This window comes from Haliotis asinina, chromosome 11 (assembly GCF_037392515.1).
Source record: "Haliotis asinina isolate JCU_RB_2024 chromosome 11, JCU_Hal_asi_v2, whole genome shotgun sequence".
Taxonomy (NCBI): domain Eukaryota; kingdom Metazoa; phylum Mollusca; class Gastropoda; order Lepetellida; family Haliotidae; genus Haliotis; species Haliotis asinina.
The window spans coordinates 46549423-46621511 of NC_090290.1; the positions used below are offsets into that span (position 1 = coordinate 46549423).

At 40.5% G+C, this 72089-nt stretch overlaps 2 protein-coding genes across 2 annotated transcripts; one reads left to right on the forward strand and one right to left on the reverse strand.

Annotated features, from left to right (window-relative positions):
* Window positions 1-422: 422 nt before the first annotated feature.
* Window positions 423-43498, reverse strand: LOC137255478 (uncharacterized). Its single transcript, XM_067792914.1, has 7 exons — window positions 43241-43498; window positions 42161-42280; window positions 7119-7202; window positions 5076-5465; window positions 4172-4265; window positions 2988-3104; window positions 423-697 (listed from the first exon to the last, which is right to left on the reverse strand). Exons 1-7 carry the CDS (start codon window positions 43496-43498, stop codon window positions 423-425), a joined length of 1338 nt encoding a protein of 445 aa, XP_067649015.1.
* A 7306-nt stretch (window positions 43499-50804) lies between these two features.
* LOC137255479 (uncharacterized) lies at window positions 50805-57139 on the forward strand. The gene is made up of 4 exons (XM_067792915.1): window positions 50805-51107; window positions 54486-54582; window positions 56215-56337; window positions 56865-57139. The coding sequence occupies exons 1-4, from the start codon at window positions 50805-50807 to the stop codon at window positions 57137-57139; spliced, it is 798 nt and encodes a 265-aa protein (XP_067649016.1).
* The last annotated feature ends 14950 nt before the right edge of the window (window positions 57140-72089 follow it).

Below are 72089 nucleotides of genomic sequence, written 5' to 3' on the forward strand. Positions count from 1 at the left end.
TTTGCCTACTGACCAGGCGATGTTCAGAAAAATGTAACTTCCAATCGCTCAAACAGTTATCACACACACGTGTCTTGTGATAATCGCGATGTGTTTGAAGCTCAATCAGGAGGGTTCTTGCAACCATTTGTGAATATTAAGGAACCTCTCACAGGCACAAAGACCGAAACACTGATCCGTCTACTGATAAGGTAATTGATTTAGTATTCCGTGATGTCGAGGTTGACGTCATGACGTCACTTTCTAAAGAGAGACGGACTTTTACGAAACGTAGATAGATTTCGCAAGTTTGTATCAATATGAAGGACGCAAACTGCATAATTTTAATGTCGTTAGGTAAAATATCAGAAAGTTTTCAAAGTTTCTAGCAACACAAATCAGGATGTAACTTTAAATCGCTGATAACTTGTGCCGAGTCTTACTTATTGGCATTTCCTCACGGCAAGCCACCAGTTGCGTTGTTTTCGTTGTCTCTCTTCAGCTGTGACGTCGAGGTAACCTTCACTAGAGAGTTGACATTTCGGAAAAACCTGCCTGAAATCTATGGTTTTGCATATGAATGAGCTCTCCTGGACACATGCTGACATGCACTTCGCCATCGCATCCTGTTTTCCTAAAATCATAAACTTCTTTCTATTATGTCCTAATATCGCCAACTCCTTGTATGGCGTCATGGTGTCTCCATAACTCTTGCAGTCTGAAACGAGAGGGGTGAAGTTTAGTTTAGTGCTATTTTCATAAAGTCTGTTTGCAATGAAAACGTACCGACGAATTTTAGTTTTTTTTTTAAAAAAAAAAAAGAGTAAACAAATAAATGTTGAAATTACGATAGTGAATTATGATAATTTCACCATGTCAATTGAACATTTACAAGCTCAGAAGTTTATTCAACTTAGGGTAAAGGATGTTTACCAAACGATCACAGACTTAAATCGTTATTATTGTCAATTTGCTTTGTATTACAACGGGGTAAGCGCAGTAGGTGGATCAATGAAACAAACGCACGTGCGGTATGTGATGAGTGTACCAATCCCACTTGTCGGTGTTTCATTATATGTGCATACCCTTTGTAATACACATCAATAACAGGGATTTAAAATATGTTTGTTAAACAACTTTTGTCTTTACCTGAATAAAATGCTGATATTCAAATGTTCAATTGGCAGGGTAAAATAATGAGGATTCGTAATCTTAATTTCACTTTTTTCAATATACGTTTTTGTTTTCAATGAAATTCATCGGTACGTTTTCATGGCAAACAGAGTATAATGATATCCTGCTCTACAAATACATGTAATCCATTTATCCGATTTCATCCCACCGTTACCTCTCCTTTTTCAAACAGTGACTACACATACAAAGTTGGCATTTCACAGATTACCCTTGCGTATTTGATTGAACAGAGAAAGGAAGGACCATGTTTCGATCACAGGACGGATCATACTGAAAGATGTTAGTTCATACTACTTGCTGTTGTCCTGCCTAGGGTTCCACAAAAACCAGGACTAGTAGGGGCAGAGTTCCTGGACGGCGCCTGATAGGGGGTTCTATTATTTCCATTTCACCAAATCCTTACCCACCTCAGTGGCTTGTGGCACTGTCACTATATGCAGAATAATCCAGAATAATATCTCCTAGATTTCTAAAAAAAACTGTTGATTTACAACAGAATCAACGCAACATTAACTGTGTAATGTATATTTCAAAACATCCCCCAAACAAACAAAATATATTCTTTTCATATTCCTGTTTGTGCTTTCGGGCTATCAAAATGTCTCCTGTAAACATGCACTTTTGATTGAAATTCTTCAATACTATAGTGACCTTGCCAATCCGACATCCTGTGTTGGTTACCCAGCCATGTTGGAATCTCTAGTAACTAAATGGCCTGTTTCGCTGCTAAGGCAGCAGTCAACGAAGCTGTGGTAACACTTTCTTTCCATACTATGATTGCAAACGAGCCATTAGATCGTACAACCTTCATCTGATGCTGGGTCCCGATTCATAAAGCGTTCGTAACGTTTCGATATGCGCTAACTCTATAGTTTGTCATAGGTTTACGAATGCCGTAGCTCTACGAACGCTCTGTGGCTCGTGACCCAGAAGAAGAGGGAAACTCAAGTAGGTATATATAATTTAATTTTTAATTTATCAAACCCTATCACATGGGTTCTTAGTACAGATTCGAGGAGACACCACGCGACGACTCCGTATTGGCTATACTACATATACTCATGAATGCCTGTTAAAAGTTGAGGAGCCTCCTTTTTTATCGTTTGTGGGTACCTGTGTCTTGTATCCTCTGCTTGACTGTATTGATTTTTCCATCACAAGGGATCAAAGTCAAAACAATTAAGGACCCTTTTACACTAATTGTCATGTAATCACGAAGTTCTTAAAATAAATAGAATTGACTGATAAATTTTCGTTAATATGTTTTGTGTATAGTGAAATGATATTTTATATAATCGGTCGAATAAATTAGCCACCGTAATAGTTAATGGTTGTATCTACAAAGGGGGTAAAAGTTCTGTAAAATGGTTGTCAGAAGTCAAGTCTGTTCAGCAAGTCTACCATGCTTTTCAGACTTGTAATATTTCCTGTCTTAAAATTCCAAAATATCAGCACAATCGCCAGTGGCTGGTAGTATGGTGTAAATCCAGCCAGGGTCCATGCAGGTTGGAAAAGTACTGGAATTTTCCATGACCTTTTGTATGCTGATCTACCATCACTTGTTTTTGATACTCAGCACGTTTTTATATTCCATTTTCCACATATTAAATCTATTAAATCCTTCATCAGAGACAGAGGATAATTTTCATTCTTATAGCTGTGCCTACTTCCCGCCCTAAGTCGACAGGTTTTTCATAATTTGCATACTTATCATGATTTTGAGTGGTCACGATATGGCTGCAGTTCTGCCGCTGTGACCATAAACTCATTCACTCACTTCACCTTAGTTTGGCAACTCGGTCTCGAAAGCTAACCTCTGTCACAGGAGTTGGTTCGGATGTTATGGCTGTACCCAGGGTGACACAGACACCGCCCCAGGAAGCATTTGGTCCTAGTGATGGTACAGTCGTCATCTCGAGTACAGACCATGCCTGTTATTCGAAAACACAATGTCAAAGTTGATACATTCCCATCATGTAAATAAAAAAAATTATACATAGCCCACATTGCATTTTGTGTTGTCCAGTTGACAATGTTTAAAATGAAACCATATGAATCGTGTACAAGATTTGCGATGTTAACGTCCATCGGCCACAGGACTCTAGTATGGAAAGTAAAGTGTATTGGTGAATATCCCATCGCACTGTCACACGACCTTCTTGTAGAATATGGACATGAAGAATGATTTATGACAACCATGACTGAATGTCTCCATTAAATCTGTAATATATAGACAGACACACACACACTGTACATCGTGTTTTCATTTTCAATCTCAACTCCATGGGAATCATACACCTCTTGCTGACAACTAGGCGCACCGAGTTACTGTGGCTTTCCTACCCTTAGGAGATACTCATTTGCAGCTTGTTGGACTAGGGCACACAGCCACAGTTCCTTATTGCATCCTTTGGGCAAGCCAGGGCGCTGTATTTGTAAGTCTGAACGTTTGTTTTTTCATGATATTTACGCTCAGATGCTTTCACAGAAAATGCAAATGTTGGAGTCCTGCACTTCTTGCATAACTCCCACGTTACGCCAACATGAGGCTGCCAACATACGGGTTAGAATTGGTCTGTATCAGCCCATGCTTTATCGGAAAAGACAACTAACGGTGGTAAGGCTCTCTGATTTGTTTGATATATAACATCCTATACTAAATGCGTAGATCGATGCTCATAGTGTTGATCACTAGATTGTCTGGTCCAGACTCAATTATTTACAGACCACCCACATAAGGCTGGAATATTGGTGAGTGTACCGTTGAAAAAACAAAAAATATCAAACACTGTAAACGTAACGAATCAATGTCTCCTGTGTGTTATACTTACCAGTATAATTATGATAATAGACTAATAATTAATGACACGAGATAAAGAAAAATTGACAGAGATCGGCAGCAGCGGAGTCATTCTACGATAAAAAACGGTGGCAGCACAAACAAAGAAAAACACGACATTAACATTACTAACTCTCTCACCATTTATTGTGTACTTACCAATATAGCTTGAACAGAGCGTATTTCCTTTCCTTCCCAGAATGCACCGCGAACTGGGGCCACAGGAAGCGTTACGACATGCACCAATCAGTGGCTAAATATGAACACAGTTTTAAAAACACCTTTTCATGGACTACATGTTCATATAAGTCATTTACGCATACACATACACACAAATATTAAACATATTCAACGAGATTACCTTTGTTGTCTAATGGGTAGCGGGTTTGTACAGACAGGTGAAGGTTCCATATCGATCCCCTCACTATGCTGTGTCAGCAAATTGTATTTGATGTTTCCACTTTGTGGTTCAACACTGAAGGTATCAGTAGACGTTGCCAACCATACGCCAGCATATTGTATCTGATCTGCTTGTTTTGCAAATCTAACTGGGTCAGTGACTTACTAAGTATGAATTTCCGCCGCTTTTCAGCAATATTCTAGCTATGTTACAGCATGGAAAGTAAATGTTGGAAATCAAACCCGAAACCTGACAAGCGAACACTTCACCACTTAGCCACTACAGTGCCCCTTATTTACCGGGAGCTTGCAATATCATTATACTATGACATACACTAGACACATATACATCCACGCGCGCTTGCGAATGCAGGCGCACTCTCGGTCGCTCACATACACACATAACACTCAATCTTTTCAACCCATCAAATGTGTGAGTAGTTCGGAGTGTTTAAAGTGTTTAAAAGAAGTTTGCAATTATTATTTTGACTGTCAAAACTGGTTGTTACCACTTCATGGAACTACAATTACGGGTGTCGATCACAGAAGACGAACTTAAATCTTAAATTACATCAGGAACAGTAGATCCCAAGGAGTGGCGAAACATGATGCGGCGCCACAGACAACTGAAGCGACCTAGCCTTATTTCAGCCTTCACACAAACCATTTTCCATTCTTGAATGTTGCTGAGGAAGATGCCAGTCCCGACAGAGAAGCTGGGATTTGTTTTCCTCAAGAGTTTACATGCGCGTTTCTCGGGGTCAAAGGTGAAGAACATGCACTGCGGAGACAGTTGACACTCAGCCGCACAGTCGTACATAGAAGGAGAACCAACAGACTGGATGTAGTCGTGCTCTTTGCCAGGGACAACTTCCTGCACCGTAGGATGATCACAGTAGCCATCACTCGCCTGCAGTGTCAGGCAGAGGGCACAAAGGCAGGCAGCAACCACGAGGATGAAGGACATGCTTGTTCTTTTCTGCAGACTAAAAGGAAGCTTGGATAAGAAAATGAGCAGGAAAGTGATTGTTTCAGCGGCAATCCCACAGAAAGTCTGCAACAGTATAAACATTGTGAATTGTTATTAACATCAAAGCAGGTTTTAGCTTATGATGAAATCAGACTATTGCTACATCTAGCCCAATGTATATGCCTCTGGGTTGAAATTTTTGTTTCATCTATGTTTATGTATAATCTCAAAAGTGTCACACATTTGAAAGTAATGTTTTGACAGTGAACTCTAAGTACCACATGACTTGAAACAATAGAACTGCCACATGGTGGGGCAGGATATTTCTCCTTTCCGTAAGCACCTGGTGTCGTCTTCGTAGAGCTGTAGATGCACACCTCGTGTCAATAATTGTGTCAGGTATCAACTTTCGTAACATTTACCGTAAACTTGCGCTTTACCCCGATATCTTTTTGTAGGTGCTTGAGATAAGTAAGTACAGTGGAAGCCGTTATAACCGACATCTGTCCAATCCGGCATAAAATCTCAGTCCCGTCCGTGGCTTGTACATTTACATCAGCTCTACAATAGAGCATTCTGTCTAAACTGGATTATTTTTTCAGTCCCGATGACAGCCGGTCTAGACAGCTTCCACTGTGTGTGTGTCGTTGGCATTAACTATAACGATATACAGTGTATATGCAAGTAAAACAACTTTGCTAATATTGATTAATGATTTTATGTTCAGAATATTGTTATGTCTACTAATATACATACTGCAAATGATATACTGTGTCAAAGTTGTTAAGATGAACTACCTACTCAAAGTGTTTATTTTTAAAGACATTCACATCAGTATGTTAATAAAGTTGTCTTTTATAGTTTAATTATGTTACCTCCAAAGACAGCATGTAGGTTCTGTACCCTAATCGAAGAACAAGAAGCAAATAAACTCCAGATGTTATGATTTACGGGGAATAAGGTATCAGTATCAGTTAGAATTATATCAACTGGGATGAAATGATATGTTGTAATGGTAAATTAAATACAATATTTTATAATGTTCTGTAAAATTTATTTTCTGCAAATGCTGCAAATTATCTTCCATTGTTATCAAGTGTCAAGCGCATTGTACAAGATACGGGACTGTATTATAAGTGTTTCACTCAATCTGTATCTAGCATTGTTTGGCTTATAGACAACGTAGAATTCGTTCTCATTGATCAGTTTAAGCAGTTGTGGTAGCGCTATGCTGTTGACTCATAAGATTATTACTGACCCGTGAAGGTCCTGGGGTAGAATAGGTCTTAAGCAACCCATGCTTGCCATAAAAGGCGACTAAGCTTGTCGTAAGAGGCGACTAACGGGATCGGGTGGTCAGACTCGCTGACTTGGTTGGCACATATCATCGGTTCCCAATTGCGCAGATCGATGCTCATGTTGTTGATCACTGGATTGTCTGGTCCAGACTCGATTATTTACAGACCGCCGCCATATAGCTGGAATATTGCTGAGTGCGGCGTAAAACTAAACTCACTCACTCCAAATTTCAGTGCAGTGGAATTGTCGAGGATTACGGATCAACTTTATTGAGTTACACCTATTGGTCTAAGATTTTTCACCATCAGCTTTCTCTCTGCTGGAAACATATTTGAAGCAGGCATTCACTTTAAATTTACGTCAGTTTGATGCATACACATATTTTTCCCGCCGTGGGAATCTCCAAGCAGTTGCAGTGAGACCTACTTTTCACGTTACCTTTACACCATGATCTCTATATTCCGCCTTCTTCAACCCTCCAGCAGTCTGATCTTCAAGCTCGGCACGACCAACTTCCTGAACCTTGTATTACAATGGGTGATCTCAATGGCTATATCTCGAGCTAAAGGCAACACAATGGGAGATTTTTATCTCCATTAATGAATTCTGCATACACAAGGACGAATCATGACACTTCCCAAATATTCTGTTTGAAATTAATCTATCTGATTCTCCATCTTATGCAAGATGGAATTTTTCCAAGGCAGGTTGGTCCTTACTTCAAACTTTATGCACATCTAAACTAAGACCCGAATGTTTCAGTGATATAACTGATCCTGTTCGGTTTTATTCTGACATTTTAAATGAAATAGGTGATGAATGTCTACTTACGTCCTCTTCAACTCCACATGGACGGAAACCAGGGTTCGATACAGATTGTAGGTAAGCCAGAAAAGCGAGGAATTATTTCCGCAATCATCCAATTGTCCACAACTTAACTAATTTATAATACTCAATGCGAAGGCTAAAAGTACCTTCAATTAACACAAACGGCAATCTTGGAGGAACTATGTCTCCAAAGGTAACTCACCTGCTCTAGTGTCCAAGGTTTGGGACATGATGCAAAGAACTAAAGGTTTAACATCTGCAGATAATTTAATTACTGACGAATCTAAAATTGCAAATAAAATTAGCGAAACTCTTGCCAAAAATTCTTCAACGGCAATTTATATTTCTGAGTTTCAGAAGTATCCGAAACAATGGGAAAATACCCCAAAAAAAACCACTTTCAATCAAATAACCGTGAAGAATATAATGAACTATTTTCATTTCATGAGCTATGTACAGCTCTTGGACAAGCTCATGACACTGCAGCGGGTGATGACGATATTCACTATCAGCTACTGAAACACTTGCCTCAACCATGTCTGGTCACACGGTTAGATATATTTGACAAAATATGGACGTCTGGAAACGTTCTACTTCATGACGTAATGCCATTGTAGTCCCAAACCTAGCCGGGATCATACTGATCCTTACAATAACAGACCGATATCTCCTATTGATCCTTACAATAGCAGACCGATATCTCATACTGATCCTTGCAATATCTGTAAGCAGCTCTTCTGTAAAATCATGGAGCGAATGGTAAATAACTTATTTATCTAAAAACCAATGACCGTATTACAAATATTCAAGTGGTTTTCGGACGAAGAGAAATACTATTGATCAATTAGTACGCTTAGAATTAATCGTGAAAAATACTATTATAAATAAATAACATGCTGTATCAGTATCCTGTGTGATACTGTGATATCCTAGTTGGTTTTACTGTCCTTTCGTGACAGGTTTTTATAATTTACGTGCATTTATGGTGAATTTACAACTACTTTTAGTCACGATATGGCTGAAATATCACCCATGTTACTTTAAATTTCTCCTCACTCACTCTTTGATCTTGAGAATGCACATACGTGGAAGCATGGCATTATGAAGGCTTTACATGATTTTGGTTCGCGGGGTTGTTTGCCTTCTTTTGTATCAAGGTTTTCAACCGACAGGCAATTTTCAAATCCGAGTAGGTTCAATACTGTTGATCATTACAATAAGGATCAGGGTGTCCGACAAGGCAGTATCATATCTGTCGCACTCTTCGGTATTAAAATAAATAGTCTGTCAGAGGTTTTAAGTGCTTCAGTGGTCGGATCCCTCTTTGTGGATGATTTTAATGTTTCATACAATGAGAGACAGATACAAATTTGTTTCAACAAAATTCAGAGATGTGTCTAGCAAATGGGTTTAAATTTTCGAAAATCAAACCAACTGGGTAACCAGACTACCCTTCTCTCATTTGTACAGATCACTGGTCTGATCGAAATTTTATTACGGCGCCATCGGATATTGTGGGGCCTGTAAAAGCAACCTTAAACTATTAATTGATTGTCTATCACCAGGCTCTTAAGACCCTGTCCTAGATCGTTTAGATTCGCTCCCATTGACAGTCTCTCCGTAAATCGGAGTAAGTGTTAAGTATAAGGTAATGACACATGTCTTTATGTGTAACTAGTTACCTGTATTATATTGTAGCGTCCTGTAACTAGTCGGTTGTCCGTAAAGTAAGCAGAGGTGACATATCTTCACATATCCGAATAAATGTGAGATGTAGATTGCACAGTAATCAACTACACAGGCACCTCCCACTCCGTCAGGGAAACCATCGTTCGGGTGTGACAGTCTTTATCTACTTTAGTGTGGGTATTAGGATATTAGTATTGTTAGTAGTAGTGTTGTTCGTGTAATTTTGGCAATAATCGTGGTAGGCAGCAATGTTGCAGATGCAGCTAGTATAGATATTTATATTACTTGTTTGTAATAGTACCTTCAGAATTAGTTCAGTTGTGTGTAGTTAATTCTTTTACATACATCTTAAGGGAAGGAACAAAGTTTGTTTTCAAAAAGTAATACTCGTCTGTTGCGGTTACTTAGCTATATATATAGCATGTGACATAATTCACATCTTGGGGATGGTCACATGATTAGCAGTACATATCAGGCAGACACAAGGCCTCCATGTTGAGAGTAGCACACGTTGACTTATGGCAGAACACAATTTGGCTTATTTTTGGCTGTATTTTTCTGAACCTCTTGTCATATGTTTTGCACACAACGACGATAAACAGAAAACGTTGGTGAGAATGTTTTTCAGCCTAAAGTGATTCTTGCCACAACAGAAAAGTACAGCATCTTTTGCAACGACGCATATTTTCGTCACATAATATTTTTCTACTTGAATGACATGTAGTATAATAAATATACCTTTTAAGCATTTTGCACCTTCACCTTTGTTCCAGATATTTGGCATAACGATTTCAGATTTCTAAAAACAACCGTTCACAGACCGTCTTTTCTGAACACACCTTACACATGACTCATTATCAGGTTTTGAATAGTGACATGCTGACACAACACTGCTCTACCACTACATACTGATAAAAACTGAAAGCGTCCTTCTAGCTTGTGTAAATAATTCGAAATGTGCAAGCTTTTATTTTTTCTTTTGAAACATACGTTTGATTGGATTTTTTGTCCAATGCGATATTACTAGCTTCTTCAGTGTCCCTTTAGCCTCAATGAATAAAATAGTTATACCAGGAAGCAATAAAATAAACTTAAACGATATGTAGGTGGAACAACAATGAACATCCAAGCGCGCATTGTGCTTTACCAGATATAAAAATGACGGTTTACCGTGAGATGTTGTGTCTATAGGTTCCAGCAAATGTTCCGACCAGCAAGCACGAGTTGAAGGTCCATTATGGGGTGTCTTTCATGAGATACTTTCTCGAGAATGGCGAAAAGAGATTATGTTCTCCTACTGAACTTCATGCATTATATACGTATTTGATATATTTCGTCGTGTCATAGTCGGGTATTAATTTCTTCATCCCATTAGTGACTATTTCGAAGCTATTGGTTGGGGAATATTGCTAAAATAAGATAAGATTATTACATATGCGTGTATATATTGTAGGTTTCTAATCAGTTAAATTGCTGTGCAACTACTGAAAAATGTAATATCGAGTTCTGATATGTTGATAAATATGATTGGCTGGCTGGTTTTGTTTAATGCAGTATTCGTGTTACATGACCTCGGCCTGTAAATAATGGTGTCTGGACCAGACAATCCAGTGTTGGACATCAGGAGCATCGATCTAAGCAATGGGGATACGATGACATGTCAACCAAGCCAGCAAATCTGATCACCCGATCCACTAGGTCGACAAGTATGGATAGCTGTGTTCTTTACGTGTAAAGAATGTAACAGACTTTCTTATATTCATTCCTCTCAAATATCTGTAACGGTATGTAGAAAATGTTCTTTTATTTTCCAATGCCCAAACCAACTGCATTCATTTTCGCAGAAAATCAGCCAGAAACGGGACGGGTCTACAAAAACGGACAGTTTGAGGAGCATATTATCGCATATTAATACCGATCGACATCGTACGGCAAATCGATCTTGTTCGATTTGGATTTCAATAATCTGAAAGAAGTTCTAAAAGCTAAACAGAAACGTATGAAGCAAGATGGATTAGGGAACCTAGCCAAGCGGGCTAAAACTCTCAGCGATGTCGACATAGAAACACTGTGGGGTTCCGGCGAGTTGGGGGTAATTAAAACCTGAATCCACTTTGAATACGTTGTTGTGGCACAACAAAAACCATAAGCCATAGAACACGTGTGCAGATGCGAGTAAATGTACCTCAAGAATATCTGTGCACCGCTCAGTCTTTGCCCCCGACACAGATATGCCACCCCACACTTTAAATTTCGGACTGTGCCTTAGGCGCTGACACAAAGGTGTTTCAGTATGTTTGGTCCTGCATTTCAGTGTATTAGGAAACATCTACACAGAACTTTCATATGAGAAAAATATCATTGTTCCAGTTAAAATTTCTAAGCTCCTTTTACTCAGGTTTCATGATTGATGATGGAATTCCTTGACCTTTCTGCCAACCCACTGCATGCAACTCAGTTCTAATTGTCTCCTAACAGACAGTCGCGGTTCCTCTACCAATCTAATCCATTCTTAAGTTTTCCAAAGTCCTTCGTTTGTTTTTTTAAACAAGAAGACCATGCCGTCTCTTTTCACCGACAGTGAATTTTCTGGTCCTACCTGCGTTTTCCTGGTGCTTCATACCATTTGCCACATTTTCAAAACACTATAAACAGTGGACAAAGATGCTTGTTCTACTTGAAATCACTTTAGCTGATCTGAGGGCCTTGTTACAATACTCTAAAATCAACTTATGACCTAAATCATCCATGATGAGGATCACTGAAAATGTTTGCAAGCAAGTAAACAAAGGGGATAACTCTTCGTAAACTAATGAAAACTGTCCTCGATTGACAGGTTTTATAATATTTATATACTCCATTTCTATGTCAAATGTGTTCTCGTCACTCACTATCTATTAACTCTCACTCACTAATCGATTATGTTCTTGCAACTCGTTACTTTCTGATTTCGTTAACTCTGACAATGTTAAGTCAACTTGTGGCCTCACTAATTGCCAAGGGGAAGAAAGAAGACGGGAATGAAATATGCCCAAAAGACTTGTTGTACAAATCCTAACAGAGGATAAAAGACACAGCTTAAATACATGCAGGGTTAGACTCTTTAGAATATACTGTTGCAATACATGTGGTGGTTGTGTTCAGGTGATGTTGTCAATGTTATCACATAAATCAATTTGACGGCCACTAGATATTTGTATTCTTTGAATATTTTTCTTTCAATAACATGCCAGGAAAAAGCGTTATTGTGACTGATAAAGATATTAGACTGAAAATACTTAATGCTTATGTTTTTTAGCCATAATAACTTTAGAATGGACCAATGAACGATTTAGCTGTAGGAGTGTAGTTTGAAAACAAGTAAATTAGGAGCTGAACCTTAGGCCCCAAAACATTAGTCCCCTTGACAACTTTGATGGAAGTGACATTTCAAATAGTTCCGGGCCCATAAAATAGTTCCGGCTTTTATTTTCTACAGAAGTGTACACATGTAGTTTTGACAAACATACTGACGACACCAGCGATGATGAAGAACACTTTGAGCCAGGAACGCCAACTTCCAGTAAAGTATACAACGTCCCACTGTGTGCAATCGAGATCTCTGAGGAAATAGCTACACCATCATCTTTGGCCCCTTCTGGTGTTTTCACCACCGAGAGAACGATTTTTGATAATCATGCGATTGATAAAGTGAATGACTCTCCAGTTATTGCAGGGGTTAGTGAACATCCAAAACGGAAACGTCGACCTTCACTGAGTCTCGTGTACTGTGTTACAGTGTTTTAGGTCTACAACAGACCAGATTTTTAAGTGTAAATGTGTAAGTGAAGGGCAGAATAATTCCTTTTCAAACTGATGATGATGATTTACTGTAATTATTCAGGGTTCAAATGCACATCATTGACTCTGAGCTAAGCAATTTAGTGTGTTTCATAATTTCGTAATTGCCATTTCATCTTGTAAACCATGTTGTGTTGAGGTGGAATTGTACAAATCAAGGGCAGGATAATCTCTTTTGAATCTGAGGGCACTCTGCCTTACGATGGTTCAATCCATTAAGCTGTTTCAGATTTCAATGGACTTTACAGTGATACCATTTGGTATCATCATATGCCTCTATAATCCTATAATCCCACCTGGACCAGAGCACAGTTTACAAGGTTGTAGTTTTTCGACGCGTTTACCCTGAAAAAAAAGAAGACGAAGTCAAGCCAGTGGATTAGCACTATCATAGTACATGTTTACATTAGTACATGTTAAGACGTACAGAGTTACGCTTGACAGCTCAAGCATTGTGTAGGTTACGTCATACGCACCTTTTACCTTAATATAATATACTGAAAGCCATTAAAATGTAATTGGTATTTGTTGTCCTGGAACTGGAGGATGTAGAGATGAAAGGCTGATATTTTTGCCCATTTCGAGATTTCGAGTTTTAGTCCCACAGCATGCCTTTGTAGTGATCGTCGATGTTTAAAACTGAACTTTTGACATTTTTCGTAAACACAACCACATTCACGAAACACGTTGTGCACGTGCATTACCTACACCCAGGTCCTTAAAAAGCAGGAAATGTGAAACTGAGTCACACGGGGAAAATGACACGCTTGAAACAAAACAAGAATCGGGGTCTCGGTGTGGTTAGCAGCATTTCTTCAGATATGATGATTGCCAGGCACTGTAATGTGCAACTATCCACTGATGGTCAACTCAGACAACGTTTTCGGGCCACCGGAAGTGTTGCGTTGTCCGCGACCTGACGCACCACCTTTGACGACCGTTCGACAGGACCGCAATATTCGAGTCATACACTTCCGAAAGCGGTGCAAAACACCTGCTGATGCTGCGAAGATACCTTAACGCAGGTTGAACGTACCCTTTGCAGAGATGGACGTCAACGATTTATCGACGTCGAGAAGAAAGACTTGGTCATGGTGCCATGACAAAGGGCAAGTGCTGAAGTGACACCGGGACTTCAACATCACTAGTAGACCATCCCACAGCTGTTTCTGAGAAATCTGTGTCTTCCAATGCCCCCCGGAATGCACTGTGGACACACACGATACTGACTGTCAGTGACCCCTCCTTTGTTTTTGATGTCGGTGTTGCGTCACTGACGTTGTTGTTGATAGGACATTTTCCGATTAAGTTATCCACAGATTTTTATTTAAATATATCAGCCAGTTACATCTATATATGCTATACATTTGTGTGAGTAAAGAAAGTATAAAGGTCAATTTTCGTTTTTAATGGCTTTCAATATGTAATCACAGAGTTTGTGTTTACAAATTGCTGCGACATTTAATTCCCTTCTGTGTCTCATGGTTGGCATATTTGTTTTATTTATATTTGTTCATGTATGTTCTGACTCTTGGAATACATGTTATGTTTTTCCTATATGACAGTGAATATTCAGTTTTCAAATCGTACATGATTATGGAAGTTGGTTTCTGGCTTTCATCAACGTGGTAATTTGTACAATGTTACGGGAGTGTATTTCCTGTAAATTGTAATATTAATTAAATATTGATTGTTATTGGGTCACAACCTGCAGTGTTTTATGTGATAGTTATTATGGGTCACATTTCGTATTATAAATGTTCGCTACTTTTCGGCTTTAGGGAAGTACTCTAGAGTTGCCTCCCTTGATTGTTTATTTCTTGAGACTAACACTGTTCTAGAAAACTCAGTCTAAGTAAACTTCTTCTCAGTGTATTTCGTTACACTCTACCACTGAGTCTAACAAAACCTAGTACAAGGTCGCGTCAGGTAACCTCTGAGCAAGCAATGACAGTCCAATCAAATGCGAGACGGTTAAATAGATTTAACCAATCAGACAACAGCTACTATTTAGGGGTCGGAGGGACTTTCAAAATATTCAGGTCACCGACACAGAGCTCTCCACATACAAAAATCAGCATATAACCCAGTTATTTGACCTGCAGTATATGCGCTTTGGGGTTTCTGTTGACATTGTTACCATTAGCTAATATTTCCCCAAGATAACATCCTTGAATATTGTCAAAAACACTATTTTCAGTGACTGTTTTCTCACCGTTGTCATGGCAGTACGTACGCCGTGTGCATCACCCGGAAGCGATCGTACGCTAAATAGCATTCGGAATCGTTCGGGTACGTACCTTTTCGAGATAAAAAGTTCAAAAGGGATGTGCGAATGTGCACTGTCGCGATTTGGTAAGCTGTGTTCTGATTGGTCACTCTCAAAGGTTACCTGACGCGACCTCCCATAAGGTTTTGCTAGACTCAGTGGTGTAACGAGTGTAACGAAAAGTACTTCGAAAAGTTTACTTAGACTGCTAGAAACCTCTACGTCACTGGCGATGGTCGTAAGTCCTCGAAAGTTCTTGATTCAATGACTGTTTATGTGAAGGCTAGTAGTCGTGTTGTCGGATACAGATTAATTGGAGTACATATCTGTCAACGCTTGACCTACATAATCGCTGCCTGACCGGTCGCTGTGTTACATTCTGCATAACTGTTCGTCACTCCCATATCAAGCCTTCGGTGAGATGACATTATATTTGTGACCCATTACTTTAGAATTGACTCATTTGTATAGTACATGAAACCTCTCTTATGAATCTTTTGTATCTTACCTTTGTTGTTGCTGAGTACAAATTATTGAAAATGTCAGACTTCTCAGTGTTATATTTGGCTGGTTCTGAGGGGATTTCTTACACCTTTTGTCATGGCAATGTTTAACCGTAACTACAACTAGAGATAGATTTAGTGTTACCTGATGGGAAGAGGTCTAAATCTATCAACTCATTTATTAAGATTAACATTAAATGAACAGATAAATGCTCTAATGCTTTTTACTGCTGAATCGAAAGCAATTAACTACATTATGGCAAAATCCCAGTCTCCACCACCGAGTCTAACAAACGCTAGTAGAAGGTCGCGTCGGTTAACCTTTGAGCTACCTTAACCGTCCACTCAATAGCGAGACGGTTACATAGATTTAACCAATCAGACAACGGCTACTATTTAGGGATCGGAGGTACTTACAAAATATTCGGGTCACTGACACAGATCTCTTCGCAAACAAAAATCTGTATAGTTAACACCGTTATTTGACCTGCAGTATACATTGTATACGCTTTGGGGTTTCTGTTGACATGGTTACCGTTAGCTAATATTTCCGCAAGATGACATCCTTGATTATTGCCCGAAACACTATTTTCAGCGACTGTTTACTCACCGTTGTCATGGTTCATCAGGAGGCGATCGTACGCTAAATAGCATTTGGAATCGTTCGGGTACGAACGTAAAAAGTTCAAAAGGTATGTGCGAATGTCCAGTTTCGCGATTTGGTCAGCTGCGTTGTGAGTGGTCACTCTCAAAGGTACCTGACGCGACCTCCCATAAGGTTTTGTTAGACTCAGTAGTGGAGTGTAACGAATATGTTGAAATACATCCTCAACTCAACATTTTAACTGACGCGGGCACAAAAATTATTTACGCTCGGTGAATTACCAAAACCGCAGCAGTTACGACGACCATGTGTGTTTCAGAATGATGCAGTCGGGGTGGTTCGACGTGTGTGAGACATTTATTCATTGCTGAAATCATTGCTCGTCGAAATAGCGACGAATAAAACCAAAGAAAGATGAGTAGTATAGGTAATGGGGGTTCTGGACCACTTTCAAGAAATGAAGCCTTATTTAGTAAATAAGGCTTTGGTGGGCCCCTTAGCTCTTGCTACTATTACCCCCCTACTACAAAAAAGTTGGCGGTAATTACTGTGCCTTGGTAGGAGGTAATACTGTGCCGTACGGTACGATCAATAATTCTTCTCTTACAAATCCCCTACCCGGCCCATCCCTCAAGTAGTACAAGTTAGGTTCGTCGGCTTTCATATCCACTTTATCTATGTTGTAAGTTTTGACTGACCATATAGGATCGGTGGCTCGCTTACGGCTATCGCCCTCGTGTTCCCCCGGCTGGTATAGATACCTCACTAGGGCCCTATCTGGTATCTGTTTCTCCTTCCCACGCAATGGAGCGGCCGACTCTGCAACTATTGATTTTAGTTTGATAGCGTCTGCCGGTTTCTTACCGGTGAGACGGGTGACTTCATGGTTGATTGCCGACACCACCTTGGGTAACCTCGTGACCCATTCAGTCGATCGTTTTCCAGGGGTGGTCATCTCCCTAGCATACTGATAGCCGAACAAGCGCTCAGCCAAAGTCCTATTAAATCTCTCAACTATGGCTTGGCTGCGATGGGCTCCGGCAGTGCCACGCCTGACCTTTGTATCGTGTTTGGTTAGCAGTTGTGACACGGCACCCATGAACTCCCGTCCGGGGTCAACTTGCAGCTCTGTTGGCCACGTCAGCGGACTACGTTTGTATATGCGTTCGAATCCTCTGGCTACCTGGGCCGAATCTTTCGTGGTCAAGGGTTCGGCTTCCTTGTAACGACTGGCTACGTCCACTACGGTTAAGGCATATTTGTACCTCTTGTCGTGGGGTAGGAACAGTAGGTCTGCCTGGTGAACGCTATTAGGTATGTTAATACCGAACCTCCTTCTAGGCACGTAGCGTGGTGCCGGCAAATAGATCTGCCACAGGGCTTGTTTTTCAAGCCACGCTTTGGCTTCCTCCGGGGGTACTCGCGCTAGTTTAGCTAGCTTATCTACTGCGCTAGCTCCTTTCCAGTACCCACGCGGGCTGTAGTAAATAGCCTCAAATTTTTTCATGTCCATACGCGTATGTGTTTATACCATCAATAGCTATCCAACGTTTCGTGTCCATAGGCGACAGGGACGTCTTGTTTATAGTCAGTCCGTATATCTTATGTCCATCACTTCTAAGTGTGTTCATTTTATGCCTAAAGGTACGGGTCTTGAATAGGGCTTCCTTGAATCTGGCGTGTTTGATGTGTTGTTTCACCACATACTTCTTAACACCCTTAGCCTTCCGGATCTCACTATTGTCGGCTTTCAGTATGGAGTACATCTTAGGTCTCAAACCTATGTACTCGGCTATGGGCGTGCCAGCACACTCGTCCTTCATCTTACCTAGGACCTTTTTATTTACCGTATTGTGTAGGGCATGGGTCTTAGGGTAGTCGCTGGTGTCGTATAAATCGAGGTGTTTTTTCATGTCCTCGTACACGTCCTCGGTTCGAATCTCCATCAGCAGGGAATCCGTGTCAGTGTACAGCACTTCACACCTGTCACCGTACTGTTTCTTGAGCTCGTTGTAGTAAAAGTCGTACATCAGGTGTTTGGATAAATCGAGGATGCTCATCCCCACGTAAACAGGCCGGTTGAATTTTATGTGGCTTTTCTTCATGTGTATGGCAACCAGGTTGTCTGTAAATATTTTATTACGGTTGAATGCCGGACTGGCTATCAATTTCCTGAGCTTGTCTTCCTCACTAGATCTAACCAGCTTCACGGTTACGCGTTTCCTCAGGTTTTCCATAGTCTTACCAAACACCGAGTTATTCATGAGCTTGTAGAGATTTTTCTCAAAATCACTGGTGGCTTTTTTTCGTAGGTCTGTGTTCATTCTGATGTAGGGCTCCATCCATGGGCTCTGGTCGAACATGAGCACCCTGTGTATTTTGGTCAGCCTCATACCCAACGATAGGTACAGCTGTAGGTTGCGATAGTGAACGATGTACTTGGTCTTATTCATTAAGTTAGGCACGAGTTTTTCAACGTCTGTCACACGCCCACCTGACAAGTTATGTTGGTACTCAGACATCCAGTCTGGGTTAACCCTCATACGTTCGGGGGCCAGGGGGTAGCTGTTGTGCGATGTGTGTAATTCCTTGGGATACTCTAAGTCAACCTCGAGGATATACCCTTTGTTCGAATCTGGTGCGACCTCCATAACATCAACGTGGGGTACCCATTCGAATCCCCCTGTAGGTAGATACTGGCTCATGGCCCAGCCGTACAGGTTGTTTGCGTCGAGGTATAGAATGTGATTGGTTGGTTTGTTAGGATCGTAACCTTTCACGTATTGATTATTTGCTTTCGCGTATCGTTTGGATGCCATGGAAATCCCACCTCGCAAGCCTTTCTCAATGAATAGGTGCATGTCGTAATCTGTGAGCAATTCCAAATTAACTCCGGTCTTTTTAAGCAAGGCGTCCCACGACAGACCTGGGCTGGTGTAATACCATGCGGGGTCGAGTTTATACTGCTTTAAACATGTCTGCCGAAACGTTTCAAACACGTCGGCTAACAGCAGTACATCTGTCCTCAAGTACAGGTCGTGATAATCACCCAGGTTCTTACAACCCAGTTTATTCCATACGTTAGTCGCGTGCGAGTAATCATCTCGTGAGACGGACGCCTCATTCAGCTTGCTATAAAAGCAGTCAATAGGGGGTAGTCTGGTCTCGGTGAACTTGACCCAACTATCCATGTACTCATAGGGGTACACACCCTTCCTCATAAGCAGGGGTCTAGTCTCGGCGTCTGTGTATCGATCGGTGATAGGGAAGGTATTGTTGGCCTTGACCAGACTGTCGAGTGACGACAGGAGGAACTGAAACGAGTCAATGAACCTAAGTCCGTTTAAGCTGAAGGAGATGTATCTCTCCATGTTGTTGGGGATGCACGTTATATTACCATCGATTTTCGCGATGGCCTGCATGATCAAGTGTGAGTCGTACCCTCTCAAGTTGTGAAAGACAACGGGGATGTTTATTGTCTTAGGGTTGATTTTAAGCTTGAGGTTGCACGCGTTGTGAGCGGCGCCTCTATACTTACCAGTTATGTGACAGTGATCTCTCACCGAATCACCGTTAAGTGGTGAGTCGCACACGTGACAGTTAGTGCTACTAGCGTGAGCTAGCCTGTCGGCTCGGGTCATACGCATGGGAGCGATTCTATACAATGCATTCCTAATAATTTTTTCTTCCTCCTGTAAACACGTTAGAAACCTTTCAGCCGCGTCAGGGCCCCTATACACTACCGGAGCTTTCGTTTCCCCGTCACAACGGACGACAATGTATCCAAACGAACAGGCTTTATGCTCTTGTGTCTTGTGGGTGAAGCTACCACTGGGGGAATCCCCACCCACAACTAAGGCTTCGAAGTCGGCATATATAATATAAGGCACAGACATTTGGTTCTTGTGGTTACTGAATTTTAGGATATTGTCACCTTCCTTAGGCATGTCGACTCGTATGGTCGTCTGCCCCACACCTTGACAATCATCCCGGTGGGATTCTAATAAATCAGCTCGACTGAAACCGTGTAGGCATCGTACACAAAAGTGGGTCTTTTCTCTGTGTGCCGATTGGTCATACAACAGCCTGCTAAAGTGTTTTATCCATGTGTAGTGATACTTGTCACCTCGCTGGATCATGAATATATTGATAACTTGGCGATCCTTCACCGGGCTGACCCTGTGTACTATTGTTGTGTTACCTTCGTGCCCAAAGACATTTATAGCCAGATTATTCTGTTTTTCTACTTTAGTGATCTGGGATATGGGGGTGGGTTCATCTATACCATCCCAGTTGAGCCCATCGTCTTGGGGATAGCTAGAAAGCCTATCTGAATGAGTGCCAGCTGGAAATAAGGCTGACCTGATAGCTAACCTCAGGCAATCGTTTCCTCTATTCTTAACGTTTACTATGGCATGTTTGTTTCTATAGTAGGGAGGCAAGGCTAGGTATGACCCGCCTCTGAACGGCACGTATTTAGCTATGTCTAGATAGACATTATCGATTTTATCTACAACCCACCCGGACCCCAAGTGTGTGTAGCGTTCTAGGTATTCTCGTATCTGCTGAAAACTTGTATCGATTGATGCGTCAGTGGTCTCTGTATGTGTGGCGACCTCTTGTTGACCTCGGAAGTAAGGCTGAACATACTCAGTGGCCCCTGTGGGGCCCCCAACCTCCTTATCGAGCGACATTTTCACTGTGATCTGAAACTTGATACTTCCTAGATTATTTAGTTCCTGGTTGACCTTATCAGCTATCAGAGGCTTGATATCTGTAATGTCTATGTTTCTATCAACGTGCATGCGCCAACCTCTCAAATAGTTGCCTACAGCGCGCTCAGTGCGCACGAACTGTAGGTCAATAGCTCTATTCTGTCGTAATAATTCTACAAGCTGTGGTTTTCTCATACGGGAATACCCGCCTAAACCCAAATCGTGTGCCTCGGCTTTCAGTTGTTTTACAGTTGGACGTGCTACGGGGGCATGTGATAACAATGCGGTTAACCCGGCTCTCCCCAGGTTTGAATAACCCGTGTGTCCAAGCTGTTTTGCTTGAGCTTTTAATTGTTTTACTGTAGGAGGGGCTTCTAAACCTAGTAATCTCAACAATGCTGACTTCCGCATTCGAGAATACCCGATGACACCTCTCTGTTTTGCGACCCGCTTGAGCTCGCTTACAGTAGACATCGTGTTTACACCTAAGAGAACTAATGTCTAATTGGTTCACAGTAAGGGGAGGTAACCCTTTCACGCACTGGAGTCTATCTTGAGCAGTCGCCTACGTTCTTTTATGTAGCCTTTTTTATTCTCGTAGATGAGTTGATGTCTGACTACGTTCGCTCCGTGAGCTTTACATAGACAGTAGTGTCCTTTAACCCCGATACCACACACAGAACACGTGAAGTTAGGACTTCCCATATGGAAACAACAGAACCCCTGATTCCTGCATTTCCTACCACAGGCCTCGGTCTTCCCCATAAGTATGTATTCGCATCGGTATGGAGCGTGTCTCATGTTTACTTATATGGGTATTTTAGTTTAATTGCTTCGCAACCAACGCAGTAGCTGCTATACCCAACACTATGAAGCCCAGTTCACGATTCATTTGTCCCTTGGATGGTGTGTAGTACTGAGCGAGTGTGGGTTTATTGAGCGGTTCCAATTGTTTACCAGTTAGTAGGTAGTATTCTTTCATTGCTTCATCGACATCGTTGAATGTTTGAACGGCATGGTTTTCACACTTGAGTTGTTCGTTAATGAAATCGATCCTCTGGAGGCGTTTTTTAGCGTACTCGGCCTGTGCCTTTTGTAAGTTCTCAATAGCTAGATCGTGTCGCTTCCTTTCTTCCTGTATTTCAGCCCCATCTCGTAGTTTCGAGAAGAGGAAATTACTCCCGGAAAATGCCAGGGCATTCACTAACGCCCCACCGGCCATCATAGCTATCGTGGCCATCCCTATATTTATTTCATTATATTTTCAGGTATTATTCCTTGTTTTACTAGGATGTCTTTTGTGGCCATCGCCATACCAAGGTTCATTATGAGCATACCCATATCCTGCAGGTTGAAATCTAGCTTGATAGTTGGTTGTTTAAGCACCATTTTAGTCAACCGAGCGTACCCTACGGCTAGACTGGCGACCACTGTGGCGTGGTATGCGTCGTTGACGAACGTTTTCCCCTCAGACATTATGTATATGATATAAAATATTAAAATTATAACATGATATGCGGGTCTACCATGGGGGATACCCCCACACCCCCACTGTTGTGGGTGGGGGGCTCACTGTTGGGTGGTGGCTCACTGTGGGAGGGTACCCCCACGTATAACCATGTTATAACCACGGCAGCAGTTACGCCTACAGCCAACAACAATCGGGTTGGGTTGGTCACTTTATGTTGGTTACACCACCGTTTTTTACCGGCAGCTACTCTCTTAGGATTCTTCTGCCTGGTCACTTCCCTCACTGGGGTCACTGGTTCCTGTGAAGGGGTCTCCTCCACTGTTGGGGGTACCTCCACTGGTTCCTGTGCAGCATCCATCTATACTATTATTATTATTCTTTCTCTCAAATTGACAATGTTTTGCCGTGATAATCGCCGCCGTCACTGGAGCCAACAACATACCATATTTGTGGTACAGCCCGCAGCTGATAGAGCTCACGGCGTGTTCGATAAAAGGGTCTTTCTCGAGGTCTTCCCACAGGTAAAGTCGGCGCTCTGGTGGAATGGGAAAGAAGTATGACACAATACCGGTGTATATCTGGGTCATAGCCGATCCTATTGTTTTTGTCATTTCTGCTCCGAGCCGGGACTCGTATCTAGCGTACAGCTTATCGATTTCTTCGGCTGACATTTTGTTAATTTTATCCGGAGTGTAGTCTCCAAAGTAATGTTTGGCTTTGCCGCCAACAGCCACCGCCACCAGTTTCTCTCGCTTGGGGGAATCCCCAGTGGGGGAACCCTCCAACGACAATTGTTCGAGCAATTCCTCACACTCCATCTTATAATATAACAAGTAAGATTTAGTTTTAACTATATAATACCCGATACAGGCAAAACACAGAGAAATGAAGGTTAAGTTGCACACGACAAATACTTCAAATATCATAGCTATATACTTAGCTTTGCTTAGCTTTGCTTAGCTTTGCTTAGCTTTGCTTAGCTTTGCTTAGCATACTATATATGCTACTGGTTGGTCGGTCTTTAGCACGAGCTTAGCGTGTTTAGTTTCAGCGAGCTGTTTCTTCACCCGTTCCCGTTCTAATTTACTCATCACATCGTTCTCTCTCAAACACTCCTCGAACGAATCCCTGTCCTTGCAGTGAAATAAGGCCACCCATCGCGTCTGCTCCCTGAGGTCTTTCAACACCGAGTTGAACTTCTGCGTTAGCACCCAGACGCTGTGATTTGCATGCCGGCCGGAGAAGGCCAGGTACGATAGCATGTCTCTCTTTTTTGTTATCTCGCGATTAGCGCTGCAGTCGTCCAGTATGAACAGCGTCGGTTCCCCTTTAAATTTCTCGTGAAGAGCTTTCAACCAGTCCTGCAGGCGTGTTCCAGGGTCGATTTTGTGTACGTCCGGGTCCGTCATCACCCAAGGTCGCGCGTACGTTTTATTCATGCTCAGAGTAGGGCACATGATAACGATGTTATCGAACACATCCTTGTAGTAACCCTCCAACATATCCAACACGAAAACGGTCTTCCCACAGCCAGTCTGCCCGCATACTATGGCGCAGTGTGGGTCAGTGGGGAGTGGGGGGTACCCCCCATCAGTAGATGGCTTGCACGAATCTCCCATTGTCTATATTAAGTTGCGCGTCCATAATAACGTACAGATATAATTTCAACTTACCAGCGGTTTGAGCCTTCTTAGTAATCTGGATGGTTATCCCTTCGCTGCCGTTATCTATACGGCGCCCGCTACCGTGCAGTTTATCATCATCCGTGGATCGCATGTCCAACCATAGGGCGTACTTGGTGGTCAGGTATTCACCGATCTGCACGGAGCCTAGGTCCAGGTCCTTTGTTATATAATGTGGGGTCCCTCCCACTGTCCCTGGTAGCTTTTTTATCTCATCCCACTGCTGGTGTGGTCTCATACCATGACTGAACAGCTGGTTGGGCACGCCCTCGATGGTAACTTCCACCTTTTCAATCTCGGGGTTGAAAAACTTCTCGCTGTCCCTCCGGAATGGCTCGTAATCCTCCACGGGGACGACCAGTATACCTTTCATCGATCGCGCCGGCACGTTCAGGTTGATATTCCACACAGTGTCACTCTTATCTCGCACGACTGATCTATGCCTTAGTACGCGATCGTACAGGATAGCCATCTTCCCAGAGTACTGGCTTCGAACCTGCCTGGCCAGCTCCGGGCTAGTGACCATGTCGAACTCCAGAGAGATGTTGTCTATGGTATAACTGGCCTCATCACCGTTCGGCGTACGCACTACTTTGCTATAGTCGTTAAACGTGAGCTCGTATTCGAGCCTATCACCCAGCGCGGCCTGGTAAAACGGCGCGTGTCCCGTGAGCAACTCAAAGTCGAGCGGCACGCAGAATCGATTTCCGTATGCTAGAGCGATGGCCTTTTCACCGTCCGATAGCTTGTCTTGCTGGTCTGTCGTGAAGACGTATCCTATGCGCGCCCGGGTTGATTTGCTGATGCCCTGGTACACATCATTGACTCGTTCTCTCTCGCTTTTCCAGAGATCCTTGTAGCAGTGAAACACGTCGCTGTCGTCGATGCTCAGCACCTCGTTACCGCTGATCTTGACGGTCGTTTTCTTGATGATAGCTCGACCCACGTTCCGCACTAGCTCGCGTTTGTCGTTGTCGGAGGTCAACGTGATATTGAACGCCAGTCGAACAGTGCCTGGTACAATGAGGTCATTCTCACCAAGGTTTGGAAATCTAACCAGCAGAGTTTGATTCTGGTCTATCTTGCTGGGATTGTTGGTGATAGTCACCGACTGGCGCACGGCTCTGGCTCCTAATGGCTCTCTCAATTTTCTGAAAGGATCTAATTTTCTGCCGTACATTGTTATATAAAAGAAATATATTTTTAATACTAATGGATGAAGACATACCTATGGATGAGATGCCGGGCGCTAGTGCCCAGGCATATGATGAGCAGGAGACCTCATTTACTAGTTCACCATTGAACCAAGAACTCTTGGAAACAACGGTAAATGATTATTACGAAAGTTTAAGAAGAGATAAAAACTACGTTGAACCACAGGGTCGATACCATAAGAATTTTTTTATTGATACAAAGGGTGTTCTACGCCTTAAGTCTGACCCAGGGGTTGACCTCTTTAACAAGAGCAATAAAAAACCACTGGCCTTGTCAACTCTAGCCAGCCGCCATGGTGTCGAATTTATCCGTAAAAATCTAAACATGAATGATTACGGTGGTGCAATACCTAAGGCCGTTAAAGAAGATCTGCAAGCTACCAGATCCCACCTCACCACTAGAGATGAAATGACACCACAGCGTGCTACAGAAGCCTCGGGCAGCATAGAAAAACTGTTGAGCACCTACTGGGACAAACCGTTACCGGGGTTTGACTTTCCGGTAAGGGAACTGCGCGGCTTAGACGAAGCCGTGAAATGCGTGCGTGGAGAACTCGTGAACAACATGGGGAAACTGAACGAAATCGACGAGCACATCGCTAGGGAAAAAACCAAACTCAACGAAACTGAAAACGATGATATGAAGCGCCGTATCAATGAACGAATACGTGATTTAGAAGACGAGAGACGTACACGATTGGAAGCCGCTTCCTCGAATCGTGAACAGCTTCGATCCCAGATCAGTCGCATTCGGGAAACAATCGATAGAATACTGAATGAGGATACAACTTTAGCCAACAGGATTCGGATATTGTTCCGGGAGCAAGGGATCACCATCGCCAGCATTCTGACTGCATTGGGTTTCATTATATCAACCCTGGTGGTGTCACTGACGGGGGGAACCCCTGTGGGGCCTGCCGGCGGCGGGGGAACTCCAAGTGGCGGTGGTGTTAAAGACTGGATAAAAAAACTCGGGGAAGGCCTAGCTAAACTGGCTGGTAAAGCCGCCGAAGCCCTTCCCGGCATCCTGGGTAGCATCGTCTCGTGGTTGTTGAGCGCTCTGTCTAAAACTGCCATGTGGCTCAGTCAAAACCTGTGGGCAGCCATCGTCGCCGTGGCGGGTCTGGTGTACGTAGCGGCTAAGAAATCTTTAACCAAATAAGTCCCAAAGCTACCCCACCAACCACTAGGGCTGTTTTATTATCAATATGCTGCTGAGCCTGAATATGAGAGTGTGTGGGGGGTACCTCCACATGAACTTTAGGCTCCGGGGGCGGCGCCACTATACCCTTTTCACGTGGTGGGATGTGTGGGATATAGGGGGTGTTAATATCGGGGTTGATACCCAACTTTTGGTCCGCCGTGGCTATGACTATTTTGTTGTTATAACCCACCACTTTTTTTACTCTCAGTTGCATATCACTCGGAGCCATGTACAACCCCACGCCGAACACATAGTTGACTTTCGATCTGGCTTATTCTAACACGTTTTGGTAACGGTTGATGGCCCGCGGGAGATCAACTGGAGAATTGATAGCATCCTCAACGTTGGCAACGAACTGTTTCTGAGCGTCGAAAGCAGTTCCCTTACCGATGATGTTGGAACGCGTCATCGTATGAGCACCCAACAGCGCCCACACGTACGTTCGAATCGAGTCGTTCAACCTGACTACCCCGGCACGAGTGAATCCTTTCGACGTGTCCAGCATGAACATTTTCCACCCGTCTGCGGTTGACTGCTCCACTTTCTGGATTGTGAAAGCAACACCACCTTTAAAGTCCATACGATCATCCCTCCATTCATTACTCGACAAAGCAAAGTCCTGCCTAAGTATACCTCGTTTCAGTAAATCATCACTTGCATCTTTCACTGGTTTTGGCCCATATTTGGTAGGTTTAGGAACAATTTCATCTAATTCACGGAAAAAATTCTCAGGACTAAACATTTTTCGTTTCATAAAGTTTGTTAGTAAATCTTTCTTAAATGCTTTTACTGAGAGCCCATCGCTGTAAGGAATACCCAACCCGTGGTTCGGCCCCGGCAAACGCCAATCCGTCTTCGGATTTATTTCGAATTCATTGCAAATACGTTCGTAGACCCGTCTATCGTACGGGTTGTTTGTTGCGTCCCACGCTTTGTCCTGTGGGAGGGGGGCGCTGATCTCTTTAAGGATACGTCTGACCTGGTAGTACACGTGGAACTTGAACACAGACTGACTCAGCGGCCCACGCCGAGTGTCGGTCAATGTCACACCACACCCCGTTGTAGCGCACCACACAGCAAAGTTTAATTGATTCTGCCAGAACTGCATAGGGTTGTTGAACCACGCGTGGACTGCCTTGATGTTAGTCACCGAAAGCTTATACTTATCGAACACATTTAAAAGCTGGGCATTGAAATACAACTCAGGAGCAACCACTATCTTCATGGGGGAGAAATCTACGTCCAATTTAGGGTAAAACACACCAGGGGAATACATTTTAAAACTATTATATAATAAATATATATGTAATATGTACATAACACTTCCAGGAATAACGAGCGGTGAGGCCGTTCAGCTGACGCACGCGATCGATAACACGTCAGGTCAACTCGAAGTCGCACTCTGCGATATCACCTACCTACCGCAATGGACTAACATCAATATCAGCAACAATAAGCTGTTCGTTAGTGGAACTCGCAGTCAGATAACTGACGGCTACTACAGTGTGTGCTCTCTAAACGACGAGGTCTTCAAACCCCTGGGAGCCGAACTCAAGATGAACGACTCAAACGGTACAGTGGTATTAATCAACAACGGAAGAACCTCCTTGAGGCTAGGCCGACCATTAGCGAGGATACTCGGTATGTCTCCTGACGAGATAAAACCAACAACAACCGTCACAGGCACGAAGTTACCCGATCTAGTACCGTACCGAGAGCAACAGTCAACACTAAGTACACCCTTGTCAACACCGGTGATAATAATTGGGTAATATACCCATCGTTCGGAGGTAAACTGTTCGACTTAGACGATGTTGAGAGCACTACCGTCGCCCGAAACAAGCCATATATGCTCGTCTTCACCGAAGATGACAAGTGGGTGTTGTTACCCGATAACAACTGGTTTATCAATATTAGACTCGTCTCCCCCTACGTGTTCACTGATAACAAAGACAACCACCTAAACAAAGTCGTGAACAATGGAACCCTGCTCGTGGCTTACGTCCCAACTCAGAGACGTAGCATAGTCGTCAGCCCAGTCAACACTATAGCAGCCCACATGCTATCGAGTAAACCGGCCATGCAAAACGTGAAATTGCAGTTGGTGTCTGAATTCGAAGGCGTGGTCAAGATACTAGAGAGTCTACCGGCAAACTCAACATTGATCATCAAAGTCTACCTAGGGGAACCATCGGTGAATGAGGTCGAGATCGTGAAGGGGATCAAACTAGGGTGGGTGAAACGACACCAGTATCAAGTTTGCAACGTTTACGTGCGGGTGGGTGTCGGCTCCAACACCAGTCTACAGGGGGTCAACGTGATCGTGGAAAACAAGATATCACTAATCAATATCTTCCTGCCTGACAACATACACTTCATGGGTATGAAGTTAACCCCTGAATTATTATCAGAAAACCAGTTGGAAATTATATCGTAATAGTATAATAATGACCAGTAATCATCCCAACACTACGCTTAACGACCTAGGAGATACGGAGGGATTCGATCAGCCTGGTGAGGAAGATGAATTCTACATCCTACACTTCAAAGACAACGTGTACAGACGGGTGCCGTTACCAGATTTTAAAAAACCTAAATGGCTGATCAACTTAACACCCACCTCACCTAATATCACATTAAGCGAAGATGTATTGATCTCTAAGATTAGGAACAACGGTATCTGGCCCGGGGATTTCATTCCGGAGAATACATTAATACACGCAGAATCTATTGGTTACGAAAAAAAGGGGTTAAGTGCTCATCCAGACAATAAATTAATATTTAGCAGTAATCTTGATAGAATATCCTCCCCTTCCACCCTCATCATAGAAGTCTTCTTTACACCTTCCCATGGAACCCCCCCAATAGTACACCAAATTTTACCCGGGGTGTCAATACACTGGTATAAAGAACACCTAGACCGATATTGTCGTATTGTTATACAATGGGGTACCACGGGTCCTATAAACCACTTAATAAGCCTCCGTGGGGTTTCTATTACAACAGGAAATTTTATTAACCTCTCACCTATTGCCCTGACTAGTAGTCTAGAACTTGTAGACTTCAAATTCATTGATAGACTTTTAATTGAAACCCAATTAAAAAATCTTTCAAAATATATATTATAGGATGGGTCTGTACCCAGTCGTAGAGGAAGTAGCAAAGACGTTGGAAACCGTAGATGGGTTCCGCTTGAGGCAGTTATGTGATGTGAAACGTCAACTAGAACAAGACCGTGACACGCGGAAAGCACTATGTAAGAAGTACAATAGAGCTTTCAATATCGTGGACGGGGCTGACACTACCCTTATGGCAACCAGCATGGGACTAGGGGCGGCAGGCGTTGGGTTGTTGGCTACCATCGTGGCTGCACCTATAGTGCTAGGTATTGAAATAACAGCTGGGGTGACAGGGTTGGTAGGGTTGGCGCTTAAGTTAGTATCACGCAGACTTAATCGTAAGGCATTGAAACACGACGAGATCAGGGTTCTGGCCGAAGCAAAGCTGAACACAGTGAGTGAGCGAATTTCCACGGCACTCTCTGACAGTAAGATCTCAGAAGAGGAGTTTCGTTCAATCCTCTCTGAACTCAAAAAATATAACGGAATGAAACAAGATATTCGGTCCAAGTCTCGTAAGTCTGCTATCAGCGAGGACGAGAAAAAAAAGTACATAGAACAGGGGATACAAAAAGCCCAGCAAGCCTTTATTATGAACACCAAAGAGATCGTAGGCGGTTCACGTTAAACTGTTTCATCGATATAAACATAACATAGGGGAACACGAGGGCGATAGCCGTAAGCGAGCCACCGATCCTATATGGTCAGTCAAAACTTACAACATAGATAAAGTGGATATGAAAGCCGACGAACCTAACTTGTACTACTTGAGGGATGGGCCGGGTAGGGGATTTGTAAGAGAAGAATTATTGATCGTACCGTACGGCACAGTATTACCTCCTACCAAGGCACAGTAATTACCGCCAACATTTTTGTAGTAGGGGGGTAATAGTAGCAAGAGCTAAGGGGCCCACCAAAGCCTTATTTACTAAATAAGGCTTCATTTCTTGAAAGTGGTCCAGAACCCCCATTACCTATACTACTAGATGAGTTGGTTCGTTGGCTGGAACACTGGATTCGTCAATTTAATGTGACGGCGGTCTGTAAGTAATCGAATCTGGGTCAAACAACGCAGTGATCAAGAGCATGAGCATCGATCTACACAATCAGGGTACAACATGTGTCAACCACGTCAGCGAATCTGACCACCCGATTCGTTAGTCGCCTTTTACGATAGCATGGCATACTGAAGACCTCGATTGATTTAGTTATTTATACCATCTAAAATTACGTATATGATTTTAAGCATCGCAGGACTTTGTGGGCTGGACAGAAAAAAATAATATGTTGTCTAAATGGACGCACAACTAGGAGACACACTCCTCAAAGGAAGTCTCCATGGACCCCAGCATGGTGATCCTTCTGTTGTTGGCGATCTACAACCCGTGTTTTATATTGTATTGTCCAAGAAGTCATATTAGTTTTAACTTTCCACGGTGGTTTTAATTCTGTGATGTTCTAGTTGTTTTACTGCCCTTCATTGACAGATTTTTATAATATATAATATACTTGTCACATTAGATATTAACTCTCTCACGAACACTCCTCAGAAGTATTTCAAAAGTCAAAATACGACCTAAGCAAGGAATGCTACATGCGTTTCACTGTAATTATCTTATTGCACACAATCGTTTTGTTTTACAAAGATGGTAACCGAGGTGTCACTTCTGCAAAATGTCACATATTGTGCCTAACAGGCAGTTTGGGATACATTGGTTAATGTGTTCCCGCTTTGATGAAGAACGAGTGTGTGGAATTGGCAAAATGACACACAAATAAAGGTTAAGGTGATTTCTCTAGTGGTTATTATTTATTCATTGGTAACATTGATTTTACTTCTTGGTATTTCAGCGCTTTGCGCGAAGGAATGTTAACACCACTCTTTAACAAATAAAAACCTCTCTCGGCGCTTTTGGGTTCGCTAACTGAGTTTGTAGAAACTGTGTACAACGTAGTCTATTCTGCTCTTCTTGGTTTGAAGTTAACAAAATGGACTTGCAGATTTCTTCAGGGCCTGCAGGTTTTAAAGCCTGCAGGCGGCAACAGGCCCCGATGGCCAAGTGGCAAATTTAAATATTGCAAACACTGATGCTGTTGATCCGTAGCTATTAATTAATGTGTCAGACCCCCTGATCCCATAAGTCGTCTATTCAGACAAGCATGAGTTGATCAAGACCACTTCGGGTCGGATCGTGACGAGCATCCAAGAGAGAAGGTACAGGAAAGTCATGACTATATTTTTATGAAAATATATGCTATGCAAAAATCACCGTTCCTGTAGATGCTATAATTATATATATAATTATGTATTGCAAACAATTTTAGCCTTTTTGATGGTTTATTTTATAGATAGTAAAACATTACAAGCGAAGAATTCAAATACTGGCCCAAATTATGCAAACTATTTTAGAAAGACTGAAAAAAATTCAAACTGTTTAAATGTTATCCAAATATTTTCACTGATTGGCAGCAAATCACAATAATATTGCTATTTCTTTGACAGAAATGTCCGTATGATGAAATATGTTATTTTGCCACTTGGCTATGGATGTTTTCTTTATTCAAATTTCGAACAAAAATGTTTTTCCTCCAGTGTGTTTGATGTGGAGATCTTTTCTTCAAAATGTTAATTTGTTGAGTTTACATATGTCATAACCATGTTCATCATTAGGGGAGAACATTACCGCGGAGTATTAGGGCCAGGGTAAAAAATATTTTGGTGTCACTATCTCCTACGTAGGACTTACTATATCCTACGTAGGACTTACTATCACCTACATATGACTTACTATCACCTACGTAGGACTTAATCTCATCTACGTAGGACTTAGTATCAACTACGCAGGACTTACTATATCCTACGTAGGACTTACTATCACCTACATATGACTTACTATCACCTACGTAGGACTTACTAACTTCTACGTAGGAGATAGTAAGTCCCACGTAGGTGATAGTAAGTCCTACGTAGGATATAGTAAGTCCTGCGTAGTTGATACTAAGTCCTACGTAGATGAGATTAAGTCCTACGTAGGAGATAGTAAGTCCTACGTAGGAGATGTTAAGTTAGCACCGTTGCATGGCTTAGGCAGGAAGAAGTCAGGCACTGTTTGCAATACTTAATTTGCCAGGTGGACATTCGGTCCTGTTGCTGCCTCCAGACTTTAAAATCTACAGGCCCTGAATGAAATCTGCAGTCAAACCAATAAAAACAAATAAAATAAATAAAAACTACACTGTAACAATTTCACACTGCTTCTACAAAATCAATCAGTGAAGTCTATGGCGCAGAGAAAATACGCGCAAAGCGCTGAAACACCAGGATGTGATGCTGTAAGTTATGGCAATATGACGAAACATGGATAATTCTCGAAAAAAAAGAGGGGAGATTTCAGTTGAAAAAAAAATGACATCATTTTCTGAAGGCCATAATGAATATTTGAAATATTTGAAATTGGCGGCCCGGTCCAACAACAAGCAGCGCTGGGGCTCCTGGCCGGCGGTTATTTCGAACGCAGGAGTGGCGTATTCTCCGACCCATAATGACCCAAACATTCTCTATGACTTTGCCACCTAGACTGACATGCCATTGTAAAGTCTCATCACCTACAGCAGCTGCGAGAGCATACATGGATGGTTCACGTCAAAGTATGGAATTGCATTTCACAGGCTTACTCACTGTTGTATCTCTTGAATCCGTGACTTCAGAGACCCATGAAGGTCCCGGGGAAGAATAGGCCTTCATGCTTGCCATAAAAGGCGACTCTGCTTATTACAAGAGGGTGAGTGAGTGAGTTAAAATTTAACGTCACATCGGCAATATTTCAGCCATATCGTGACGGGAACGTAACATTAAAATGGAATATATGAGTATCATAAAAATCTGTCGACAAAGGACAGTAAAACAACTAGAACATCACAGAAAAGAATGTAAAACTAGTAATAATGTCTAAAACAATTTATCTATAGAGGACAATACAATATAAAACTGGGTTATAGATTGCTAACAACTGAAGGTAGATCACCATGCTAGGGACCATGGTGACTTACAGTACCTTTGCTACCTGCATGGACCCTAGCTGGATTTACATCATCCCCTCAGCCGCCAGCAATTTGGGAAATCTAGCCATACAATAAAAAAACACTTCTTTATATAAAAAAACCTGGAAATTTAGAATTTACTTTGAATGTTTGTGGACTTACGTACCCTCTCAGGAGGACAATAATTGTACGATACTTCAACCCCCTTTGAGGGTACAGCCACTACCAATGCAAGTCACGAATCTAAATTACCAATAATTAAAATACATCTATTTATAGATCATATTATTCAAAATTCAATCAAGAAATCAATATCCTTTAAAAAACCAATGATTAAATGAGAATTAACAGTGTTAAAAAGATCCTTGACAGTTTTGACATTGAAATATTTATCCCTTGTGATGGAGAATTCAACACAGTCAAGCAGGATATGCTTGACCGTGACTCTCTCATCACAAGGGATACAAAACGGAGGATCCTCACCTTTCAATAGGTATGCATGAGTATATCTAGTATGGCCAATACGACATCGTCTTAAAATAACCTCTTCAAATCTGGACTGACAACCCATTTCATGTAATTTATTTATATCTACTTGGGTGTCCCACTTCTTCTGCATCAGATTACGGATGTAAGTTCTAATGCTCGCTTTATAATCAGAGTATGGAATAAGAAGTGGTGTCACAGATTTGTTGAGTGCTGCCTTTGCAGCAAGATCGGCCATTGCGTTACCGGAAATGCCAACGTGGCTGGGTAACCAACAGAAGACGATGTCGTATTGGCCAGTGGCAAGATTATTATACAATTCAAGAATGTCAATTGAAAGTGGATGTTTACAAGAGATATTTTTAATAGCCTGAAGACAAGACAGAGAGTCGGAATATATTATATACTGTTTATGTTTCGGGTGTCTTTGAATATATTTAAGAGCTGTTAGTATGGCGTTAGCTTCTGCTGTAAAAATAGAACTCTTATCTGGTAATCTAGACGAAATTGTTCTGGATCCAATGACAGTGGCACAAGCTACTGCGCCACCATCCTTGGACCCATCTGTAAATAAGGATTTATAATTGCTATATTTATGTTGCAATTGATTATATTCTTGCTTATATTGTAATTCATTAGTTTCTTAAATGTGGTCAATGTCAGGTCTACTTGGGGCTTGACCAACTGCCAAGGAGGAGAAGAAATAAGACGGGAGGGAGCTATGTTTTTCAGCTGAATGCCGGCAGCAGAAAGAAAAGGTTTTATTCTTAAACCAAGAGGTGGAACAAGAGAAGATTTCTTATTGTATAAATCCTCATACAGGGGATTGAAAACACAGTTATATGCAGGGTTTGACTCATTTGAATATAGTTTTGTTACATACTGTAAAGCTAATTTTATACGTCGCTGCTCAAGAGATGGTTCATCAGCCTCGACATACAGGCTGTCAACAGGTGAAGTTCTAAAGGAGCCAAGACAAAGTCTTAGACCCTGATGATGGACTGAATCTAATAGTTTTAAGTTGCTTTTGCAGGCTCCACCATAGACAATGGAGCCATAATCAAGTTTAGAACGCACGAGAGATCGATATAGATGGAGAAGGGTAGCTTGATCAAGTGCTTTCAGGCATTTAGTTTTAAGTTATTTAATATGCGGTAAAAACGTTAAGTGTGAGTCAAAAATGAGACCCAAGAACTTAGCTTCCTTCACAACTTTAATTGGTGTGCCATCTAGAGATAGTTCAGGGTCTTTATGTGGTTTATATTTACGACAAAAATGTATACAGTTAGTTTTCGATTTAGAAAATTTAAAGCCGTTTTCAAGACATCATTTATTAATCTTGTTTAAACACAACTGTAGTTGTCGTTCGATGGTATGCACATTTTTACCACGACAAGAAATATTAAAATCATCCACAAATAACGATCCATCAATTGAATCGTTTAACACTTTTGATAAACTGTATATAATCTTTATACTAAAAAGTGTGACTGACAAAATACTGCCTTGTGGAAAACCCTGATCCTGATTGTAATGATCAGACAGGGTAGAACACACGCGGACTTGAAATTGTCTGTTATTTAAAAATTTGCCTATGAATTCAGGCAAACGACCTCGCAAACCGAACTCATGTAAATCTCTCAGAATGCCATACTTCCAGGTTGTGTCATATGCCTTCTCCAGATCAAAAAAGATAGACACAGCATGTTGTTTATTAATCAGCGCGTTTTTCACAAATGATTCTAAACGCACTAAGTGATCGACAGTACTTCTGTTTTTACGGAAACCACACTGTATATCTGTGATAAGGTTATTTGTTTCCAAGTACCAAACTAGTCGATTATTTATCATGCGTTCCATGGTCTTGCAAACACAGCTAGTTATCGGACGACAATTGGATGGATCCGTATGATCACGTCCAGGTTTAGGTATTGGCACTACTATAGCATCACGCCATGAAGAAGGAAATTTCCCGGAAGTGCAAATATCATCAAAAATTCATAAGAGCGTCTCTAAACAGGATTCTTGTAAGTGCTTCAGGAGCTGATAATGGATGTTATCAGCTCCAGTAGCAGTGTCATGAGCTTGATCAAGAGCAGTATGGAGTTCATGAAGAGAAAACGTTTCATTATAATCTTCCCCATTATCAGATTTGAAATTAATAGTTTTCTTTTCTTGTTGTTTTTTATATTGCTGAAATTTAGGTGTATAATTTGAAGAGGAAGAGGAAGAGTGTTTAGCGAGAGTTTCGCCCAGTTTATTCGCAATATCTAGTTTATCAGTAAGTAATTGATCTCCATGTTTAAGATGATGGACAGTAGATTTAGTACCTTTAGCTTTGATTTTCTGGACCATGTTCCATACCTTGGACATGGGTGTCCGAGAATTTATTTTGGATACATAATTTTGCCAAGATTGGCGTTTGTTCTGTTTAAAAGTACGCCGCGCTTTAGCATTTAAAATTTTAAATTTATTTAAATTATGCACCATGGGATGGCGACGGAAATAATGTTCTGCCTTTTTCCTTGCCTTCCTAGCTTGTTTGCACTCATCGTTGAACCATGGTTTTCTTATGTGTGGAACTGCAGAGGAATTTGGTATACACTCATCAGCTATAGAGTTCAATTCATCAGAAAAACATTTAATAGCATCAGGAACGTCAATAAAACGTTCAGGTTTAAGTTTCTCCGCACACAGTGTTTCATATAAAGCCCAGTTAGCCTTTTTAAAATTCCGCCTTGATGATGGAGGAACATCAGATGGAGTTACAGATTTTAGTATAGTAGGAAAATGGTAGTAGGGTGTAAATATGTGCTGGAAACATCATTATAAATACATAAATCATTGTCAGAACAGAAGTCCTCCAACAATTTACCTTTAGTGTTTGTAGTTACACTACCCCAGAGTGGGTTGTGCCCATTTAAATCTCCCATTATAATACAGGGCTTCGGGAGTTGGTCATATAGAGCTTGAAGATCAGTTTTAGTGAACGTCGAAGACGGCGAAATATAAAGAGAGCATATCGTAAACGCTACATGTAAACAAATTCTCACTGCAACAGTCTGCATATTAGTATTAAGTGAAACAGGGCCTTGAATAACGTTTTGTCTGACTAAAACGGATGACCCGCCAGTAGCTCTATCACCCGGAGGTGAAAAAGAATGATATGCATTAAAATGACGAAGGTCAAATGTATCTGTTTGTTTTAAATATGTCTCTTGGAGACATATCGCTGAAGGTGTAAAATCTTGGACTAATAGCTGTAATTCATGTAAAATAGTCCTCAATCCTCTGCAGTTCCACTGTACAATATTATTGGAATAAACTATCTTTTGGGGGGATTTATAGGGGATCTACCTCGCACTCTTTTGGAGGGCGACAAGCTATGTGCCCTAGAATGGACGTTTTCAGAAACGTCCATGTCTTCAAGAGACCCGTATTTATTAAACAATTGAACTTTATTTTGTGACCCCTTGGGAGCTCTGCCACTTTGTTGTTTTGAAACATCAGGCTTAGGCTTAGATTTACCTTTAGCAGTTTGTTGTCTATCAGTTGTAGATTGAGACTCAGTGCGTGACTGCGAAGATGATTTATGATCAGAAGAAGACTTTGATGTTCCAGGAAGTGATTCTTCAGTCTGTGATGACATAGCTGGGTATATAAGTTGTCGAGAGTCACTGTTGACCCAAGTCAAGGTAGTTTGGCAGCTTGTAGATGACTTTGTTATTTTAGAACTGATGATGCGTTTGCTACTGTAGCATAACTTACTGTAAGGTCAGATCTCTTTACCAGTTTTTATGCTTCAGAAAAAGAGATGTTTTGGGTATACTTTATTCTGTTTATTTCCATTTGCTCTCTCCAGATTGGACACTGTTTCGATGAAGATGAATGGTCACCTGAGCAGTTGGTGCATTTTTAAAATCACTGTCACAATCTTCTGTTGTGTGTGTCGTCTCACCACAGTGAGCACACACAACAGACAATGTGCAAGTATTTTTACGCCATGCCCATACTTTTGGCACTTGAAGCATCTCAATGGATTTGGAATGTACGTTTCCACTTTGAGTTGACAGTAACCAGCCTTTATTGATGTAGGAGCAGTCGGAGTAGAAAAAGAAAACAAATATGTGTTTGTTTGTTGGATCTCATTGTTTTTCCGGGTAGTGAAACGTTTTACATATAGCACACCTTGTTCCTTCATTTCTGAGGCAATATCAATCTCCAGCATATCAGCAAAAAGGCAGTCTCGGTCTCTCACTATGCCTTTGCTGGTGTTAAGTGTTCGGTGGGCAGAGACTGATACGGGAATGCCAACAAAAGATTTAGTTGACAGGAGATTAGTTGCTTGTTGTCTCTTACTGCATTCAATAAGAAGAGACCCTGAACGCAAACGTCTAACGTTTTTAACATCTCCTGCTATGCCTTGTATGCCTTTTGAAATGGCAAAAGGGTTCAGCTTCAAGGGTGTCTTGTCAACAGTCTCAAGTACTATGAAACGTGGCCAATAGTCAATAGATGTGGAGGGTCTTAGTTCATTAATATCAGGTTCTGTGTCAAGAGGATGTTTTTTCTTGGTGACAGGGGTTTCGTAAGCCATGGCTAGTGCTTTAAGGTTCATCATCCGAGCTCCCCACCCACCACGGAGTATCACAAGGACAATGCTAATAACAAGTGGGTCTCCAACTTGCAGCACCAAGGATACTCGGATGATATACTCCAGCAGAAGAGTTATAAATAACATATCCACCAGATTGGCCCATGAGCCACCGCCTTCTGGGCATAAGACTCTAGGCAAAGTTCAAAACATCAGTTTGAAAAATCGTGAACATTTGATATAAACAAATGTACCAAGTCCAAAAGTAAAACATTTGTAAATTAAATGTGTGTAATGACATATAAGTCCATACACAGGGCTTGGCGTGACCAGCCGATTGATAGAATCGGGCCGATTCTACCACCCGTCTAGGTGAAGTAAGGGCCAAAGTGGTGTGTTGAGCAGCAGGAACACGGTTCAGGCTCCTACTGCCCTCAACCACCAGACTACCGTCCTCCACCGACACGGGACGCAACCCACGGCAAACAGGTTGCCCAATTCGGTCACTCCTTGCGACCAGCAATGGGGTGCTATGGACCTAGTTGACCCGGGTCCACACGGGGGTTTGAACGGCTCTTGGCGTGACCCAGCACCCACCACGAGGAGGTGGCCGTTCACGGGTGCCCTTATTACAAGAGGCGACTAACGGGGATCGGGTGGTCAGGCTCGCTTACTTGGTTGACACATGTCATCGGTTCCCAATTGCACAGATCGATGGCCATGCTGGTGATCACTGGATTGACTGGTCCAGACTCGATAGCTGGAATATTGCTGAGTGCGGCGTAAAACTAAACTCACTCACTCACCCGTGACTTCTGACTGGGATGACTTTAGTATCTTCATTTGTTCATCTGAAAACTACACAAGCACAGTTGAGATTGAGAATGCACCTTTAAACGAAACAGTTTAACTATTAGTAACGATTTATTCATCATGACCATTGCTCATAAAGTGTTATCAAGGCACTTCACCATCAAGGCCAGAAATGTTTTAACTTCTACGGAATTGCATAATGGCCCAGATGACATCATAGATAGTTGATATATACTGCCATTATTGATTACAATAGGCATTTACATCATTTAACCAACACCTAAGTTGGAATGCATTTAGTAACAACACGTGAAAAATGGTCAACAGGTTGCTGTGACGTAATACGCATTAAGGTATGAAACATGTGACAGCGTCTGCAATTTGAGGAACATTTCATTCCGGAGAATAATCAGGGATGAATTTAGAACTGTTATCGTAGCATGTTGGAGGTTTTACGCACGTTAATAAAGATAAAGAAAACAATTATGGAAAACGATTTAGTCGTGTGTGCGTGTGTTTTTGTTGGTTTTTATTATTAAACAAGATACTCTACTGAAGGCCGCAGTGTTCTGTAAATATCTGAAACTGCCGACAACCAAAGCTTGAAGGACAATCGAACGTGCTCTTCTCATCAGGATTTCAAAGAGTGACGAGCCAGTCTTGCTCCCAAAGTTGTTTGATCAAGGTTACAGCATTCAAGGCGTAAGTAAAGCTTTCAAGACGTTTAGTGGTAGACATGTGGAGAAGGTTTCCAAAGTGATGTTTCAGTGACAAAAATTATGTCCAATGCAAATCCCTTTTTTTGACCATTACGTTCCCGAATTATTTCAGGTGAACACCTGACTAGAAATAGTGCTATGACGGGAGCCACCGGTGGGGCAGGATACGCTCACCTTCTCGCGAACACCTGGTATCATAACTATTTCATTGTTGTTCATAAACACATGCTCTGTCGTTGTATTACATGGTGACAATCACTAGATTGTCTGGTTCAGACCCGCTTTGTTTACAAAGACCATACAGCTGTAATACTCCGGAAACAAATATATGTTGATGATTTAGTTGCAACTGTGCGAAAGATTCTGCTTTGGGCAGGGATTTCTTAGGAATGTGGAAAGGTTTTGTCGCTTCTATGTATTATATGTCCTATGCAGTTCCCTATTTAGACTTGTACAACAATACGGTCCCGAATTATTTGGACAGGTGAACAGTAGTGTTAGGAATTGGTTGAAATCTCGCAGCTGATTATTGCTTCATTACCAACGAACAATCGTTAGTGTCATTTTTCGAATTTGCCAATTTAGGTTGTTAATGTGCCATGTATAACATGGTGCGTGTTGCCACGTTTTCTGCACCAGATCACGGGTGTAAGCTCTAATGCTAGCTTTGTAGTCAGAATAAGGAATACGGATAGGTGTCACAGGTTTGTTGAGAGCTGCCTTAGCAGCAAGATCGGCCATTGTATTCCCAGAAATGCCTACGTGGCTGGGTAACCAACGAAAGACGATGTCGTATTGGCCAGTAGCAAGATCATAATACAATTCAATCATTTCTATAAACGTGGATGTTTGCAAGAAAGGTGTTTAATCGCCTGAAAACAAGACACGGAGTCTGGATAGATTATGTATTCAGTGTTGCATGTAGGATTTGAGCATAGTGGGTCAAAGTGGCCCACCGTTTTAAAATCAGTGAGCCACTCATGTATTGACAGTGGGCCACTGTTTTGTGAGTCATTCCCCACTGTTATGATCTTATAAAGACAATAAACAATATCATATTTTTTTTTAATGTATTCTTATTAACTTCAGTGATGTACAGCAATACTTGGAATAAAGACTAGATAAGACATCTCACCTCAGGAGGTTGGGAAACATGGATTTGTGAAAGTTTACTGAAATTGTCCCTTGCATACCTTTCCTTCAGAACAACTCTCTTCAAAATGTCCCACTCACACAGAGTTCCAGTTTTGTCAATTTTATTCTCCATTCCCTGTCCGATCAGAACCATAAAAGGTAGTCAGAATTTCTATTTCCTCCTTTCCATAGTTGACAAGATCCTCTTCAGACAGCATGCTTATACTCTTTAGTCCCATGACACTAAACGCAGTAGAGACACTGACTGATTCTTAGGGAAACCTCTTTTCAACTCTGTCTTGGAGAGCATTCAAAAATTTGTCCCTGATTTCCTCTGATTTCTTTACTTGGTAATGATGTAACGTCTCTCCCCTGTAGTTAGCTATCACATTGTCATTTTCTTTTTTAAGAATCAGTTTATCTTTGAGCATTAGCTTTTCCCACTGAGAGCACTTTTCAAACATGACAGACATCCCTCAACTGCTGGTTGCACACATGAAACATCAAGATCTACTTTTTGGAATACCAACTCAATTCAGTAATCCTGGGGATCACATCCATCATCACATGGAGCGTGAAAATGAACTTGTAATCTGTGAGGTTGGCTAGTTGTTCCTCTTCCTTTGAGCTCTTCTTGTCAATCTTTTTGAAATATCTCACTAGAGACCTCCATGTCTTGTACAAAGTGAAAAGTGCATTGTACATAGCAAACCACCTGATCTCGTGGACTTCCTTTACTTTTATATGGGGGTCATCCAATAATTCAATAATTTCTGCAAGCTCTGAAACTCTGCATGTTGATTTCTTAAAATAATAAAATAAGTCTGTGAGAGTTTTCTGGAACACTTTTCCAACATACTCCACTTCGTCAGCTGCCTTTGATGTGATGTGAAGTTAAGTCTGTGTGCCACACAATGAACATTTACAACATGTGGACTATCATCCTGCAGGAGTCTGGCCACTCCAGATTTCCTACCAGTCATCACTGACGCTCCGTCAGTGCCAGGTGCAATGATGTCACTCACTTCAATTCCTCTTGACTGCATAAATTCTTTCATGTGTTTGTAAATGACTTGTGGAGTTGCTGGTTTAGTTCGATGTTTCCAAGAAAAATAGTTTCTTGTTGCATGTTTTCAAACACCTTTCTTCCATAGATAACAAGCTTTTTTTTCACATTAATGTCTGTACTCTCATCTGTCAAAAGAGATTTAAACACTGATGACCTAAGTTTCATGTCAATATCTTCTGTAATAACATCCACAAATGCATCCTGAAACTGATCAGCAGTTTCCCTTGAGGTATATGTTGCATTTTTACCAACACCTAATGACAAAATATCTTCACATCCTTGAAGTTTACACAATGATACAAGAGAAGAGTACTTGCAACACCTTCCTTGCACAGCCAATATGTACAACGCACTCCGGCGACGATACTTGCTGATTTTCGAGAAATTGCTGCCTCTGTCGCTGTAATACAGTCATTTCGTTGAAGCAAGTTCTTTTCGGCAGTCTTATGGTCAAGTAATTTCTCATGTCTAGTCAAAGTCGACGATCTATAATTCTTGCAAGATGTCGTCAGTGCATTACGAAAGTTAAAGTTTTTACAAAGTTTGCAACTCATTATTCCACTTGCCTCATCATACTCAAGCCAATCATATTTCTTTAGCCACTTGTTCCGAAATTTGTGCTCAATTTCTCGTTTTCCGGCCTGTGGAAAAGTTTCTTCGCGACAGTCACTTTCGTCAGAATTAACATTGAGTTCATCACTATCACGCACATGGTTACCATTATCACGAATTTCTGCACTGGAAATATTTGAATTAACTTCACTAGCATCTGCCGGTTTGTGAAAGAAGTCTGTGATTCTTCTTTTCTTCATATTTGACGACATGCCTTTATCAACGTGATAATATGACTCAACTTTTTCGAACTTGAACGCTGCCGTTACTTCGCTCGACGATCTGGCCTCATTCGCCGTTTCCAAGAAAAGTAGGAGGTACGACGGACATAGGCGAACAATTACGATCATTTCTGTATGGGATCAAGTAATAAACCTGTCTTTCCGATTTCCCAACATACACCGAAATGATTCCGAATACTTAACATTAAATTTGACCACTGGAAATCACTGCCACATCCAGACGTGTCCGGGCCGCAGGTTCTTGGAAAAGTGCTATTTGTATAGCTCGGTATTTCCAATATAGTGAGCAACGGCAAGAAAAAGTTCTTAATTCATGTAGTTTCGCTACGCGTTAGCAACGAATATATGCGTGAAAATAATAACTCGCGCTTACCATGTAGCGCACTCATGAAATATCACTGCGTCATTTTGCCATTTTACTGCGTAATTACGCAAAAACGCGCTCTAGATGCAACACTGTGTATTGGTTATGTTTAGGATGTGTTTGAATATATTTAAGAGCCGTTAATATGGCGTGTGCCTCTGCTGTGAAAATAGAGCTGCTATCCGGTAGTTTAGAGATACTGTTCTGGATCCAGTGACCGTGGTACAAGCTACTGCACCACCTTCCTTGGACCCGTCTGTAAATAAGGATTTGTAATTGTTCTTGTTTAGATTGTAAGTCATTAGTTTCTTCGTCTGTCCTTCCGTCCGTCCGTAATCATTTTGTTTCCGGAGCAAAACGCAGAAACCGGTCAATATTTTTAGACCAAACTTGATAGATATAGTAACCTCAGCCCATGGTTGTGTCTTTGGCTATTTACAGATTTGTTGCATTTAGTTTTATTTTTTTTTTTCCATGGAACATTTTGGTGTTGGTCTTAAGGTGGGGTGGGCTTCTTTTTCGGAGCAGAACTCAAAAACCGTTCAATATTTTTCATCAAAACTTGGTAGATATATCAACCAGAACCTATATTGGTGCCTTTTGCTATGTACAGGTTTTTGTGATTTATTATGTCCTCGGTTTCTGTGGAAGTGAGAGGTGTGTTTCGTTTCCGGAGCAGAACTCAAAACCCATTCAATATTTTTCTGCAAAACTTGGTAGGTATATCAACCAGAACCTAAAGTGGTGCCGTTTGCTACGTACAGGATCTTGTGATTTATTATTTTCTCAACTCCCATGGAAACGTTTTGGACCTAGTCTGAAAATGGAGGGATGGGCTTCGTTTCCGGAGCAGAACTCAAACACCGTTCAATATTTTTCTGCAAAACTTGGTAGATATATCAACCAGAACCTATAGTGGTTCCTTTTGGTATTTACAGGTTTTAGTGATTTAGTATTTTCTCGGTTTCCATGGAAATGTTTCAGACATGGTCTCAAAAGTGAGAGGTGTGTTTCGTTTCCGGAGCAATACTCAAAAACCGTTCAACATTTTTCTGCAACATTGGGTAGATATATTAGTCACAACCTGAAGTGGTGCCTTTTGCTCTGTACATGATCTTGTGATGTATTATTTTCTCGGTTTCCGTGGAAAGGTTTTGGACCTAGTCTGAAAATGGAGGGATGGGCTTCGTTTCCGGAGCAGAACTCAAACACCGTTCAATATTTTTCTGCAAAACACTTTTTAGATATATCAGTCAGAACCTAAAGTGGTGCCTTTTGCTATATACAGGCTTTTGTGATTTATTATGTTCTCGGTTTCCATGGGAACATTTCGGACCTAGTCTGAAAATGGAGGGATGGGCTTCGTTTCCGGAGCAGAACTCAAACACCGTTCAATATTTTTCTGCAAAACTTGGTAGATATATCAACCAGAACCTATAGTGGTTCCTTTTGGTATTTACAGGTTTTTGTGATTTAGTATTTTCTCGGTTTCCATGGAAATGTTTCAGACATGGTCTCAAAAGTGAGAGGTGTGTTTCGTTTCCGGACCAAAAAACGTTCAACATTTTTCTGCAAAAATTGGTAGATATATTAGTCACAACCTGAAGTGCCTTTTGCTCTGTACATGATCTTGTGATGTATTATTTTCTCGGTTTCCGTGGAAAGGTTTTGGACCTAGTCTGAAAAGTGAGAGGTGTGTTTCGTTTCCAGAGCAGAACTCAAAAACGTCTTAATATCTGTCCGTAAAACTTGGCAGATATGTGTTGCAGAACGCCAAAGTGGTGCCTTTTGCTCTCTACAGGTTTTTGTGATTTATTATTTTCTCGGTTTCCGTGAAAATGTTTCAGACCTGGTCTCAAATTGGAGGGGTGGGCTTCGATTCCGGAGCAGAACTCAAAAACCGTTCAATGTTTTTCTGCAAAACTTGGTAGATATATCAATCACAACCTATAGTGGTGCCCTTTGCTACGTACAGGATCTTGTGATTTATTATTTTCTCAATTCCCATGGAAACGTTTTGGACCTAATCTGAAAAGTGAGAGGTGTGTTTCATTTCCAGAACAGAACTCAAAAACGTCTTAATATCTAATAGATATATGTGGCAGACCCTAAAGTGGTGCCTTTTGGTTTTTAAGGTTTTTGTGATGTAATATTTTCTTGGTTTCCATGGAAATGTTTCGGACTTAGTCCCAAAATGGAGGGATGGGCTTCGTTCCCAGAGCACAACTCGAAAACCATTTCATATCTTTCAACAGATCTTGACAGATATATGAAATTGTGACTTTGCTGGTTACAGATATATGGCATTTATAGTTTTCATGAATTCCATGGAAACAATTCAAACTTAGTCTAAAAAACAATGAGTAACTCTAAGATTATTTGTCCTTTCAAACATCTGGGGGCCGGGGGGACATGTCATCATCTGATGACTCTTGTTTAAATGTAGTTAACGTTAAGTCAACTTGTGGTCTAACCAACTGCCAAGAAGGAGAAGGGAGAAGACGGGAAGGAGCTATATTTTCCAGCTCAATGCCGGCATCAGTAATGAAAGACTTAATTCTCAGCCCGAGAGGCGGAGCAAGAGATGATTTGTTGTTATAGAAATCTTCATAAGGAGAATTAAAGACATAGTGAAATGCAAGATTAGACTCATTAGAATATAACTTTGTAAAATATTGTAAGGATAATTTCATACGGCGATGTGTAAGAGATGGTTCGTCTGCCTCAACGTAGAGACTCTCAATATGTGAAGTTCTGAAGGACCCAAGACAAAGTCTTGGACCTTGGTGATGGCTTCAAAATGCTTCAAAAACCGAGATGCAATGTAAACCTTCATAAAAGAAGTCTTGCACTTCAAACCTTTTTAAAGGAGTCAAGTCTTGTATCTGTGAACATGCACTACATCTGCACTGGTCCCCTGAACACGTCTACGCATGTGATGGAGGTCCACAAACGCCTATCGATCACATCATACTACAAAAGGAACTAATGACGTCAATCACCAGCGCAGAGGTTAGGGAAGATAATCCCCTAAATATTTCGGATCATCACCCGGTTGTCTGCTCTTTTCACGTTAGCTTCAAGGAACATGAATTGTCTAAACACAGCCTCTCGAGGCCAGCTTGGGAGATGACTCCATCAAAGACTTCACCTATCAAGTTTCACACACTCTCTGGGCATCTCAGCTTCCACCACTCCACTGTTCTTCTCAAGATATAGAGGTACTGTATAGCCTTATCGTACAAACTCTGTCACAAGCTGCAAATGACTGGATTCCTAAGAAACATTATCCGTAAACGTACGGCCAAAGTGGACGTTAGCCAGTGGATATTTTTACACACTCTGCGCATGCGCACAGCGAGTCTGAAATTAATGTGAAACCAACGAATGTTTAACCACAGGGTGGGGTAACTTAATCAATTTTCTTCTTCGCAAGGTCACGTAAATCAATCAGAAATGAACATCCTTAAATTGAGCAGAATAAATGTGCCCTGTGAGTGCTTATGAACCTTGCAATTACATTTCATCGGTTGTGTACAAATATTGGTCTAGATTAATTATTCATATCCTTTAGTCTTAAATATGTATTGATGCAGGGGCTCCATCTATGTTATTGTTGACATTGTTGGAAGTTATTGTGTTTTGTGAGGGTACTGATGTCTCAAAACATTTGAAGTAAATACACCAGGTTTATACTTGTAGGATATTTATGTTTGTAAGTGATGGCTAAATTTGTGCACGATCGCCAACGTATGAGGGGGCCATGTAAGTCCATCTTGGGTACTTCCGGGTAGCAAAAGTACTATAAATCTCCCTAGTGAACTACCCTCAGTTCCTAGTGGTCTAAGGCCTGTTCTCATTTTTATGTGGCCTGTTTGTATTTTGTGTATTGTCCGAAAATACATCTATTTGTTATCGATGTTTAACTGGGTCTCGTAAGAATATGGCTAAAATGTTGCAGAGGTGAAGGTATGTATTAACACACTCTCACCCAATTTGTCTTCATCAATGATTTGTTTTAATTTTTTTAACGAACTTTGTTAATAAGGATAAACTGAAACAATTTGCATTGATTTTTCATTTAAGTGTCAGGATAGTTAAATAGACATTGCCTTATGCTGTTATGCAAACCCAAAGAACTAATGTTTTAAATTAAGTGTGTCAAACTGTTTCGTCATTGTGGACTGACATTTATAACTGTGTTTTGAGTAAACATGAATATTCTCGCAAATAGGGCAAAAGTCACACTGTGTTGAATCATACTCATAAATGTACTTTCATGCATTTTCAAGCTCCAAAAGTGGAAACAACACATGTATTTTGAGTGAAAGTAAATATTCTCGCTCATGTGTCAAGACGGTTACCGCCCATGGGCTACATATAAATCGCTTGAAATCAGTCGAATTAAGTCAAAATGAGTTGGATTTTCTGTCCAGATACTTATAAATGTATTTTCTTTCATTTACAACATCCAAAACATGGAAAAAGATGTATTTGGAGTAAAAGGAAATATTCTCGCCAATTGACCAAATGTTTTTTCGCCCACGGGCGATATTTTTAAAAATTGCTCTAAATTAGCGAAATTAAGTAAAAATGAGTTGAATTTTGTGTCGTAATACCCTCATTCATTTACAACCTGCGAAACTTGCAAACATGTATTTTGAGTGAAAGTAAATATCCTCGTCCATAGGCCAAAATGATTTTCGCCCATGGGCGAGTTAGCGGAATCAAGTCAAAATGAGTTGAAATTGGTGTCATGATACTTTGAAACCTACTGTCATTCATTTACAAAATCCAAAACATTACTTCTGGATGGAACTAAAATTCTCGCCCATGGGGCACTGTTCATGCCCATAGGCGAACGAGATTAAATTTGTAGTTTTCGAAAAAAAAATTGTTCATTTTTTCATCCACAGCACATATTCATGGCATCTGCATGTCTGTTTTTGTCAAGTCTCTTGTGAGAGAGTGGCCACAGTGCGGAGAGTTTCTGGTCTTATGTGAGTCCAGAATTAAATCGTGACGTGTTTAATAATACTAATATATTATGGGCACAAACTTACAGGAATCTCTAGAAAATATATTCAGTAATTTTCATTTCCTTTAGTGAGTCTTCTAAGAACTTGTTAGACAAGTTTGCAGGTCCTGACAGCTTCGAAGATATGTGAAGTGTTTCAACATTGTGAAGTGTTTCAAAGGTCAAAACAGTAGTTACAAAATCGTTTGTGTTCGATTAAGGGAAAATGTGATCCATTACGTGAACGTTTGATCACAGCGACCAATATTCGATTATTTCAACTGATCAGAGCACTAGTGAACAGATTTTGCAGATGTTAATAACGGGTGCTACCGGTGGGTATCTTATCGCACGGTGACAGTCACTGGATTGTCTGGTCAAGCCTCGATTTGTTTACAGCGATGAGAGAGCTAATGTGTCGTGTTTCGGGATACCAGTTTCCAGACAATTATAGTTATCGTATCTTGAGATTACTCAGACAGCCTGTATTGGAACTTTTGCGAAGTCCTTGAGGCTCTCAGTAAGAAGAATCTTAATCTCTCACCATCAAACCTAGCTACGATTCTTGAATGAATTTGTAAACAAAGAACTATTCCGGCAGAACAAAACAAAAAATCAGCGTCTGGGCGCGTGAAATAACCTGGCTGGCTAGTATGGGTAAAAAAACTAAAAGTGCTTTATGGTTCAACTTCTTTATTATACAAGGTCACAACGTTTCGAGACAGGTTCTAGTCTCTTCTTCAGGTGAAGTGAGGGTAAAACTAAAGGGTTGTAGTATATATACACATAACAGTAGACTGATAACAATGGGTAACAAGGTATACAGGTTTCTATTAATTGATGTACAGGCTTCGATTGATTGATGTACAGTCTTCAACTTATGTACAGGCTTAAACTGATTGGTGTGCAGGCTTGTGTTGATTAGGTTAACGAGTTACAGGTAAAGATGTTTGGATAAAGATTAGTCACTGAGGATAAGGTGGTTCCATGGATTGGGTAAGTAAACACCTCCGTCTCTGTTGATTGAGGGATTCTTCCGCTTGATTGCAATGGCTTCTAGGAGCTTCCTTTTTTTAAGTCACTGGCGTTCCTAACTAATGTCCTGGTGTTTTCCCAAACAATCTTATGTTTGGGGCTGTGCATGATGTGTTCACATACAGCAGACTTCTGATCCAAATTTTGAACTGATGTTTTGTGTTCTTTTAACCTGATAGCCAGTGGTCGACCAGTTTCACCAATATATGTCTCTTTACAACTGCATTGGGTCTGGTAGATGCCTTTGAAACAACTTAGTATGGGTAATTTGAAAAGAACTATTGATATTACTCGTATTTCATACAGACAGGAATTACTCTGGGATTCCCCTTTTTAGAGTGTATATTAATTACTTAGAATTTACCAGTCAAGATCAGTCATCAAAGTATTTGTTTTTGCATGTGTTCTAACCTGAAATAAAAGTGACTTAGATTCATTTGGTATGGAAAATGGTGTGACACGTAATAACTGATTTATGGATATTTGCTTCTCAATATAACGCAAAAGTAAAAGAAAGCCTAAATTCGACCACAGAAACAGTTCCCTAGGTAAACGGATAGATCGTGGTGAGTTATCATATGTGGACAGTAATCTAAGGTTTTTACAGACACAAGGTCGTTATGAAGGGAAAGCGTGCAAATCCCTTTCCGCAGAGTTCCTTTCCCAACTGGTTTCTACAAATGCCAAAAAATCAATTGTCATGATACTCTACTACGTCAAACGATGAATGTTCAGTTGATATATTCCATAAAATGAGTGAGTGGGTTTAGTTTTCCGAGATGATGATATATAAAAATTCATATATGTTCCTCTAACCGATGTTTTACATGATCCCTTTCAGTCTGCAACAAAGACCACAGATGTCGACCGTTTTTGTGGCCGTTGCCTATCTCTGTGTCCTCTCTACCACGCTGCAGGAGAGTGATGACAACTGTGTTCATCCTAAGGTGGAGGAAGTTCTCCCTGTGACGGCTCATGATTACATCCGGTCTGTTGTTGCGCCCTCTATGTACGACTGCGCAGCGGAATGCAAACTGTCGTCGAGATGCTTGTTCTTCACCTTCGACCACGAGGAATGCACATGTCAAATTTTAAAGAAAACAAATCCTAGCTTTACTGTCGGCACAGGCCTCTTCTTTAGCAGCATTCAAGAATGGAAAATGGTCTGTATGAAGTTGTCATTGCCGTTGAATATTGGTCGAATTGCATTTTATAAATTGTATATAATACAATTTCATATTGAAAAGAAAGCCAAGCATATATGCATATAGGGGGGGGGGGGGGGTCTTTTTCAAACACAAGTCATTTTCAAACTCCATGCGAATATCAGAGATTCAAAATGACAGAGCCTTCATAACTAATATGCAGAATTTGTTAACTCATTTATAAAACTTAAAATAAAAAACAACAATGCGATAAAATGCAACCTTAACGTCTTGTTTTTGTTTTTGTTCCAAAGATTATTTCGATCTCAAAAACTGTATTTACAGTATCTTATAGAAGATATAACATCATACCCACATATCTTAGTTAGTCTCAGCATTGCGTTATCTATCTACGTTCATATAAATATCACATCTGATGTTGGAAATTCGAAATCTGCATTTTAGGCCAATGGACAAACTGTCTAGTTTAAGACGAATAGACAAGAATAAACCCACAACATAATGCCGAGACAGTTTACCAATTGTCATCATGAAGCAATGGCTCCATTTAGTGAAGAAATACTTGTATTTTAAATCAAATATTCCATGGTAACAGGATGGAAATGCTAGGAACAGGAAATACGAAAACGGTAACAGGAAAGAAAAAAAAACTTATCTACACCGTCAGTGATTGTTACTCACAATCTTGTTCATGATAATTAACTGCATGTAACATGGGCAGGTGACGTACTAACAAATGAAGAAATAAACTTGTCTGTTAACACTCAAATATAAAAACGATTTTGTGGTGCACAGTTCTGATAGTAACAGTGTGGAACATTGGTAACAGTATGGAATGACCACAGCGGTAACAGGAAGGAATATCTTCGAAGACACTGTTACTGATGATCCTTACATGTTTCCATAATAATGAACTGCACCTAACATGGAATGTGGCACTCGTCAAATGAAGAAAAGGTTGCTATGAAAAACACTTCAAATGTTGGGGTTTTTAAAATGTCAAACAATAAATATTATAAAAGTATGGAACACTGGTAACAGCATGGAAAATACCATAGTGTTAACGGGATGGAATTTCTTTGAAAACACTATAATTTACTCATGATCCTTTCCTTTTGTTGTAAACTGCACATTATAAGACCTGTTGCATCCATCAAATGAAAAAAGAATTCTATGAAAAACACTTAAAACTTCTTGAAACAACGGTAAACAATAAACAAGGTTACAGTGCGGAACGTTGGTAACAATGTGGATTCGACTTGTAGCATTGATTGTAACATACAAGATCAAACATGTTCGTCTTTTCAAAAAATGCAATTTTAAGGAAAGCTGGTACAATCACAATCATTCATATGGGATGATTTAAAGATGACCAGTCATTAACAGCAGTGGGCCAGTATCTCCTCTAAGAGGGATGTATCTTTGGCATAATGAGAGCAGGTACAGGTGGTGGAATTACAGCAATGATGATTTCAAACTAATGCAAACATCTTCCCTTAAATCTTCTTGGCCAGCAGTAAGTATGTACGTATTTTGCCCAACGTGGTGCATCCATTCACCTCTCACATCATCATTAGTATCGAGAACTATGTATGGATATGGCATCCCTTCATACCTGACCACAACATATTGGTCAAGTAGCTCATCCTTGTTTATGTCAGTTCTCAGATTCTTGACCAAACCACATGGATCAATTTTTGTTGTCTAGATCAAGCTCACCTTTCTCACACATCTCCCCATCCCCGGCACCATCAACCTCACACTACTCTGCACCATCAACCTCACACGTCTCCGCACCATCAACCTCACATGTCTCCGCACCATCAACCTCACGCGTCTCCGCACCATCAGCCTCGCACTTCTCTGGGCCATCAACCTCACACGTCTCCGCACCATCAACCTCACATGTCTCCGCACCATCAACCTCACACGTCTCTGCACCATCAACCTCACGCGTCTCCGCACCATCAGCCTCGCACTTCTCTGCGCCATCAACCGCACACGTCTCTGCACCATCAACCTCACACGTCTCTGCACCCGCGTTGCTATACATACTGGGTTGACAAGAACTCTTGTTAAAGGATCCATGGTTACTTTTTTATCCTGTTAACAAAACTTACTTTGCTGTTACTAAATATATGGTAACAAGGAAGAATGTAACAGGAGAGAGAATTATTCACAATAATGTTGTTTTTTTATACAATTAATGATTCCCCAATTTCTTCAAGGGAGCCGAGTGAGAGATACAGTCGAGCACCTGATATCTGCAAAATTACACAATTTTCACTGGCACCAAAAGTCATTTTCTGACCAATAACAGGAGTGAAAACTTGAAAAGTACTACTCACAGTCTGCACAATGTAGACCGTAGGTCATAATAGCAGATGTGCCTCAGCACGTGTCCAACATGTTGAAGAACGGGAAATGCCCTCCAGGTGGTACAACTCTCACTTTCAAATCAAGGAGAAGTTATTATTTTATTGTGGTTAATGGGGAAAAAAGAAACAGGATGGAATCAAACCTTGTGACACACATTTTCTTCACTTTTTTAAAATTTTACATGTTTATTGAGGAGAACGAGAAAAGTGTATAGAATAATAATATATAGGATTTTAAGAAATACGATGATTTTATGATTGTTAGAATCATTGCCAAAGTTACCATTTTCAACCAGTGACAGGCATTTTTGGACATACCCAGCATAATAAATTGTCGATATTTTAAAAATGTCAATTTTTTATCAATTTTAATTTTATCGTTTAAAAGTAGTATACTTAAGTTTTTATTGAAATTAAACGTTAAAACCCACATAATGATTCTACCCGAACGTTAATAAAGAAAAATAAAGAAAACAATAATGGAAAAATGCTCCAAATCTAAAACAGATAGATAATTTACTAAAGACCAGTAAATATTTTAAACTGCCGATACATAAACAAACGGCGCTAGGTCACCAGGTCGGCTTTTATTTCGGACGCTGAACAGCATAGTATTCACTTTCCGGTCCACAATATGGAATACTATCACACGTAATCAAAGCTCTTGGAATTATAACTCACCTCCGAGGTACTTTTTCAGCCACTTATGGGCGTCTCTCATACAACCAAGGGACTATCTCATATAATAATAAATTAATGCGTTTAGTTGTAAACACGCTTTCATAAGTATTCAAGCAATGTCACGACAAGGAACACCAGAAATGTACATTATACCCATTTGGGGATTCGAACCCGCGTCTTTGGCGTGACGAGCGAAGCTTTAACCACTACGCTAACCGCCTCTTATAAAGATGGAAAGCCAGTTGTGATATACAAGAAGACAAAAACATAATATGATTAAACATATCTGCATGTGTATGTATTTGTGTAACTTCAGCCACTGACTGGAGCTTGTGATATGGCTTCCTGTGGCCCTAATTCGCGGTGCACTGAGGGACGAAATGGGCATCCTCTGTGTTTGAACGACGATGTGCGTAAGTATAGAAATAACATTAAGTAATCATGAAGTGATGCTGGTAAAAAAATGTGTAGGAAATGTTGTTGTATTTTCTAAAAATACCTAAACAAATAGTCAGGACGGACAGAAGTTCTAAAACAGAACCGTCAGCTTCTGATATGCCAAAGGGACACACCTTTACACAGTGGTCCTGCTACGCTGTATTGATTTTACCATCACAAGGGATAAACATGTCAATGTGAAAACTGTAAAGAATCTCTTTAAAGTGTCAGTCAATATTTAATACTGTCGTGCCCCGTTTATCCGAACCTCAGATATCCGGAAAACTCGCCTTCCGAACGAAAATTCTTTAAAACGAATTCACAACGTTGTAAAATTACTCACCTACCCGGAAATCCGGTTTCCGTAACCGTACAGTCATTTTTACATACAAAACACTAAATTACATGTAGTTGACGTTTTAAAGGAAATACAATTTAAATAGGGAGTGGGTGAGTTTAGTTTTACCCCGCGCGCAGCAATATTCCAGCTATATGTTGGCGGTCTGTAAATAATCGATTCTGGAGCGGACAATCCAGTGATCAACAGCATTAGCCGAGAATCGCGGCTCTCGGCTACGACAGCATGTACATGGGTCAGCGCAGTTGGGAAACGATGACATGTGTCAACCAAGACAGTGAGCCTGACCCAATCGACGTTAGTCACCTCTTACGACAAGCTATCTTCACGGGTGAAATTTTGAATATGTTTTGTACATAAATAATTTGTATTGTAAACATGGTAGCGTAAATTAACAACTGCGATTGTTAGTGGCTGTATCCTCAAAGGTGTTTAAAGTAACGTAAAATTACTGTCCTCCCGAGAAGGTAGTACATAAGTGACAAAAACTTTCACTCATTTTTGCTCAACCATACATTTTAATCGTAGTATTTTGTTATTTTAAATTCCGTCGAAATCTTCCTCCCATCGAAAGCAACTGAAGGGATGGGGTAAATCCATCTGGGGTCCATGCAGGTAGCAAAAGTACTGTAAGTCCCCATGGTCCCTAGTATGGTGATCTAACTTTTGTTAGCAATATATATCCTGCTTTTTGTATACTTAAACTGTTTTCGATCTAGGTATTAGGTTTAAATTCGAATCTGTGATAATCCAGTTCTTTCACTATCCTTTGTTGACAGGTTTTCACAATTCACCTTAACTTTTTTTGGTGTAAAATCAATTGCTCTCGTCACGTCAATATTCCTTTTGTGACGATGAATTTTAACTCACTCATTCACTTACACATTGGATTTTTAATATGACGTATAACGTTTCCTTTTGAGACCTGGTAAACCTAATATCATGGACAAAAAGGTTGATGTTGATATTCAAATATAACATGTTATATTTGTAAATACACTTTCTAAGAAAAGTGCCGATTCTAGTTCTTTTGTTGGATTGAGTCCGATGTTGTGTGCTCACAATTAGGTGCCTGACTGTGAGGTTCTGGGTTCGAGTCCTTGGTGGAATTCAACCACCCAAAAGAAGTAGAGTCTCTAAGTGTCATCCAAATGTAACTTATGTTTCGTATGACCACTTTCTAAATGACATTGTTTCTACATATATTCAAATGATTCAAACATATCAACTTCGACATGATTTGTTTCAGTGATTGGCATGAAGTGTACTAATGATGACGACTGTCACGTCAATATGACGTCATGCTTCCGTGGACGGTGTCTGTGTCACCCTGGCTACAGCCACAACATCCGACGTAACTCTTGTGACAGATGTGAGCATTTTTAAGTCGGACGAAATGATGTTTGTTGTTCCGTTGCGCAAACGCAAAATAGGAGGTCAGGCAATCAGTTCCTCTTCCATCCCCTTCAATCGATACACAATGCAAGGACACAAACAGTGTTATCATTCTACGCATTATGGTATAATTCGGCCGCTGACTGAACCATACATCTTCCACTCTCTCTCAAATTGCTAAAATTCTCTTGTCTCACTGAATTCATTTCCTCGAAATGACATCTTTTGGATGTGGGTTGCCAACGTTTGGCGGGAGAGTAGGGCACATAAGGAAAGATTTTGGGACCCCAAAATGAGTAATTATCTGTAAAAGTAAGTATAGAAAACTACTAGTGCTAAAAGTTCGGAAGCGTATTAGGGCCACGATGAAAATTTCTTTTAGTCTCATTGTCTCCTACGTAGCGAGTGAGGAAATGTCAGGAATAAATTAGACATTCGTCACCAGCACACTGACTCCTATTTTTGTACGATCACTTAAAATCAAATCTGGCTGTCACTTTTCAGTCTGCCAGAGATTAGGAGACAGCATGACGCCGTATCAAGGACTGGGAATAAAGCGTCACAACGTCATGGCGATCGAGACGGCTAAAGGGAAAGAGGCGCTAGAGATGTGCATGTCGGCATGTGTGCATGAAACCGCCTTCAAATGCAAAACAATAGATTTCCAAAGACGGCCGTTGAGATGTTTTCTGTCCAACGTGGGGTACCTCGACGTCGAAGCCAAAGAAAGGGAGAGAGGTCTTCACGGTTGGTGGTTTGCAGTGAGGAAATGTCATTAGTAAATTAGAGATTCGTCACTTGCATATAGGTGTCATGATTTGTCTGGCCTGACAATTCGCCCGGTTTGCTCACTTCTTAGTATCTATGGAAAGGATTAGTGGATTGTCTACCGCCCTAGACACTTCTCCACATCATGAGTGGAAGAACATTACTTGCACGAAGCCGCCACCATCATGCTGCCATCAGTGTTTGCGGTGGTTACATCAGTACTGTCCTCTGGTATGATTTAAGGGGTTTAACTTCCAGGCCCTTGAGGATCAGTGTTAGAATTAATCTTCAGCAGGACTGGATATCATTATATGTTACGACATGCCATGTACTTCCCTACTTCATTCCCCCAAAGGGATTGTCATGTCATAGCTGATATCTCCATCCCTGAGCCGACCCGTGAAAGTCCCTGAGTAGAATAGGCCTTCAGCAACCCATGCTTGCCATAAAAGGCGACTATGCTTGTCGTAAGTGGCAACAAACGGGATGGGTGGTCATGTTCGTTGGCTTGGTTGACTCGTCATGGTATTCCAATTGCGTAGATAGATGCTCATCTGCTTGAGCACTGGATTATCTGGTCCTGAGCACTGGATTATTATAGATAGAATATTGCTGAGTGCGGCGTAAAATAAACAAAACGGGGTAAAATCATATAAGGTATCAATATTAAGTTAACATATTCCAATGATATATTTATCATCAATTGAGGCGATGTATTACAGTTTTCTGAACACTGATTATATGCAAAGGGCGCACGGTAATTAATGAAAACCCAGCTTAAAAGAAAGACGGATGTCGAAAATGGTAAATACTCCATCCTGTATCCCTTCAGTGAAACAATTTTCTGATTTCTCATTGAACTGATGTAAAGAAGACGGTGATCAGTTTGGATCCCATTGCCTTGCTTCAGCGTTAGAAACAATCCCAGGCCAGGAGGCCCAGGGCCGCTTGTTATTGTATCGGGCCGACAGTTTCAACTTTATGCAGGTCCTTATGGCCTTGAGTAAATATCTGTCATTTTTTTCAGCTGAAGCATTTCCTATGTTTCTTTTTCTCTTACTACCGTCCGGGAATCATCCATGATCCTTCATGTTATCATACATGATCCATCATGTTATCATACATGATCCATCATGTTATCATAACTTACAGTTTCACGTCCTGGTATTTCAGCGCTTTGCCATAGGAAATGAATGGCAAGTTTTCTCTGCGCCAGAGACTTCTCTAACTGATTTTGTAGAAGCAGTGTGAAATTGTTACAGTGTAGTCTATTTTGTTTTTATTGGTTTGACTTCAACAAAATGGACCTGCAGATTTCATTCGGGGCCTGTAGATGTTAAAGCCTGCAGGTAGCAGCAGGTCCCGATTTGCCATCTGGCAAATTTACAGTATTGCAAACACTGCTTTGCTTTTTAGCCAGCTCTGTAATCATGCCATGTCTTTATGTTATGTCAATAGAAATAAATACATATATTTGTATACAAACTGCGTTGATTGATTCCTCCATTCCTGTTCCTAAACCTGACCGGGACCATACTGATCCTTCTAACTACCGACCAATATCACTTGCTAGCTGTGTTTCTAAGACTATGGAACGAATGGTTAATAATCATTTAGTTTGGTAACCTGGAAACCAATGGCCTCATCACTAACATTCAATATGGTTTTCGCAAAAAATCGAAGTACCATCGATTATTTGGTACGTTCGAAATCTTTTATTGAAAATTCCATATTGAATAAACCGCATGCTGTATCAGTATCTTGCGATCATGGAAAAACTTAAGATAAGACATGGAAGCATGGAATTCTAAAAGGTCTCCATGACTTCGTTTCGAGAGACCGTTTACTATAATTTATAAGTCAGTTTCTAGAAGAGAGACAATTTCAAGTCCGAGTGTGCTCTAGCGTGTATAACCATTACAAGCAGGATCATGGTATCCCGCAAGGAAGTTCCTTTTAGATCTGTTACCTTGTTCGGCGTTAAAATCAACAATATATCAAATGTCTTAAATGATTTAATCGATGGGTCACTTTTTGTGGGTGATATTAACATTTTGCCGTAAAAACATGCATACTATTGAAAGTCAGATGCAGTTATGTTTAAGTATGATTCATAAATGTTGTCTTGAAAATGGTTTTAAATTTTCAAAAGCCAAGACCAAATGCATTCAGTTTTGCAGGAAATGTAAGCCACATAAGGATCTAGATATATTGTTGGATGGATGTAAAAGAGGCAAAATTTCTTGGTATTGTTTTTGATCAACACTTGACCTTTCTACGGCACATAGATGAGAAGAACGTCAGCCGTTGACAGCCTTTGTGTCGAGGCAGATGAGCCACCTCTTACACAACGCTGTATTAAATTATCTTTGCAATACATTGACAGCTATACTCTGGCAAATCTAACCCTGCATATAACTGTGTCTTCTATCCCCAATGTGAGGATTTATACAACAAGAAATCTTCTCTTGTTCCTCCTCTTGGTATCAGAAATAAACCATTTATTTCTGCTGCCGGCATTGAACTGGAAAATATAGCTCCTTCCCGACTTCTTTCTTCTCCTCCTTGGTAATGAGACCAGAAGTGGACTTAACATTATTTTAAAAAATCGGAAACAAATGACGTACAGTATAAACAAGAATATAATCAATTAAAAAGGAAATATAGTACATATAGTGGTGCAGATGCTTGTGCCACTATTATTGGATCCAAAACAATGTCTTCTCGATTGCCACCAAACAGGTCCATTTCCACAGCATTTAACGCCATATTGACAGCTCTTAAATATATTCACAAACACCATAGGGATGAACAATACATAACATTTTCCGATTCCCTTTCATGCCATTAGAGATCTTTCTTGTAAACATCCACTTTTAATAGAAATTATAGGACCGTATAATGATTTTGCGAATGGTCAATGCCACACTGTGTTTTGTTGGTTATCCGGCCACGTTGGTATTTTTGGGAACACAATGGCTGAGTTTGCTGTCACGGCAGCACTCAACAATCCTGTGACACCACTTCGTATTCCGTACACTGATTACAAAGCTAGCATTAGAACTTACATCTGATGCAGAAGTGGGACACTCAAGTAGGTATCAATAAACTAAATGAAATATAACCTTATACTGGTTACACCTACCTGGGTAGTCAGTCCAGATCTGAGGAGGTCATTATGCGGCGATGTCGTACTGGCCATACGCGTTACACTCACAAATATTTGCTCAAAGGTGAAGTTCCTCCGTTTTGTATCCCCTGTGAAGAGAGTCACTACCAAGCATTTCCTGCTTGACTGCGTTGAATTCTCAATCACGAGGGATAAGTATTTCAGTGTCAAAACTGCAAAGGATCTTCTCAGTGAGGTTAATTATCACTTAATCATTGCTGTTTTAAAAGAGATAGATTTGCTAAATGAATTTTGATGTATGTTTCGTACATAGATAAAGTTTTATAATTGCTTGTTCAGATTACCAACTTAGATTATTAGTGGTTGTATCCTTAAAAGCTGTTGAAGTGGCGTAAAATTATTGTCCTCCTTGGAGGGTACGTAAGTCCCAACGTCAATGTTGCTCAGCCATACTTTTAATCATTTTTGTGATTTCAAATTTCGGCTCTCCCTGCCATTGTCAGCGGCTGAATAGGTGGCGTAAATCCAGCTAAGGTCCATGCAAGCAGCAAAAGTACTTTAACTCCCCATGGTTCCTAGTATGGTGATCTACCTTCAGTTGTTAGCGATCTATAGCCCTTGTTTTATATTTGCATTGACTTTTTTTATTTAAAATGTTTCATGCTAGTTTTATATGTATGCCTGTGATACCCTAGTATACTTACTGTCCATCGTCGACAGGTTTTATTCAACATGCCTTTGTTTTATTTTCTGCTGTGTAAACTACTTTCGTCATGATGTGACAGATATTGCCCACTCCACGTTAAATATTAACTCACTTACTGATCGAGTCCTCACTGTTATCTAACTGGGTTGACGGCGTGAAGATCCGAGGTAGAACAGGCCTTCAGCAACTCATGCTTGCCATAAACGGCGACTGTGCTTATCGTACGAGGCTACTAGCAAGATCGGGTGGTCAGGATCGCTGGCTTGGTAGACACATGTCATCGGTTCCCAATTGCGCAGATCGATGCTCATGTTGTTGATCACTGGATTGTCTGGTCAAGACTCGATTATTTACAGATAGACGCCATATAGCTGGAATATTGCCGATGGCGGCGTAAAACTAAACCCACTCATGTGATCCCTTACCATTTTCCCTCAGTATATTTCACATGCATTTTAGCAAGTTGTCAGATGTGAAGATTTGTTTTTATACGACGCCTGGTCGTGCCTCACTCGGTTGCACGTTCGTGTCGTTCTCTCAACTTTTCAGTTGTCCTTCAGACAACCATTTTTGCACATGCATATGTACCCAGGACATCCTGCTACCTTTTTCACTTTCGCCCTTAGAAAATCATAAAATTTCATATGATCGACTTAACGTGAATTTCATTGTCTTTTGTGTACCGTGTCAGTAAATCTATTAGCTATGCTTGATGTGACGTCACACTTGAGGTCGTTCCCGTTAGTTTTGTCGGAAAACTCGCACGGACATTCAAAACTAAATTATGATAATTCGTAAAATAACTTTTTATGTTTGGGAGACTATTGTTTGAATATTGATGGTTTCGTTAAAGTCTACAGTGAAACGAATGTTTGATCTAGAACCGATTTGGAGTTTGATTGTGGTTCATTGGGTTTTAATCCGGACTGTAGTCGCCGTTTGCTACCAGTAATAGGTTGCTGTCAGTGGAAACATCCTATCCCGGGTCTACACGGGGGAAGAAAAATATGCGGTTGCAAGAGACCTCACCACGATAAGTATGTACGAGAGTTTCATAATAGGCACGAAACACTTAATAAGCTACTGGATTACCTGGTCCAGACTCGATTATTTACAGACCGCCGCCATATATACTACCGACAGAAAATAAGGGAACCAATAAATTGAATGTAGATGACTTTGACAGGGTCCGTTATCGTGGCGTATCTCCCAAACGCAACATCCAATGACAATGGAATTTCGCATAATGCATGCCCAGCACGTGCTACACGTGCATACAGAAGTTAACTCCTGTAAATGTACTGCAGAAGTCGCAATCACTTATGCAATAGAGATTGACACTTACTGACAGAAATGCCTCAGAGGCAGTATCTCGGTGAAGCAACAAAGTGGAGAATTGTGGGGATGATAGAGGGGGGGGGGGGGGGGGCATCATTATGTGAAGCTGCCCGGCAGATGGGTAAATCAAAAAGTGTAATTTCACGCCTGTGGGATAAGTACCGTCAAACGGGTGGGGTTGCAACGAGACCTGGGCGTGGTAGACCAAGATCAACGATTCACAGATGGCAGAAAACGTTGTTGGCGTCCGAGCGGGGAGCGATATGCCAGAGCAGCAATTCTTGACCATGATCGATATGGAGGTATAGGTGTGTTATGGTGTGGGGTGGGATTACACATGACAGACGATCAGATTTGGTCATCATTAACGGAGCCATGACTGGTCAGCGATACGTTGACCAAATATTGCGTCCTGTTGTGGCTCCATTGGCTAGAGTTATCGGCCGAAATTTTGTATTCCAAGATGATAATGCCAGACCACATCGGGCCCGAATTGTCTCCGCTTATCTCCGACAAGAAGGTATCCAGATATTGGACTGGTCCTCAAAGTCCCCAGACCTGTCCCCAATTGAACATCTCTGGGACGTTCTTGGTCGAAGGGTGTACGCCAGGGACCCAGGACCCGCCAACCTGGCCCAGCTTGGTGCAGCTCTCCAAGAGGAATGGCGGGCAATACCACGGGCAACCATCCGGAAATTGATTAACAGCATGCCATCAAGGTGCCGTGAATGTGTTGCCCAACATGGTGGACACACCAGATATTGAACTTGACGCCTAAAATTGATTTAGTGGATATTTAAAGCAGTTTCAAATTCGCTATTATTTCATTAGTTCCCTTATTTCTTGTCGGTAGTATAGCTGGAATATTGCTGATTGCGGTGTAAAACTAAATTCACTCTCTCAGAAGATACTCCTACTCCCCGTGATCAGAATATTGTGGAATGTCAATAGGGTTGCAGTACCTTATAGTAGCTTCCAAATCTGTGTAAAAATATTGAACAAATCTTAAACTGGCACACCACTGCCTCTCTTTTTTCACATATATCCCGCTTTTCTTAATTTTCCAGCACACGTGTCCTTTTCTGAGATGCGACAATACGATCTGCATCTGGTTTACGGCAGTTTCGAACATGTACCTGATCTTCATCTTAAACCCGCTTTACAGCATAGCTTCTTTGTTTGTGTTCATACTTCAACTAACCCAAATGTTGGTTAAAGAACGGACGGAATTTTTTTTCGAAACAACACAAATGCCGTTTCACACAGTTTATTCAGAGAATTGAACAGCTGAAATCACTTCTTGACCACAACATTCAATGAAATTTGAACATAATCCATTGCAGAAGTTGTTCCATCGAAACTGATCACAGAACTTGCATCAGCCTTTCATTCCACTTTCAGCTTCTTTCCCTGAATGACGTCACTGACGGTTGCTTCCTGTTCTGTGCTGCTTCGTATATATTTCCTGACTGCATTGCTCTTGTGGCCGGTGGTCTTTGCAATTAGCTGCTCGTCAATTCCCGATTGGTACAATCTCTTGTCCAAACCAAGAAGGTACACCATGGTATCAAGTTGAAGGATCCGATGAACCCAGAATTCCTTTGTCCCACAGAATACGTTCTTGCTCGAAAGTGATGACGTTTGCTTGTTTTGCCTTTACGGCATTCCATTTTCATCACACCGTCCAAAGTATTGCCTAGTTCAAGGAATATCTTGTCCGATATGTTTCACAGGTCTACCTGAATTGCCTAAATGCATCTGGATTAGTAGGACAAGTTGCCTCAGTGTTTTGGTGGGTACTCGGTTCCATCTACTTTGCGAACTTCGTAGACAAATCTTCACAAACAATAGTTTAGATCATCATTGAGCTGTTCCAGTTTATGGTCAATAACACTTAATCATTGCCCATGTGTATTTTCTTGTAGAATATTTCCATTTCCGCTTACCCTCCAATTTTCACACAAACTACACGCCCAGCGTAATGAGTTCTTTGTCCTTCCTGGAATGTTACCTTTAGACAAGTCAGCTATCTCGTCGTCTGTCTTCGGAGTCAAAAATCGTTCCCTTGAACTCGGCACACAAATATTCGACGTGCTTGAAGAATCATTCATACAGTCTGTTGTATCAATGGCCGTTAGGTCGTCTTCGCTAATATCACTGTAATGAGGTAGTTCATTTACCCTGACATGCGACAGTCCCATAGCGTCATAGCTGCTACTAACTTAAGCAATTCATCGTCACGAGAATTAAAGTCACTTTGTGAGGCAGAAACATTTTGGGAAGAGGGAATCAGTTCGTCTGAGTCCGTCATGACTTCTCCGGGGCACAGACAGACAGACAGACAATGGTTTATTTGTGTCTCACTTCTGTACAGCATGATATACAACAGATATAAAACATATGTAAAAGTACAGAACCACTCAATGTGAGTTATGAGAGACAGTAGTCGTTTCAAATCGTAAAACCTATAAGCATATATAAGATGTAGTAAAAACATACAACTGGTAAAACATTATGAGTATAAAAGACGTTTCCTTCTCTGTAATATTAAAAAGCAGGTTTTGGCAAAATAATAAAAAATATCGGCACTTTGACATATCAGCATTTTTGCAGTATTTGTTAAATCATAAAAGTCCTCATCACGGGAATAGCAAAACGAGAAAAGTTTTTCTCTAATATCCTTATATACATCACAGTGAAACAGTACATGAAACTCGTCTTCGACACGATCGGCACAATTGAAACATTTCCTATCTGTAACAGGTAGGTTTTCATATCGCCCAGTTTCCATTCTTATTGGGGCTACACCACACCTAAATTTGGCCATAGATGATCGGTAACACCTAGGCATATTACAGGTAACAAAGGGTTCAGGGTAAAAGCCATGTTTAAAAAGCCTGTATGTTCTTAGCTTGTTTAAACCCCTCCGGCCTTCTTCGAGATTTAACCGATATTTCCAATTTAAAATATACTCTTCCATACATTTAGTTTTTACTTCTGTACAAATCAGGTTTTTACTTGGGCTATAGGATGGATTTAAAACATACCCCATATCAAGGTCACTGAGCTTTTTTCTAAGTCTAAAATTCCAATTTCTAATACTCATTCCCGCTTTAACTTCAGCCCACTTAAAAACAAAGCTGTTAATTCTGTCAGGCATGTATTTAAAACGAATCCATTGCCTAGCAACACTTGTCCATTGTCTAACACTGGGTGGTATCCAACCCATATCCCCGTTGATGGCTACATTAGGGGCAAACTTTCCCAAGCCAAGGAAAAATTTAATGGCTCTATTCTGTACAGCGTTAACAGCAGAAACATCATAGGTACCCCATATGGCGGAGCCATAATCAAGAACAGACCATACCATACTGTCATACAGTTTGGTATATGTATCATAGTGCATACCCCCCAATAACTTAAACCTTGATATAAGTAAGCCGAGTGCTCTGCTAGCAGATTTGGCCGCTGTACCTGCCATTGCCTTAAAATCTAAATTTTCAGTTAAAAGGAGTCCAAGGTAGGTATAACGGTTGACAACTTCTAATATTTCTGGCCCAATATTAAAGACAAACTTCGTCCTGTGTTGGGACGGGTTCCTAAAATGTACAATTTTTGACTTTTCACTGTTAATGTTAAGTTTATTTTCCAAACACCAGGTATGAAGAATATCTAATAACACATTAAGGTCATTTTCATTTTCCGCCAGGAGTGCTAAGTCATCAGCATATGCTAGTGAGGCTATCTTGGCATTATTTATGTCAACGCCGATATCATTGTCATTTAGCAAATTGAGGAGGTCATTAGTGAAAAAGTTAAAAAGCACAGGGGAGAGTAAGCAGCCTTGTTTCAATCCTCGATTCACACCAAACCATGGCGTTAGATGCCCATTTAGCCTCACACAGCACTGTACGTCTTTGTACAGGGATTGTAGGGCATTTATCATCTTCCCACCAACGCCAGCAGTTACAACCTTGTCCCAGAGGATATTTCTATCGATACAGTCATAAGCTTTTCTGAAGTCAATGAACGCCACAAACGTTGACTGTTTGCGGGCTTTACGAGTTTCTATAATAGATGTGAGGGTCTGTACATGGTCTACGGTTGATCGTTTCTTGCGGAAACCATTTTGAGAGTCATTGAGTATATTATTTGATTCTGTCCATAACTGCAGCCTGTTATTTAACACACCACAGTAGAGTTTATATACTGAAGTTGTGAGAGTAATAGCTCTGTATGATAAAGGATCCTTAGGGTCCAACGTAGAATTCTTCGGAATCGGGCACATGTGATTGTCTTATGGTAGCGGGAAAGCGTTCATGCACATCGTGCAGTGCTTTACGTCTAAATGGTTCTCATTAAGGGCCCAGCTAGCTGGTCTACATGCCACTGAATGCGTATAAAGTTTGATAGAGTCTGCACGAAATGCACGGGCTTTTCTTGCTCCTAATATTTATACTTCTCGTCCAGGGCTCTGTTCAGCGGTTAACGAGCCCCAAAATGCCTCTATTTATTGTACACTTTCAGTTGTCATATGATTCAACCAAATAGTCCCTCACGTTTTATCAAAATGAATCCATAAATATATGATTATAATGATAAATTGACTATTCATTTGCATACGCTATGCTTTAAATATGTTAGAACATTCCGACTTTGGTCTCCAATGGTTGAAATTGTTAGAGAACGATGAGCGAAGCGACGAGTGCTCTAACAATTTCAACCATTAGAGACCAAGTCCTCGTGCTCTAACATATACTTAGATGTCCCGAGAACGTTATTTGTGAGACTGGTTGCCTTTAAAATCGTTTCAGAAATCTGTGCCCAGGTCTCACTTGTGGCATATCTGGGTGTTCTGATTACTCACGATACATTTTCTTGCATTACAGTGCTCGTTAAAGTGCTCAGCTGTCTCATTATTCCTTGACTGTTTTGACGCTTTTGCACAAAATGTGACACGTCGGTCGCCAAGGTAATGTTTGTGCATTATCCAAGGTACAGCTCGATCTCAAACCACTTATAACAACCCACCCATTTTCCTGCTGAGTGAACGGAGGCAATTTGTAACAAAATCACTTACCTAAGGCGAGACATGTATCACATGTTCTTCTAAAAATGATTGTCAAAAGGAAATCTTTGATTTGTTATTGTCCACCTTTGTTTTCTGCACAGGGAGTCCATGGTGAACAATCATTCCAGTTTTGGTGCTTGTATCACAAAGTGAACGATTCGGCCAATGCATGACTATTTATTTTGAGGCAGAACTGACGACCTAGAAACTCTCAGAAGTCATACAGAAAAATTGTTAGGCTCAAAGGCGCTATAACGTCACGAGTTAAGGGGAGATAGTTCTGCAGTAGGAAAGGGCATACAACCTGAGTGAGCTATGACTTTGTGATGTTTATATGTCCATTTTTCTTCATGTGTCTGTGGTAAATTTGCAATAAATCATACATCCTGGTTGAGATAGTATTTGCTCAGACTGAGTATGTTCTGATAGTCTTGTGAGTTTATTTTTACACTGCTCTTAGCAATAGTCCAGCAACATGATGGTAGGGGACACTAGACACGGGCTACACACATTGTCATGTAGGGAATCAAACCCGGGTCTTAAGCGAACACTTTAACCACTTGGCTACCCCACCGACAGTGACACAATCCTGTGACTGTAACTACCAAACATATCATTGTGGATATACAGTAGACAGGTTTCTGGAATAATGGTCAGTATAATCTTTATTAGATACTATTCTCACCAAACATATGCAGGTTTTATATCCAAGACAGTAACTGCCGGATGCCTTGTAGCATGAGTTGGCCACGTCCCATCACAGCTTAATATTGCATGAAACATATCAATAAGACACAGAGGTTAAATGTCAAGTTAGGGAGTCGGCTTTTCTGTGGGGTCGGCTTATCTACAGCACACACTTTACCACTAGGCTACCCCTGCGGTTCCTTAAAGTGAAATAGGTGAAGCAAGATATTTCATGAATATATGAAATTTATTCAGCACTTCTCATGTACACAAGAATGTCTAATGAAATGGCAATGTACAATGTCAGTGTTTTGGTATTGTCACATACAATTTGGCCAAGATCAAAAGAGGCAAAATATACCAGAGAAAACAAAAGTTGCCCATATAGAGGCATAAATGATCTGCTGGAGCTTTGGCCAGGAAATATACAGACTGAGAAGATAAGGGACCACATGTAAGCAAAAGTGTCCCCTTATTTGTTCCCAGATTTCGTCACAAAATATGTGAAGGTATCATAACACAGCTTGTGAAGAAAGCTTGGAAAAATATAAAGGACCACTTGTGCTTTCATGTGATCCCTTATTTTTTTCCTTCTGTAAATACAATTGTTATCTTATCATACATTATGTGGCACACAGTATAATATTATAAGCAAGATATATTCTTTTAAATATTTATTGTGTTGTTTGAAGTTTTCAAGAGGCATTTAGAAGCTGGACGAACATGAATGCATGACAAATTTTATGCATAACAGCTTCTTTATTATTCTTTACACAATGTTTTGGAGCCAATTCTTGCTCCTTCATCAGGTGATTTTGTTGTCGTGTTGTCGGTGGAGGTGGTGTTCCAAGTTGTGCTCTGCAATATTCCGCAAAATGGCAGCCATTATCTGTGACAATCAGGATCAGACAATCCAATGACTGATAATATGACAATCCACATACACAAGGGGGACACATTATTATGTACAGAATTGCCAAGACTAACCACTCCAGTCTGCTATCCTATCATCCTTGACATAAATGAGAGTTCATACACAGTGTCAATATTTTTAGTTATAAACTAAACATATCATTTCCTGACAAGCAAAACTCATTTGATCACATTATTCATTCAGAATTCTAAACATTCAAATACCTTAGAATGAAGATTTTATGGATATCAACTTCTTTATATGAGAACACAACGTTTCGGAGTTTGATCAGGTGATGAAGGAGTAAGCATTAACTCCGAAACGTTGTATTCTCATATAAAGAAGTTGACATCCATAAAATCTTCATTCTTATGCATTTCACTTCTAAATGCCCTTCTAAGACTTGATTCAAATACCTATTTTGTAATGACAACTGTTTCTATCACATCCTTTAATGACATCAATTTTAATCTTGCATGAGAAAATGCAAACTACAAAATTGCATTAGTTAACAAAAAAACATGACAGAAAGCATTAAATGTCTTGTTACTCACACCTTCAAATTTTCAGTTCTGAGAGTTTATGGTTTCCAGACATTTCAAAAACCTACTTTGCAATACCTCTTTCTATCAAATGCTTTAATGACATCAATTAATCTTGCAAGAGAAATTGCGAGCTACAAATTAGCAATATACCTGCATCAGTTAACAGAAAACATGACAGAAAGCATTAAATGTCTCATTACTCACATCTTCAAATTGTCACTTCTCAGGTATTCTGGCTTCCAGACATTCCAAAAATCTACTTTGCCATAACAGCTGTTTCTATCTGATCAATTCTATTGCTGTATACTGAATATACAAGCATCAAACTTTTCATATACATTCATTATTAACATTAAATGACAGACAGCATTAAATTTCTCAATACTTATATCTTAAACTATCCATATGGAATCTAAACAGTCTGGAATAATGGTATGGAAAACAATCAGTTCATAATAGTTTTACTAAAGAATATCTATTCTAAAACACCACCAAGAGTTCATTTGCCGTTACATTTTGTTTCTCCAGAAAACCAGCAGAAACATTTTAAGAATTATATATATTTGTATACATATTAAATAGAAACAGATGCATAAATTCTAAAAGAGCGACTGTCCCTATAACAATAGGAATGGTCACATTCTCATATTGGAGCCTAATATATTTTTAACAATAGAACTTATATAGATATATACCACGCTAGCCTCTGGAAAATGCAGTATATCACATATTCACACCATCTGTAACTACTTGTTGCATTCCGCTAAAGTTGTTGAGACAAGCTCTAATTAAACAATTTTATTTCTTGTTATACTGATCTGCTGGTCATACATTTTCAAGAATAAGAAAAAAATAAAAAATCATTTTTCCCCACACTAAAAATAAAATTTCAATGTTTTTTTTGGCCAAAAATATAAACTTACAAAAATTGTTTCTAGATGTGTTGTGCCCCTTATATACACTTCATGAAATGCCAAAAGTAAAGCTTCTAGCATTAACTTCTTTGAGTGGCATCTTAGAAGCTATGAGGTACAAAATTGACAAACTTTAACAATGGTAACTTCTTTATTACAAGAGTGTGATATTTTGATACAGATTCTTTTAGCATTTAAAAGGAATATCCCATTGACTGGTGATGTTGTACATTATTTTCCTACAACCTTTAGATTTTCTGAGGACAAAACTCCACAAAACAAGAAACGGAATTCATCTGTCCTTAAGGTAAATTGTGGTATTATATTCAAAGGAGTTGTGTATTTCTGCCCCTTCTTCCAGAATCTTTACAATCAGCAGTTGATTATTTCGGTTATCATTTACATGTGTATAGTCAAACTTATCAGTGAGCATGTCCAGATATCATGAAACTAAAAGATATAATTAAAGTACTAGTTTTTTGTACATGTTATTAAGCAACACTAAGCCTCTCCCATGTTGTTTATTATCTTAGTCAAGTGGCCAAGACGCATAATTAGAATGCAAACTGAAAACGCCCACAGGGATTATTTATTGTCTGAAAATAAACCTTGAAAATAATTCACTTCCAGATACTATAAACACGAAACAACCTGAAGTAAATAACTTCCAAATTGAAATGAAAGCCTTCAAAATAAAAATAAAATTAAGATTTCCAAATTGATATAAAATCTAGACTGTAAACAAAAGCCTTCAAAAATTAAACAAACAGAAGACATAAAAACTGAAAAAAGACTTCTTAACTGACATAAAGGAAAGATTTACAAAATTAAAAGGAAATGGTTAAAAGGGAAAGGAGATTTTCAAGGTGAAATGCATGGCTTGCAGGTTTACAAGTCTGTCAAAGTTCTAAATAACCTTAACACCATTCATTTAACATGTATTTCTTATCTGCAAATGAATGGAATATTATCTATAAAACAAGACACAAACTGGTGTGAACCAATGAAAGTGTTCGTGTAGTGATGCATTTGACCTTTAATAAATTTTAAACATCATTGACATTCAAGCAAGAACATGCAAAATGTGGCAAAAAGACCTATGCAGCAGAGCAAGAATGTTGACCCATTCATGGTTGGCAAACGTGGATGGAAGATATGGCTTAAACATATCTGCATGTTTGGTCAGCGATTGTTGATGATGGAACATTCTTTCATACTTTTCACAAAAAAACTAAATATAATGAAAATGACTATCAAAATGCATTGAAAAGGTGTTTGCTAAATGCACTCAAAGACTACACAAACATACCAGTGTCATGGGATATTAAATGTCATGCAACTGGAGGTGGGGGATGGAGCGTTAGTCTCAACATCAAAAGAGTGTTATATCAATGCTTTGGTGCATAAAAAGTAGTCTGCACAAACAGTAGTCAGCAAAAAAATTCTGTTGGACAGACAAACTCATAGATTGAACATGCAATGTACAAGATGGTCCAATTGATACATGGACCTACGTATTGACAGAATAAATTACGATGAAGCAACTGATGGTCAGGCCAACTGTTGACAGACCAATTGATGGATAGATCAACTGATGGAGAGACCACTAGATAGACAGCCAAAATTACAATGCTGAATGATTCCTAGGCACATTTTT

Bases quoted from the DNA above. Each gene is read 5' to 3' on its own strand.
- LOC137255478 (XM_067792914.1), bottom strand. From the start codon at position 43,498: ATGTCGTCAAATATGAAGAAAAGAAGAATCACAGACTTCTTTCACAAA. The intron at 5,466-7,118 runs GTAACGTGAAAA...ATACTGTTGCAG, and splicing joins ATAGAGATCATGGTGTAAAG to ACTTTCTGTGGGATTGCCGC. The intron at 3,105-4,171 runs GTAAGTACACAA...TTCGAATAACAG, and splicing joins GCTCTGTTCAAGCTATATTG to GCATGGTCTGTACTCGAGAT.
- LOC137255479 (XM_067792915.1), top strand. From the start codon at position 50,805: ATGTCGACCGTTTTTGTGGCCGTTGCCTATCTCTGTGTCCTCTCTACC. The intron at 54,583-56,214 runs GTAAGTATAGAA...GATTTGTTTCAG, and splicing joins GTGTTTGAACGACGATGTGC to TGATTGGCATGAAGTGTACT. The intron at 56,338-56,864 runs GTGAGCATTTTT...GTCACTTTTCAG, and splicing joins ACGTAACTCTTGTGACAGAT to TCTGCCAGAGATTAGGAGAC.